The sequence below is a fragment of the Paramormyrops kingsleyae genome, chromosome 10 (genome assembly GCF_048594095.1).
Source record: "Paramormyrops kingsleyae isolate MSU_618 chromosome 10, PKINGS_0.4, whole genome shotgun sequence".
In the NCBI taxonomy this organism is placed as follows: Eukaryota; Metazoa; Chordata; class Actinopteri; order Osteoglossiformes; family Mormyridae; genus Paramormyrops; species Paramormyrops kingsleyae.
Genome location: NC_132806.1, coordinates 24,979,241 through 25,050,254, shown reverse-complemented (window position 1 = coordinate 25,050,254; position 71,014 = coordinate 24,979,241). Strand labels below are relative to the sequence as shown.

The window sequence follows — 71,014 nt, the reverse complement described above, 5'->3', positions numbered from 1 at the left end:
GAAAAAGCTCCTCCTTGACCTTTCAGTTCCGGTCTTAAGGCTGCGGAACCGTTTGCCTGAGTTCAGCAGGCAGAACAGAGAGTTACATAACTGTGTACAAGAAATAAATACAAATGTGCAAAAACGCTGTAATGTGCAAACAGTACTGCACAGTTAAAAGTAAAGCCACAAATGCATAAATAAGACAGATGCACAGTTTGCCAAAACTTCGGTTGTTGTGATGGTGAAGAGAAAATGGTGAAAAGCGAAGCCACACAGAAGAAAACTCAGGGCACCAGAACTTGTGCAGTGCCGCACACCTGCTCTGCTGTTGGTGTGGAAAATGTGGGTTAAAAACAAGTCTTGTTTATTTTCACTGGTTATCAGACCTGTGTTTTAGAGGAAGTGCTGTCTCTGAACGATATGTAGGAAAAACAGAGCCTTGGATCAATACGGATGGAAATGATCGCACTTTCCAGCAAAAATCTCGGTAAACCGAGAAACAACGAAGTGGTTCCTTTACCTATTAGTCAAGTTGGAGTATTTTACAGGGATGTGGTACATAGAAATGATCACTAATGTTTTCCAAGGCCCAAATATGCCCTGTAGCATTGCTCCTATTAATATGTCGGAATGTTAATATGGTTTCAACTAACCCTCCACAAGCTAATACGATGGGATGTTGTGATACAGGCTATGATATTATATTGCAAAGGTTCATAATCTGTCATTTACAGTATTGCATAAAGGTCTTAGACCACCAAAGAAAATTGTGTTTAAAGCGATTTCAGCATTAAGTATTTATTTGCTCAGAAGAAAAACACAATTTAATACTAGAATATGTGCAAATACTAGAATATGTGCACATCATCAAGTTTGCCGATGACACTACTGTGGTCTCATCAGCAAGAACGATGAGTCAGCATACAGAGAGGACGTGCAACAGCTAACGGACTTGTGTAAAGTCAACAATCTGTCTCTGAACGTGGACAAAACAAAAGAGATGATTGTCGACTTCAGGAGAACACGGAGCGATCACTGTCCACCGAACATCAATGGATCATCTGTGGAGGTCGTCAAGAGCACCAAATTCTTCGGTGTTCACCGGGCGGAGAACCTCTCCTGGTCTCTCAACAGCAGCTGCATAACCAGGAAAGCCCATCTCCCACCACCCATTCTCACCACCTTCTGCAGAGGGACTATCGAGAGCATCCTGAACAGCTACATCACTGTCTTGTATGGAAACTGCACCGTATCGGATCGCAAGACCCTACAGCGGATAGTGGGAACAGCTGAGAAGATCATTGGAGCCTCTCTTCCCTCTGTCACAGACACTTATTGCATGCGCTGCATCCACAAAGCCACCAGCATCGTGGGGACCCCACACACCCCTCACACGCTCTTCACCCTCCTGCCTTCTGGCAAGAGGTACCAGAGCATTCGGGCCCTCGTTGCAACAGTTTCCCCCCCCAAGCTGTCAGACTCCTGAACAATCAGAGACTGGCCTGATACACACACACACCTTCATGCAGTCCACTACCTCAATAACTTTTCGCACAACCCATTGCACTGTTACCTACTATCATCTCCTCTATTTCATCTATTGCATCTATTGTCTCGTGTCGCGCTGTTTTTGCACACTTGCACATTTTGCACACTTGCACTTTATGTAGTCCTGTGCCGATGTAGTTTTGCACCATATGTAGCACCGTGGTCCTGGAGGAACGTGTCTCATTTCACTATGTACTGTATCACTGTATACGGTTGAAACTACAATAAAAAGCCAGTTGACTTGACTTGACTACTGGCCACTTGACAATAATAATAATAATAATAATAATAATAATAATATATTTTATTTCTATAGCGCTTTTACAAGAACTCAAAGATGCCTTACAGAGAAAGTACACAGAGACAACATCGTTTTATGGCATCCAAATACTAAGATTATACTCCCACCTCTCATGCACCCACTGCATTCCCCTTAGAGGGCAGTCCACATCTCCCCCGGGGGAGGTTACGTTTAGCTGCTGCATCGCAGGGTATCTTCCAATGGTGTTCAGAGTCAAACCGGCACAGAGAATGTCCGGCCGTATTGCACCTTTATAGAAATTCTGTCGGAGATGATCCAATTCACTGATCTGGGTTTTCGTCCCGGTAAAAAGACTGCCGGGTTTCCATTTTGGGGTTGTGAGATTCCTTGTGTCACCCAGGGTTACTCAAAGTGGGCTTTCCGCATCCTCAGGTAGCCTTTAAAATTCAGTACCCCCCCGTGCTTGGGGAAGATTGCAGAGTGAGACGTTGGTATACACACAGACATTTCATAATGCTACTGGTCAACTATGGGGCACAGAATAGGCTGGGAGAGGTGCCAGCACTTCAGAGCAGGACTGGGTCAGTCAGTTGATACGGATTAACACGGTTTCGAGTTTCTGAAGATTGCAGAAGTAAAGGCAAACTGTGGGTGGCCTGGAAGCCGAGCCGCCTGCGGGCTGAACCCCGACCCGTTACCTAACAAGTGCATGTGTTCCTGCTCATGCAGGCCCTCGTGCGCACGTGAGCGCAGTCCCTGCTTTTCAATGCAATGACAGTTCTGACAGGTGGGTAGTCAAAACATGCAGCTAATATTAAAAAAAAAAAACAAACAAAACCCCCCAGGTCCCTCATCTGCTCTCATAGCAGTGCCATTCTACCTGTCTGCACAGAGCAATCTGCAGAGGCCTGTCACTGCCCAATGTGCAGACTTACAGGCCCTCTGCTGGTGAAAAGCTGTTATGCAGGCAAATCTATAATAAAAAAAAAATAATAATAATTGATGTCTGGCAAACAGGGAATCCCGCCCTCAGCTCTCCCACACTGGAGTCCTATTCGCCAGCAGGCGGCGCACCTCTGCCAAGGATGAGTGGGCCCCTTTACCTTTCAGCCCTGCTACCCAATCCACAGTCTGCGGGGCAACTGGGGACCACGCATTAGCCCTTTTGACTCCGGCTGCTAGGCTACCGTGCCAATTAGCATTGCTGTCACAGCCGGGGTGAATTGTGTAGCAAAACAAATCAATTACAGACCGAAGAAAGCGGTGGGGGACCATGGGGATGGAAGGAGGAAGTACGTCTTCCACTTGCCGGCCGAGATGAAGACAACGCCCTGCCACTGCCACCCCCCCCCCTTAATTAACAAAGGGCCACATTGAATTGGGTAACACTGGCATGCAGACTGCACATTAAGGAGGAAAACAACGAGTTACGAAACGAAGCAAAGACCAGAGAGCACAGGGTCAGCAAACGGACTCCGTCACCAAGTTATAATGTGGATACATGCAGGGAGGAAAGGTTAAGGGACTGCAGCTGATAAGGGTCCAATGGGAGGGAAGGGGGGCATCAGGATGGGGGGGGGGTGAGGTCACATGACCAGGAGTAGCCATACAAATTTGTTCCACCTGTGCCCTGTTCCCTGTAATTTGTGCATATTGGTGTGGTCTGTTTTACATCACACACCCCCCAGCATAAACTCCGGAGCCGAAGGCCTGAGATGCTTGTTTTCTTCTCCTGTTGTAGCTGAAGCATCTATCCTGGAGCTTATTGTATTTTTTTTCTCTCTCACTGGCCTTCCTCTTAGAATTTTCTGTTTGTCATCTTGCCCCCCCCCCTCCCCGTCTCAGCCCCTCCCCGTCTCAGCCCCTCCCCTTCTCAGCCCCTCCCCTCCCCGTCTCAGCCCCTCCCCTCCCCTAAAAGGGAATTCTTCCTAATTAACTGGCTTGTCCTTGCAAAGCCCTAAAGTGGTTCTGTTCCAAAACGTTGTCACAGTCCTATTAGGGTATTTTTATCATTTAAAAAATCTGTATATATTGTCCAGCAGAATACTATAATTATATATGTATGGTATATAACCAATCATATAACAAAAGAAGCGTTATAATGGTGGATGGAGTGAAGTTGCTCTTTGCGGTGTGCGCAGGGCTCTGTGTTTGTTTAAGCATTTCCGTTGCTCTCTCATCTCTTTCTCATCCTGCAATTCACACCAAGAGATGCAACACAATAATGTCCCGTTGCCCTCTGATGTAAAAAAAATCAAAAAACAAGGTTTCACAATTGAGCTCGTCTGTACTCAGTTTTGCAATGCTGTGTGTTTCGCTCGAGTGACTGTTGCACGGTTACTCACAGGTGATAACCTCAATCTCTTACGCCTGGGCCATCTCATGGTTGCTGGAGCAAGAATGCTGTTTCATCGGGGGTGTGAATTATACAGCTCTGTGTGAATCCACTGCTGGGATATTTCTTTTTTATAATCCCTGAGGTAGTGAAAGCAAAGCAACAGCGGCAACAAAAAGCAACTGACCCCCCCCACCCCACATCAACCTCCCTGTGATTCTTCTTGGACAGATCTCTTTGTAGTTGTTTTTGGTTAGTCATTGTTCCGCTTCTCCAGATGTGATCTCTAAATGGAGACCTGGGGAGAAGTCATGATCCAGCCTGGTGCAGCCTGGTCTTGGATGACTAATGCAGCATCCGCTGGTTATTCATATTCACCTACCCAAAGAGGCCTCTTCCTCGCAGCGGCACCTCTGGGCATGAGACTCTACTCTGGGCATGAGACTCCACTCTTTTAAATTGCCTTTTAATTTTACTCTCTCAAGCCTGTCGCTTCAGCTGCAATACATAGAGGAGCTTGGCTTGAAATGAAAAACCTATAGTTTCCCTCTAGTGGCCATTCTTAGTAATAACGACGCACTTAAATTTAGTTGCTTAGACCAGTGTTTCCCAATGCAGTGCTCGGTGAACCCCGGACAGTCCAGGTTTTTGCTCCCTCCCAGCCCCCAGCCAATCAGGAACACCGAATACCTGCTTCAGGTGCTAGGAGCTGAGAGGAAGCAAAAACATGGACTGTCCGGGGTAACCTGAGGACTGGGTTGGGAAACACTGGCCTAGACAACACTATCAATGTCATCTTCCCTTTCAGACAGCTGAGTATTTTTATTGGGGCAATTAATGGACATTGCTCAAGGGTACTACAGAGAGAACCTTTTTCACTACTCAAAGCCAGAACTTTTTAAGTTAAGATTCGGACCACTACGGCCACTCCATTGTCTAGCTGAGGCCCAACTCGCGATGTTTAATGACAGAACATTGCATGCTGTGAAATATCATGCCGGGGATTCCCAAGCCAGCCCTCATCCATCCATATTTGTCTTTTTTTTTCTTCATCCAAAAGCGCAGGCGAGAGCCGCCCAACTGCATTGTGGTCATGTGTGCTGCGGACCGCGATCTGACAGCGTGCTGGCCCAAAGAGTCCGCAGCTGGACGTGAATGACAGGAAATGAGGGTACCCACCCTGCGGTCCTCTGGAGACAAAGGGCTTGGGCGTGGAGGCCCAAAAATACGTTCTGCAGTGGTGTCAGTCCAGGAACAGGACAGAATTAGGCCCGGCAGGGGTCATGTCGCAGCTACTGGTGAAGGTCACGTTAACACACACACACACACACATACTGAGCAGCTCCCGTAAGCCCAGGCGACTCTCTCACTCATCAAGGGCTATTTTAAGTCCCCCTCTGGCCCGGATTGCTCGGGCCGGATGTGGCCAGTATGGCATTGGGGCAGTGAACCTTAATTAGTAGTACCGTCGTGTAAACATGGCTTCGCTGATGCCAGGAGGTATGTGGCCAGGTTCCAGGAGGAGTCAGCTGACCGGGGATAATGACATGCACTGACACGATAAAGTGAGCTGTCGATGACACCCCCCCAACCCCCCCCAGCCAGCCCACACAGCCCTTGAGGTCTCAGGAACCATACACTTGAGAAGACCCACAGATACCCCCCCAAATCAGAATCCACCCCCCCACCCCCAAAAAAGAGGTTTATTCAGATAAAATATAAGACAGCATTAGCTCACCCACCCTCCCTCTCTCTCCCTCTCTCCATTCATTTCTATGGGGAAAACTCTAATCCCAACATGACAACCTTAACCCCTACCCAGGCCAAACCTTAACCATAAGTAACCAAACTAAAAATGAGACTTTCGGCACGTTTTTGTTTTTTGATTGCAGTTACAGATTTTTTATAAAATTGAATTTCCCTGAAAAAATGGGTCCCACAATGTCCAAATAACAGGTTTTTGTTATATTGCTGAGACATTTGGTTCTCACAGTCTAATATATATACATAACACACACACACACACATTACAAGTTTGTCATTATATCTTTGTGGGGACTCTCCATTCATTTCTATGGGGAAAACTCCAATTCCATCATGACGACCATAACCCCTACCCAGCCCTAACCTTAACCATAAGTAATCAAACAAAATACAAGACTATTGGCATTTTTACTTTTGTGATTGCATTCACTTGGTCCCCACTATGTAATATAAACCTAATCCACACACACACACACACACACACACACTATATTTCACAAAGGTCAGGGTTAGAGCAGCTGGAAACTGTCAGGAGCTGTTTACAGAACATGTCAAGATGCTCTAAATAATCCTTTCTACAAAAATGCCCCACCTCAAGATGTCGGCAACAAAAGCATCTGTCTGGCCCTCGCAGCCCCCCACCCCCCACCAACTCATTGTTTTCTTTTTTCTTTTCTCTCATTTCTATGGACAGGTCACTCACATCAAAACTGTCTCTGATTGGCTGCCCTTCTCCTCCAGCTGTAAGCTGACAACAGGTAAATGGTCATTTTGGCTGCACTTATACAGTAAGTGTAAAAACTGAAACAGGTGAAGGATCAGCCGAGACCAAAAATAACAGCACGACTTCATAAAGATCACACTGACCATAGAAAAGAAAAAAAAATGCGACGAGGGGCATGAATGCAGCCGCCAGGGGAGAGTTTGCACAGGGAATTCCCTTGTACCTCACTCATGCTGCATTTCCTGTAACCATATTGACACATATCACCCGCGAGCATCCTGTACAGATGCAGCCCCATCGATGCTGGGTGCACAAACGCGTGTGTGTGTGTATGTGTGTGTGTGTGGGTGCAAGTGTGGGTGCACATGCTTACTGGGTCCACTTTTCTCTGAGGGGATGGTGGCAATGGCACAGAACCTCAGAACGTGGACTGAAAGCCTGACGCTGTTGGTCCCTTGGGAAGAAAGGCAACGATGGTGCAGAGGAAAACATCAAGGTGTTAAAATCACTTTTACTTTATTTTACTTTAACTGTGCAAGTAAACACTGACAAGGAGTAACCATTTTAACCTAAGAATCGGTTCCATAGCTTTGGACAAAATCCCAAAACCATATCAAGCTAAGGAAGGCCTCAGGTCAAAGTGTTTCTGCTTGCTCTCTGCTCTAAATAAACAACCAAATAGTTCCCATGGAGCTTCTGAGATGGGACATGTACTTCTAAGCATGCTGTCCATCTGGTGGCCAATGCCTGCATTAACTCTTAGGGCTTCTGCACTCCAGACGTTCTCCTTTCACCCTGATGTGCTTTGAAATGTCTGTAGAACAGGGAGGAGCAGCTAAGAAAACTTGAAGTTGAAAGGCTCTCTTAGTTGAGACAGCAAATCTCCAGAAATGTGTGTTTCCTCTCTCTGCGGCCCCTCAGCGGGACAGGGGAGAAGCTCTCCGCCCTGGAGCCAGATAGAAGCCTTTGGAGAGGCTCCAGGGCCCATGTCCGTTCCGTGTTGTCAAATCGCCACACAAGTGACCACTGACCCCTCCGCGCAGGTGTCTGGCCGTGTTTTGCAGCCGGCAGAGAAAATACATCATCTGTTTGCTTTATAGACTCCATGGTGATTTATTGACGTGTTTCTATTCCAGCACGGACTTGTTTCGCAGCTGGAGTTTGCACTCAACCTTATGAAGCGCCTCACGCCAGTTACCATATTCAAAAACAACCAAGGGTAACACTTTCTATGAAGCCCCTGTTTATAATGCATCACACATATCTTCATAATGCATTATAAGGCATTCATGAAGTATCATAAACATGGTTATAAATATTAAATAATATAAATTGAGTACAATGGTCGGTATAAACATTAAGGATGCTTTGCACTGCATGATGAAGGTATTTATAGTGCATTATAGATGATAGCTTCATAGAGCATTCATAATGCGTAATAAACAAGGCTATAATGTGTTATGCCTTTTATAAATAGTTATAGCCTGGTTTATAATGCTTCATGAATGTCTTATGCATTATGAAGGTATGTATGATGCATTATGCTGACTGCTTTAAGTGTCACCCAACAACGTTTGAATCTAGATCCTAGACCTTCTGGCTTCCTCGCATGTGTCCGGCCCACTTCAGCCCCCTACACACTCACAGACACACAGAAACACACAAGCGTGGGTTGCTCTTCAAGAGGGTCAGCGTGACAACAGCTGGAAGCCATCAGGCCCTGTTTACAGAGGGTACAGAGGCGCGTCCATCCAGTCCCTCACCGCCAGCTTGTTTTCCTTTCCTCCCGGATCTGAGCGCCGATCAGTCATGTCAGCGAACCAGCCCCATTTTTTGGCTTTCTGAGGACAGAACTCAGCGGCTTGGCCCTCTAATGAAGAGAAGCCCATCACTGGGAGCCAGAGATCAGGACGCCGTGCTCATGATTCAGCGGGGAAAAAAATCGAAAGATGCAATTTTTTTTATGTGCTGCTCTACAACTATCTATCAGTTGGTGAATCCCTATATTAGATGGCCAACATTATAAACAGGATCAAAGTGACTAAACATGAAGGTAAACATGGACCCAAGCCATCGTGTTTGCATTTGAAACAGCAACAGTCTTTTATTTTTTTACTGGCCAGAAGCTCAGAATGATTTTGAAGGCGGATGAAGAAATGGAGTGGCCGTGTAATGTATGAGAAGATCAAACACTGATCCATTTTTGGTCATTTGAAAAATAGCTATTAAATATAACTGGTTACTGGCTGAGCTCAGTTTAGCTGATGAGACTAACTACTTAAAGCAGGGTAAAAGATAGCAGTAAAACATTCGAAGCGAGCTTCATTTGAAACTTCCTTTTAATGATAGCCAGAGGGATACATTTATACCCTTCGACATGAAAAGCGAGAAACAGCACCAATCGCCATCAGTCCTTCAGCCGGGACGTCCAGCACAAAGACAGCGAACCGGGACTTCGGCTGACGTTGAATGTTAAGCTTTAGAAGCCTGGGAGAGTGTGACTATCGCCCCTTCGCTCAAGAGACGTTGTCCGGAGGCAAATATGCACGGAACGTGGGGCACCTCGGAGCCCAGTGAATGGATTTGGCAGCTGATAGAGGCGTCCAGGGAGCTGCCTGGAGACACACTCCTATTAACTCTTGTGCCTGGTGCAGAGGGGACCTGGCAGCTGAGACCTCCACAAACAAAGATAGTAAAAAGAGGAGGATTTTATACAGTACAAAAGGATTCACACAGAAAAGGCAAGATGGGTTTTAAATAGGAGTCTTTATTTATGATGGTCTGACACGAGAGGATTGGCCCGTGTCGCCTCGCCCCCACTGCAGCACGACCTATCGAACTGGACCGCATCGGCCGTGTAATAGGGCACATTTGATGCTCCCGCCATTTCTGTCACACATCCTTGCTTGGGGACTGTACATGAACACCCCCCCCCCCACTTATGTATAATAACTGTTTATGAAAAACACTTCCTGTCAAAGAATGAGTCATCAGCGGAGTTTCAGGGCCTATGAGCATCACGGAAGGCTAGGTTAGCAAGGTAACGCAGTAAGAAAATACATATCTGCAAAATAAAGTTTACACATTTTCACATATGTAATATGGGTATGTAGTTCCCCAATAAAACCTGGAACTTCTTTCTTTCTTTTTTTATTTGGCAGGTGTTTTGGTCCAAAGTATCATACAAAAAGATACATATATAATACATAACAAGTGTGTAGCTGCCAAGTAGACAAGGAACATAAATTCTGACTGGTGTAAAATGCATTTTTTTAATTGCGTTGTGAAACGAGTATTTATATGAATGCTACGGACCCCCAGAGCTCAGATACTTGCACAACCTAAAGGAAATCAATGAGCTTAGTAAATATGCAGGAAGAAGGACATTCAGCAGGAGAGATCAATTACCCCTCGCTTTCGTAAACTGGCCATTTCTGTGCATAACTACAGCTAGTTGCCCTGATAATGCTACAGTTGTGACAAAGGTCACGTTTTCCTGTCTTCTCATGCAAATCGTCGTTTAATACAAATGGAGGGGGGGGGGGGGTGCGATATTCCAGCTGCAAAGCTCCAAAAAACGAATCTTCGGTGTACTTTTTCGTTTTTCAAGTGACAAGGCCAGTGCAGATTGGATCGGTTAAAACAAGCAAATCTAACTAAAACTGAGAAACAAAAACAAGAAGCATAAACAAAAAACACAAACAAGTCGGGGGGGGGGGGGGCTATAAATATTTAACATGTGACAATAAGTGTGTGAGCTGATTATATTTATGACAGGAAAGGAGGATATTTATACCATAGATCTGCTCATGAAATAACCGTCACTCACGGATTACTCATAAAATATATTATGTATAATATATTAGTCACCTGATATATTTTTATTGTCTTCTATCTAGCCTTGTTGTACATAAAAATAATGTCAGTAACATTTTACTTAAAGCACTCATGTATAATGCATTATAGATATACATAGCTATAATTATTTATAGAAAAGCATAACACATTATAACCATGTTTATTATGCATTATGACTCATGAAGCTCTCATCTATAATGCACTATAGATACCTTCATAATGCGGTAAAGCATCCTTAACACTTATACTGACCATTTTATCCAATTTATATTATTTAATATTTATAGCCATGTTTATGATACTTTATGAATGCCTTATAATGCATTTTGAAGATATGTGTGATGCATTATAAACAGGGGCTTCATAGATACCATTTTTGTGGTGTATAAAAACATGACATATCTCACAGTTTCCTGAGAGTCCGCTGCACTTTTTTTGCAAGCAGGCAGTCATTTTTTAAATGCAATTACATAAGGCACAGAGGAAGACGAACGGAGACAAGAGACACATCGGAGGCCCCAGGAGGCCGTGAGGAAGTCACAGCTATGATCTTGTTCTTCACCAAATGATTTGTTTGCTTGAAGATTCTTGTCTTCAGGCAGCAAAATCCTAGCCTCTGCCTCCTCCTGACAGGAATGGCCAGCGTTCCGGAGGCGGCTCAGGGGCTGAATTTAAAAAGGCTGAGCTCCTAAAACCCCATGTTTTGTAGTTGGATTCAAGCAGAATCCCAGGAGTAATTTATGGGGTGCTTAACATCCTTTGTTCTTCTCTCCCGTATGCCAGAGCTGGGATCTGGGATGTTTCTCCTCAAGGTTCCACTCCTCAGTGTTCATCTGTCACGCTGGAAGCAGCACTGGGCCATGACCTCCCCAGGAGTGACCCTGCATGCATGGCACATCTACGTCAACCTCCGCCATCCATCCCCGCTCGCTACTCATTACAACATGTAATTACGGATTGCGAGAGAGGTTGTTTAGGCTGCTGCAGTTCCCCCTGCCTGCCAGGGTTGGCGCTGTTTGACCTCAGTGCCTGCTTGTATGAACTGTCCATCACTGGAACATAGTGCCTTTGACAAATGTGCTCCACAAGTGTTTCGAAGTGTCCCAAGGGCACAGAGCTGACAGTTTGCCACAACATTCGCCGCCAGCTCCAATAACTGCGATCATTCAAAGGCTTAAATCGAAGACCAGCAGAATAAACAAGCACTGGCCAGGAAATATTATTAAATGCGGGCCATGTAGCTGTACAATGCAGCAAAGCCTACTGTAACTAATTGGAAGAATGCAACACCACAAAGAATCAGCAGAACACTGTGTTCACCCACAGCCCAGGCAAAGCTGATCACAGCGACCCTCCTGAGGAGTATTGCGGGGAGGGGGACGGGGAACGGGGGGGGGGGGGGGGGGGGGGGGGGGGCTGTCTGCCTTACGTGAGCAGCCAAGGCCCATTGATATTGATTTTGGCAGCGAAGTCTTGATAATCAGATTTTCATGGACTCGATCTGAATGTAAAGACCTGCTTCTTCTCTGAGGTGACAGATTTTAAATATTGCATATGCCCCAAGCTGCTCTTTAAACGGATTTATCCAGATAGATTTTCCACTACGGAGCTTCAGCTGAAGAACCTTCTCTAGAGCAGGACAGCAGAGCCTCTTGGGGCTTCAGCCTTCTAGGAATCCGCGTCGTTAACCACTGCACCACCCTAAAAGCATGTCCAGGCATCGTCCACAAGCAATCTGCTGACTATAGCTGATAATAAACCAAAGTCACCCTATTGTGCCAGACAAGAATCTATCTTCTCTCATTAAGAAGTATGTGGGCCTGAGGCAGGGGTGGGGTCAGGCTGGGTGGAGGTCTGGTTGGGGGGTGCAGGAACACTGCAGGAAAGCCATGTTTTCAGGCTGCCTGGAGGTACATGGAGAGCAGGATGTCCTGTGTTCTCTTCACGCTATTGTGCGGGGTACTACTCGTCTGGGACCCCAGTTCAAGGACAACATCCCTTCTGTCATGACTGGGGCGCTCCACAGACGCGTACAGCCCTTCACACAGAGAGGAAGAAAAAAATAAACCAGAAGGGGATATTTATAGGACACTTTGATATCACACGTACTCACATGGGTTTATTAATAGTGTGAGATTTAATAAACGTGTGAAGCAAAAGATTCATTAAAAATATGCATAACAATTAACGTACAGCTTTTGAATAGACTTCTCTGATTTGTTTCCTGTCTTTCTTCTGTTCTATCTCTCCTTTCCAACGACTTGATGTCACCTTGTTATATGTTTTTGACTCTTTAATAAAAAATAAAAAAATAATGATACATTTAATTTATTATTAACTCAAATATACATTTTAAAATTTTAAATACATTTCGTTTAGACAAAATAAACCGATGGTAGATAATTTAGTGGCATATACTAAATGGGGATTACCTTGATGGTCTCGTTTATTTGACGGGTATTAAAGAAAGGAGAAGGATGCTTTGTTATCGGCGGCCGGGCAATCTGGTAGCGGTGCCTTCCTCCGATGATGACACCCCAGTCCTCCCCCCTCCCCGAGCCTTCCCGACAATCCCCCATTCACGCTCAATCTCTCCTCGCTCTCTTCTCCGGCAAAGATCGAGGTGCTATTGTCTTTTTTCCTGTGCAGTGCAAACTCGTTTTTTCTCTCTCTCTCCCTCCTGCTCTTTCCATTTTAAAGCAGATTTCCTCACACGAGCCTGCGGCTTCACGATGTCGCGGCGTCGGGATCGTTTTTCACTCGCGTCTGTGGCGAAGCGGAGACTTTAACTTGAGAAAAGTGTTTTGGGAATACGACGCCTTTCAGGTACATTTCACATTGATTTTCTTTTAATAACTTCCCCCCCTGCCTTGCCACTGAGGAAAATGTCAAAAGGCGGACTTTACTGTCACTGCGAAGTTTTAAACTAAACACGTTTGCAGCTATAGGATGAAGCTTGCGTTCAACTGACAGATTAGCGAGGCCACCAAAAAACCGAGTAAGTATTATTACCCTGAAACTCACAAGGGTTACATATGTTAAACCGATAGAACGTATTTATACGCATCTTTTAATTGCAGCTTTCAAATTGATTACTTGGAATTGTGTACTCGTTACCGCATGCGTGTATTTGCGTATACACACGATCCTTTGTCTGCTGGTTATGTATATATTTAGACATATGCTTGTATTGGTTTGAGCGCATCGATGTGTATGCCTTTGCAGAAACGTGTGCTTTTTATAAACCGTAATACAGATTAGACTAAGGACCTCTGAGGGTGATTTGCGAACAAAGCAGCGTAACTTCTCACATGTTGCCAATTTTATCAAAAGCGAATAAACCCTAATTACTCATGTCGGCCATATGTTTTATAAGGCAAGTCTAGGGAACCGCAAGACGAAACTTCACTTGCCTAATCCTGGCATGCATTTTTCAAGTTGCTTTGTACTATCGCGGAATCGCTCCTCTCTGCTTGTAATAAACAGGCTGACTGAAGGTGAAAGAACAGAACAGCTGCTTTTCCGCGGAATTCGATACAGGGATTACAGATCGTGGATTTAATAGTGAATGTTGTCCCTATGAATTACCTAAAACTCAATTACTGTGGAGCTGCAGCTGTTCGTCAAAATGAAACCATTTGTAGAGATCATGTGGTTTTTACAAGGACCCCCCCCCCCCCCCCCCCCCCCCCCCCCAAGGAGAATATTAGTCTCTGGTGGGGGAATGAATTCATGTCTCAATCTCAGTGGGGGTTAGGTGAGTCTGGCCTGCCATGTCAGTTAATGAAACCCTAATTTGTACCCTTGTCGATTTCACCATTAAGTGCCGTGTGTTAAGGACCGCATAACATCAAATGAACACCTATTGGTTTGAGGAAAAACCTCACGACCAATATCTGCTGCATATTGTCCTGTTCCCTGTCATTTTAATGGCGGCCTGCTACACAGGACATAAAACACACAGACACAAAAAAAATAGACTGAAAACCTGAAAGGCTATAACCTATTTCTGCTGTCTGTGACATTGATTTGAGGTTAACAGCTCGTTGTGAATAAACAAATTTGCAAACTTGCGCTGACTCTCTGTTAACTGACTTTATGTTCCCCACGTGAGGAACGGTCGGTAAGGGTTACATGCCGCCGGTGACGTTTTGGGGCGGAGGCGGTGCACCCTGGATGCTCCGTCAGGGACTGCCTGCGGAGCGTGTAGCAGCCTCCGACGGGATGTGGGCGGACAGAGGAAAAGTCGGCCCACTAGGAGCTGCCCTGTACAGTTGTTGTATTGTGAGCAGGCCAGCTACGGCCATGCAGTATAAGAGTGATGTTGTGGGCGTTGCGGAGTGTGAAGGACCACAGATGCATCAAAGCGGCGCTCCCTCTCCGGGATGGCCTGCTGCAGTGGGTGGGACTAGCAGGTAAACCACACAGCGGTGTACAGATGTGACCCTGAGCCCCATAGCTCACGGTAAGCTTCCCTTGCTGGTGAGGAAGCCCAGTTTGGTGTCATACAAGGCAGGAGGCCTGACCACCCATGGTGGACACGGCCGTTTATCAGATTATTTTCTGTGTCACATGGCCCTCACATGGTCTCCGGCTTTACATAAAGAGAGTCCAATGCTCATTACTGGGCGGGGGAGGGGGGGATTCTTAGGAGACTGGCCAGCTGCTTAACATGATTTAAAAGGTGTTTGGACAATAAAATACGTGAAAATAAAATCGGAAAATAAAAATAAAACTGTCAAAGCAACAATCAACATAAAATAAGGTATGAAACTACTAAAAATGAATAAGATATAAATTTAATCACTGCCTGCCTAAGTTGTAGCCGGTCTGTAGAGAATAGTCAGTTAACAACCAGCACAGGTGGAAACCAATTAACATACATTTACTGGAGACCATTAGCTAGCCAGTACAGTAAAGAGTATTTCACGACTGAACTGTGGGATCCCTTTGAAATGGCACAAAACACAATGCCCTAAGGAGAACTCTGTAGTCACAGCACCATGACAACAGAAGTTCTGTAGCTTGAGTTGCTAATGCATACAGCTGGGTTTTGATGACAGCGCAGCTGGCACTGCGAGGCCAGGCAGGGTGTGGCTGGGACGCTAACTGGGAATGTTAACCCTGCGCTGTACAGAATATGGCGCTGTGCACCATGGTCAGCATCTTATCCCGATGCGTCTCTGATCACATTTTAGTGGCTAAGCATCAGCAGAAATTGCTAACATGGTACACAGAGTATTTATTTCTGAGGATTCAGGCCTGCCAGGACATTTAAGTGCCAAATTACTAAACTATGTGATATTATACAGTACTGTGCAAAAGTATCAGCAGAGGCGCCAACTCTTGTGCATCTGGCGTGACACTCACGCTTTCAGACTCTCACGCTCACATGAGAAATCTTGCAGCAAATATATATTATTCCATTATAAGCCTAAAATTAGCTACATCAAAAGGGTTGGGGTGGTTTGCAAAATGCAAACCCCACAGACTATTTACAACGGAATAAAACTTTTATATACGTGTAAATGCGTGTGCAGACTTGTCTCAAATTGAAAATCTTACTCCAGCCAGCTGACCAAAGTTCAACCCTGTATTAAGCAGTGATAGAAAATCTTTAAACCTTTATATTTATCTGAGTATGACGTGTATATTTCCAATACGTTACTCATCATGTTGTATGGCTAGAACACTGCTTCAGTTCCCAAACCTCAGTCCACTGGCACACCTCAGCAATTATTTATATTTGTTAAATGTCACCAATAGCTCATCATTTAATTAAATTTATATCAGTTAAATCATTTGATGTATTGATTAGCCAAACAAGTTATGCTAGTGGTCCATTCAACAAATACCTGGATACATTCAGTGGTTACTGCAAACACAGACTTTTGGAGAGGTTTTGAGATGGTAAGCTAATGCTCTTTTAAAGAAATATCATTATAGTTTTACACCAACATGAAGATCATTTAAACAATTTTCTTCGACTGCCCAAGGCTTTTACACAGTACTGTACTTCCACACCTGAACACATGGGAAAGCCCACTGCACTTTTCCCACAAAGAGTATGAAGGTCCTGCTGCCAAACTGTCCTCCCGTTCGTGCAGCCCCCACCCCCGTTGTTCTGTTCAAACCCCCCCCCCCCCCCCCCCACCCTCCACAGCCCGAAAGGTGGGACAGCTGCATAGCTTGCAGGCTGATGTCCGAGGGAAAACAACTGTTGTTTTTCTCAGAGCAAAAGCAGGAGCATATTAGCACGAGTCATCTGATCTGGGAAGGAACCGTACGGCTTCAGTCCATTTCCCTCACCCTGCACATGTGGGAAAGAGCGATGGGCTGTGGGCCTTGGACTAGGCTGACGGGTTCCGCTCCGTCGCTCTCTGCACCTGGTCTTGGGCAGGGACTGACCGGCACTTCAACTTCCATCGTCACATAACCAGCTCTGCAGAGACTCATTTCTGTCCACTGGAGTGTTAGCTTAATGATATCCTTATCACGAGCCGCACTTAGAGGAATGTCCAGAAGACACCCTTTAGTGGCTGTGGAGGAAATGCATCAGAAGTTTTGCTTGCTGCACTGTCCTGACATTTGGCAGTTCGAATGAAATGGCCCCCATTTCAAGGGAAACGACCCATTGAAATGGAGAGGAGTTGCTATTCTTATACATGTCAAAATCTTGCTGTAAGCACTTTGAACAGAGACAGAGGTCTAGTCTAGGCAGAAGTCCAAGCCATTGGTTGTGTTGGTGCCCCTGCAGGCTCTCTACACATATTGAAAATAATATGTGTGTGTGTGTGTGCGCGCGCAAATAGACGGTTGACAAGAGGAAGTCAGGCCATCATAGGTGGGGAGATACCAGTCAGGTGCAAAACGCCAGCTTTCTCAAAGTCAGCAAGTAGTGAGGTGTGTTTCAGCCTCATGCTTGCTACTATTTTTGGTAAAGCCACGTGTGTGAGATTGCATGCTGTTGATAGGGAGCTCTCAGAGCAGAGAGAGGTCCGTAGGTATGAATAAGGCTCACGGGTCGCAATGTTACAAAGCAGAAGGCCGCCAAAGCTGGCTGGAGCCACTTCTGACAGACCGCGACAGGTGAAACGTCTAAGCTGTGCTAGTTTGCTAACCCAGCTGCCTTCTCTCCCCACTGCAGGAAACTGAGAACGGCCCACCGGTGCTATCAAACTGTGTCAGCCTGTGAGCAACGCACAAGCACCACTTTGGCTTCATGGCCGTGATGGATACACAGGGGAACTACGGGGGCCTAAGTTGTTGAGAGCTGAGAGTTTGACCTAGGCCTAGTCTCTCAACTTCTCCCATTCCTTTGGCTTGACCTTAGCGGGCCCAACATGTCAAGCCTGGTATACAATGAGAGCAGTATGGAGGATTGCGGCATTGATGACTCCTTCAAGTACAACCTGTATGGCGTTGTGTACAGTATTGTGTTTGTGCTGGGCCTGATAACCAACTGCGCCTCACTGTTCGTCTTCTGCTTTCGCATGAAGATGCGCAACGAGACTACACTCTTCATGACCAATCTGGCAGTGTCGGATTTAGTCTTCGTATTCACCCTGCCTTTCAAAATCTTCTACAATGTCAACCGTCACTGGCCCTTCGGAGACTGGCTGTGCAAGGTGTCTGGAACTGCCTTCATCACCAACATCTACGGTAGCATGCTCTTTCTGACGTGCATAAGCGTGGACCGCTTCCTGGCCATTGTTTACCCATTCCGGTCGCGTTCGGTACGCACGCGGCGGAACGCGGCCATCGTCTGCGCTGCCGTCTGGCTCCTGATCCTGGGCGGCGGCATCACCGTCACATTCTTCTCCACCACCAACCGTGCCAACTCCAACTCCAGCACAACCTGCTTTGAGGGCTTCTCCAAGAAGACGTGGAAGACCTACCTGTCGAAGATCACCATTTTCATCGAAGTGGTGGGGTTCCTCATCCCTCTGCTGCTTAACTTGGCCTGCTCCTCCATGGTGCTCCGGACACTGCGCAGGCCGGCCACACTCTGCCAGATAGGTACCAACAAGGAGCGTGTCCTGCGCATGATTGTGGTGCACGTGGCTATCTTCGTAGTCTGCTTTGTGCCCTACAACTCCATTCTGTTCCTGTACGCCATGGTGCGCACGCAGGCACTAGCCAGCTGTAGTATAGAGCAGTTTGCCCGCACGCTCTATCCCATCACGCTCTGTGTAGCCACACTGAACTGCTGCTTTGACCCTGTTGTCTACTACTTCACCTCTGAGTCTTTCCAGAAGTCCCTGGCCACGGGCAAATCCCACGCCAAGCAGGACAGCGTGCTACGCACAGACTTCCCTCTCTCTAGCAAGGACCCCAGTGACTCTGAGCTAATAGAAAGCCACTCCCCTTCTAGAAACGGCAAAGACTTCATGTCAGAGACCCACTTCTGACTAGGCAGAACCACAGGCTGAGGAACCAGGTCAACTGGGGGAGGTGGCCACCTCGTTGCCCGAGACTGAGGGCCAAAAAGTAAAAAAAAAAAAACATTGTTCTTCCATGAGTCTCACAGGCAAATTAAAGGGGAGATGCTGTGAATTCTTGAAGCACTGGGAACTAAGGGTTTGCTGGAATGAAATGATCAGTGTTATTGACATTATACTGTAAATCTACTGTGTGCTTTAATGGAACCATGTCACGTATTTGGGTCAGACTAATGCTTCTGTTTAAACGTCCTTGAGAAGATAACACGTTTAAACGGAATTGGTGCGACTGAGCTTAGAAGGAGGTGTAAATTTACTTGGGCATTGTTCAAAGGCCTTGTCACAGGTTAAAAAAGAAACAGTGAAGGCCAAGATGGGGATGACTCTTCTGGTATATTGAGGACAGCCGCATTGACGTAAGGTCACGCTCTGCTGTGCTTTTCCCACCATTCAGACTCTTGGCCCCACGTACCGTCACCACACTGAAGAGTATAGAAAGTGCAGCTTGCCGGGGCCTCTGGAAAGATCACCTGCATGACCACTATCGGTTTTGGAAAAGGTGCCCCGGGAGGGATTTTGAAGTGAACAAATTCACTGACATTCATGTGTTTGAATGATGCGTTTGCACAATCTTCCACCTTGATCGCCTTATTCCCGTTAAGTCTAACTTGCAGCCACGTACATGCTCACAAAGATGCAGACGAATCTGCACTGCATTAACTTTTTTTTTTTTTTTTATAAAAAATCTCCCCTCACGTGCTAAAATGAAATATTGCCCTATTGCACTGCATTCAAGTGTATTATATTGTTCATATGAAAAGATACTATTGTACAGAAACGGCTGTGCTCAAACGAAATGAGGATCATGATAAAGCAATGCAAATGTAAAACGAAAAAGAGACTGTAATTGAACGTAGTGAACAAGTGTCCATTGTTAACAACAGAGCACTTTTATATGTGGAATTCTGTGAATGTCTGCCTTGTAGACTGTGGAGTAAGGAATAATAATTAAAAAAAAAAAAAAACCTTGTTCCAGAAGTACAAACATGACTGTTAGTCAGCATTCTTTCAAGATTTGCTAAGGCCCCTTGTCCGAGGAGAATATGTGTCCAAGGGAGTGTTTGTCCACCAGCTTGTTCTGCGTCGGCCTTTTACAAAGAGGGATCACAGCGGGAATGACTTGACCTGGTTCTGCACCAGCCATGGGTCAATTATAGAAGCTGGAGTGGAAGGATAGGTGCCTGGCCAGGAAGCTTACTGAGTTTTGGAACAATAAGAGGGTTGCCTAGATTAACCATGATTTGGAAACCTGGTCCTTGGTCAGGTACTCCCCACATTGGTGCTAATGTAATCATAGTTTGAGGAGATGCTTCAGGTTCCAGGGTGCCTGTCTTGAGTGACATTGTCACAGCCTACTTAGTACCCAACCAGGGGCACATCTAAGCAGCTGTCTGGGACCCAACCCACCTGCGGATTTTGTGGCTGTAGCAGGAGGTGTGGTCAGATGACCTAGATATGCAGAATGTCACAGAAATCAACACAACTCAATGTTATCTTAATGGGAAAGTGCACCGCTGTAGTAAGATGTTCCATAATAATCCCCGACCAAAGGCTCATTAAGGTTGCATCAATGGACCATTGTCTTCCACTGAATAAGGGGTCTTTAGCCTAATCACTTCCTGGTCCCAAGAGTTACTTTAATTCTTCAAGACATGCAGCAAAGGGCTTTTCCTTCCATGGCACAATCTGGATTTCGAATGATCCTCTTTCACATTCTTATGCATATACGGCTATTTTGTGTTAAATGGTTCAGGGGCACATCAACATCTCCCCGCGGGCGTCATAAAAAGCGAGCATCGGATCTCTATCACGACGATGGTGGGTGCTAAAGCGATACATGATCCCGCAGCAGGTGAAAGGCTGAGTAAGGAAGGAAGATAACACAAGAGGTCAATGTATGCAATTTTAATGACCACTTATTTAATTAGTGTCGCTGGGAATCTGGAGCTAGTCAGAGTCATCATGGTCATCACGGCCCTCAAGACATGGAACAGCCTGGGTGAAACGCCAGTCCACCACAGGCCATCCATAGGATGGCTTTGGTGGACAGGAGGAAAACCACAGGAACACAAGGAGACCATGTCCACTCGCCCAGGGCCAAGTTAGGACTAAATCCAAAGAGTAACTGTCTTCAATAGCCGTCTGTCAGTGTTCTGAAAAGGCAGGTAAAGCAGCAAGGGTAAATACCACCACTTTATTTTCGTTCATTAGCAACTGATGCTGGTGTGCCCACTTTCCATTCATGATGAGCTGTTTACAGGTTTTCCAGTAAGTCAGCATAAGCTTGGCTTTTTCTCCACAGACATAGTATGTGTGAGTGACACCGGCATCTGCCTTGTCTCTGCAATCCTACTGGGAACCTGAGCATAGGGACAGGAATTGGGAAGGGAGACATACATACCATTGGGCCAAAAAGAAGGGGAAGGTGGGGAGCATCAAAACCGAGGAAGTGGTGATGTGGAGGTTAATGGGAGGGGCTCCTGGTTCCTGGGGGGGAGGACTCCATCCCATCCGTGCTGAGTCCCAGGGTGGTTTTGGGCTGGGGGAGAGTAATGGGGGATGGGGAGCCACATGGGGGTAAATTGGGGTAACAGGAATGTGATCTGCAAACGCTGTCAGTACCCAACACAAGCACATTGTCACTGGTGTACCATTCATTGCTTACAGGCCTCCCGTCCACGGGTGGAACCTTCCGTAACTCTTCTAAGATCCTTCAGTGGAAGCAGCGTTGACTGTATGGTAATTAATGCAATGCAGACATTTGACAGAGTGCTGCTTTTTCATATAATGCTCTTTGGATTCATTCAAGAGTTTGAATATGTCAGCAATGTAAACAAAAATATAAGGATATACAAAGAGTGGAATGAATTTCTCGCAGGAAAGAAGAGTCAGAGTCAACGCACTGTCTCTCTGCAGCCAGCTGTAACAGGATGACTTAAGAGGGTTCATTTCCTGCTGCCTCTTGCTCCTGTTAACACAGCCGTTACAGAAGCGATAGGCTGAAGCCCTTCCTTCTGCCCCATAGATTTATGGGAGCCCAAAATAAAAAAGCAGTTATTACAAACAACATCCAGTCCTGCCTCGCGACTCAAGGAAACCCCAACCCCCCACCCAAAACCTCACTTTTTGCACAAAAGATTTCCTCTCCAGCCAGCTCCTGGTAGTTTGGTCTTTGATCCCTTTGAGTCCACATTTAGGAAGATGCCGTCCCAGAGTCCTCTGGGCTTTGTTTTACAAAAAGCATTGTTTGCTGTGATCCCTGGTTTGGTTAGAATGTGTTTTGAGCAAGTTTCAAGGCTGGAAACACTGGTTAATTGCATGCACTACATCCTTCAGTAGGAGGCAGGTTTGTTGTTCATTGGATTTGTGATCGTTCTAGCTGGTTAATTCCTGGGCCTAAACCCTAACATGGAATGCGTACATAAGAGGTAAATTGAGTGCAGTTTATGGAAGCTTGGTTCCACATACAAACATTACAATGATGTTACCTCTAAGTCCTTCAGCATCGTCGCTACCTTTACCTGGATCTGCGTCTTCACAAGATGCAAGAGCAAAGCCCGCAGGAAAAAACCTCTTCACAGGAAACCTCTATGCTGCCTTGGACGGGGAAATTATTTGGCTTCAGGCTCCATGTTTCTGCGCTCGTCTTATCAGCCTGACGTCCAGGCTGCCGTTTATCAGCTCTGGAGTGGTAGCGGCTGTTGGCCGGAACTGGCTGTTTCACCAAATGATCCTACTTCTGTTTCAGCTAGAGTGGGGGGTTTTCTAATAGTCACGTTTGGCTTCCTGGTTTTTAATATGATGACTTATTGAGGCAATACTATTCTGTAACTTAAAAAATATATATGTGTGTGTGTGTGTCTGTATATATATATATATATATATATATATATATATATATATACACACACACACACACGTTCTAAGTGAGGGTGGAACTAGAACAGTCTGAATTATTCATGGCATGGACTCAACAATGTTCAGGACACATTCCTTAGAGATTCTGCTCCATGTCGACACAACTGAATCATGTAATTGCTGCAGATTCATCAGCTGCACATTCATGCTGCCAATCTCCCATTCCACCACATCCCAAAGATGCTGTACGGGATTTGGATCCAGCGACGAGGGAGATCACTGAAGTCCAATGAGCCCATTGTCCATGTTTATGGAGCCAGTTTGAGATGACTTGTACTTTGTGACATGGTGCACTGTCCTGTTGGAAGCAGCCTTTAGAAGATGGGTAAATTGTGGCTATAAAGAGATGCACGTGGTCAACAACAATACTCAGGTAAGATGTGCCATTTAAACAATGCTTATTTGGTTATTATGGATTCATAGTGGTTATGCCAAATTCTGACCCTACCATGTTGCAGCAGAAATCAAGATTCATTCAGCTTCAGGGAGGCTGTGCTCAGTGCAGCCTCAGTTTCCTATTCATAGCTGACAGAAATGGAAAGCAGTGTGGTCGTCTTTTGTTGTAACCCACCCACCTCAAGATTTGATGTGTTCTGTGCTCGGAGATGCTTTTCTGCTCACTGCTGCTGTGTCAAGTGGTTACTTGAGTTACTTTAGCCTTCCTGTAATCTGAAACAAATCTGGCCATTGCCTTCAAGAAAGCATTTCTGGTCACAGAATCGATGCACACTGACTGCTTTTAGTTTTTTTGCACCATCAAACCTTGAGAGGCTGCGCATGAAAAACCCCTGGAGATCAACCCATCCTGTCTGGCATCAACAAGCATTCCAAGTCAAAGTCACTTAGTTCTCAATCTCCCCCATTTTAATGCTTGATATGACTATTAACTGAAGCTCTTGTCTCATGCCTGCATGATTTTATGCATTAAGTTTTTGTCACGATTGGCTGATTAGATATTTGCCCGAACAAGCAGGTGTACTGGTGTCCCTAATAAAGTGGCCAGTGAGTGTAACTATATATATGTTCATGTTACAGACAAGAGGATATAAAAATTAATCATCTCTTTTAAATATATTTAAATTGTCCTTACTTAGAGCAATATACAATGCATGCTACACTATGATTATAATGTAAATATAACCATAATGTAAAGATGTCGTCTCTTTTGCCATGCAATACACTGCTGCCCTCTACTGGTGAAACTAGGAACAATATTTAGTCATGATTAAACTGCAAATCTCCAGGAGGTGGTGATCAATGTCTTTTACTTCGATTGAATGAAACGTGTTGCTTCAAGCACTGACTATACTGAAACACGCAATCACTTTACAAAGCCTGAACCTGCACCATCAAATAATATTGAAACTGCAGGCCTGTCTGGCTACTCATAGTGGTCTTTGGCTTTCCACAGAAGGAAGCGGAACTTTTTTGTAACATGCAGGGTAAGATATTTCTTCTTTACCTACCTTAGAGAAAGGAAGAGGAGTAAGTTATTTTTAAATGAGTATTTTTGTTGTTTAGGTGCTAAAGTTCTCTAAAAATCGATTTAGAAAAAGTCTTCCTGGTTCAGATAGTAAATAACTCCGCTTTTAACTAAATAACTGTGCTTGAACAAGCGCCCACACCCTTTTCTTCCGCCCTTTAACTGTTGTCTTTCCACTTCCCCCTCCTCATGCAGACCCAGCTGGGTTGACTGAGAATATTCTGACATGATAACACCATTCTCAAAAGAACTAGCACAGTGTGGGAGGTGGGTGACAAACATGATGGGGCTCTGCAAGGTGCAGGTGCGCTTCTGCAGAGCCGCACGGCATCACAAGTGTGTCAGTCTGACCAGACCTGCCGGCCAGCATCCGCTATACCGCAGGCGTACTGTATGAGACGTCACTGACTGGGGGTTGTGCTTCCACACCCTCCATAAGGTACCGCTTCTCACACTAGCAACCACAGACAAAGTTGTCAAAATCAGTGAGATGTCGTCAAGGCCAGAACGTCACCGCAGTCCGCTGCTGTGAACGTTTTAATCCCTGGACACTTAGCATTGGGGGGCGGGGCGGGGGGGGGGGGGTACCTCTTATGTACGCATTAGATGTTACCTTTGGTAAACACTTGGTGTTATTATATGTGCTTTATAAAAAGGGATTTGTCTTGACTTTCGATATTGTACATAAACTGCTGCCTAGAAGAAGTAATAGACAGACAATGTAATATTGTAACCAAACTCATTTGAAACTTTGTCACGTGGATTTCCATCTGTTCTTTTCACAAAATCTTACGGGAGCCTTTGGTGTGTTGTTATGCGATTACTGCACGTAGTCGCCTGTACTTTCCGCTTCTGTTTCAGCGGCTGCGAGCGCGCTGTTCTATTCTAATACTGTATGTGAGCCGTACCTGCGCCTCCCCTGTACTTTCCCCCACGGCCGCCGTGGGCTCCCACGCCGCGCCGCTTCGCTGCGAAAGCGAGAGGAGAGATTCGCGAAAGAAAAGGCAAATTACACCTCCGAAGGTGTTTATTATGAGGTCTACCCGGATTGTTATGAAAACTGATACCATGCTTACCAGTCGGAAAAAAAATCAATAACCGCGCAGCGTTTTACCTAAAGGGCCAAGCGCAGGCACGTGTGCACGTGCAGGCGTGTTGCAGAGAATACTCCGCGGACTTCCACAACGCGTGTGGCTTACACACCTTTAGAAAGAACCTGGGTACTTGCAACATATCTCAAAGTAAATAATTCCTTATATCACCGAATACTAGTAATGATTTTAATACATGCAGATATGAGAAGTCTTGGGTTCTATCTATCTAGATACCCCATTTTAGCTTGGGGTGCAAGCAGCATGACACGTTCTTATGCGCTGCTTTTACTCTTGTTTTAATACGCGAAATGGTGCCCCCACCCCCCTTGGTGAAGCATGGGTTTCGGACCGGTATAATCGGACCAATCGCAAAAGAACACCCTGGCTTGATCGCGCATGCGCATAATGGTCACCTAATTGTTTAAGCGCCTACACGCGGCGCGGGAAAGCGTGCAAACGCGCAAAAAACGAGAAGTTATGTTATTTTCTTTCTTCTTAAAAAACAGTATAACCCACAAAAAGGGAAACCTATTGTTCAATGTTTAAATCTGTTAAGTGAGTTATGGTAGCAAACTTCACACCAGCTTTAATGCTGTACTTGTGATCAGAATGTAACTTGCATGCCTTGACTGGTGACCTTTTGCTTGTTTATCCTGTTCAACCAGCATTTGTCAAAGCAGACAGGAGTTAACCCCTTTTGTGAAATGTTCATTGCGTAGTCTGTGGGTTCTGCACCCTGTTAGGAAGTGATGGGTTTGCTGGGATCTGACAAGTACAGGGACACAATCATATATACAGTATATGGGCAAAAGTATTGGGACACCTGGCCATTACACCTACAGGAACTTTTATGACATTCCATTCTAAATCCATAGGCATCAATATGGATTTGGTCCCCCCTTTGCAGCTATAACAGCTGCTGCTCTTCTGGAAAAGCTTTCCACAAGATTTTAGACTGTGTCTGTGGGAATTTTTGCCCATTCATCCAGACGAAGATCTGTAATATCAGGCACTGATGTTGGACGTGAAGGTCTGGCTCGCAATCTTCCTTCTAGTTCATCAGAAAGGTGTTCAGTGGGGTTGAAGTCAGGGCTCTGTTAGTCATTCAGGTTCTTCCACACCAAACTCACCCAACCATGCCTTTATGGACCTTGCTTGGTGCACTGGGGCACAGTCTTGATGTGACAGAAAAGGGCCTTCCCAATGGTTTATGGGGAGGTAAGGAGAGTTTGGCTCCACTGAAAAGGGCATTTACATTAAGACGGGCTCTAAATAACTGTCCCCTTTTGTGTTATAGGTTATATATAAAAAACAAAAAACTGTAGAAATACGTCAATGTTGTGTGTTTATTCGCTTATTACATTCCATTTTCCAAACATATGTTTCCACTAATTACCACATTCTGTGTCCATTGTGCCTATATGAAATGTTACTGGTGGTATTATCTGCCTGCAGTAGTAATAGTAAAGTGGTTTTGCAATAACCCCATTATTGAGTGTTCTTCCAGCGCTTATATGTTCGTGCGTGCGTGCGATTTGGGAAGTCGTGGCGCACATCGGAAAACACAGCTTCCCGAAAGCCACTCGAACCCTGTCCTTCCTCAAACTGTTCCCACAAAGTTGCAAGCAGAGAATTGTCCATGTGTACAGTGTCACAATGTGGGGAAAAAAAGAAGGGCTAACTCCATACTGACGCCTATGGATTTAGAATGGGATGTGATAAAAGTTCCCGTGGGTGTGATGGCCAGGTGTCCCAATACTTTTGTCCATATAGAGTATCTATACTCGGCTACTTCCAAAAGCAGGTAGTTTGTGTTTCGTCACTGTGGTTTCTGTTTGAAATCTGGGCACAGCTGCATAATATCCTGGATGATTCTAATCTTCATGTATGCTTGGAAAAAACACTAGGGGAAGATGGGGCCATTTTAGAAAAAAATTGCAAATGCAGGAACATTGCCTTTGTTATGCTGCTGATTACTGTCTCATATCTGTTTTTTTAAATCAGATTTCCATTACCTACTTCCCCCCTGCACCTGTGAAAACACGCCTGATTAGTAGTTGAAAAACAATTATATGTGGAGCACTTAGTGGTGACAGTGGAACGACATTAGCTATGACCCTTAAGTATGAATCTTTTTTAGTGTCGCCCCTCAAATGGACTTTTTCTGGTCCTGTTCAATATTAGGTCAGTCTTCTAAGGCAGGAGGTGGCCCTGAAGAGAGCACACTTGTTGTGGAGCATGCTCCAAATTAGCAAGTCTCTCGTTTAAGGGCACTAATTCAGTTGCATCGTGTTTTGCAGTGAGCTGCTTTCGTCACAGCGGCCAGCAGCCACCCGGGGTCGAGGTGTCTTGCTCCCCTGCCTCGAGGTTTGTTTGTTTTCCTGTTTACCCGGCTGCCAAGCAGGCTGACGTAAGAGGGGACGCGGGAGGGGAGGGACAGGCAGGCGTGCAGAAGCAGAGAATTGCGAAGGACTTCCTGATCCCTGCACAGACGGTCGCGTGAAGCCGTTGAAGACTCTGAGGACCGGTGTCGACAGCGAGCAGACCACGCGCCTCCAGCCAGCACGCCATCGCTGCTTCAGGTAGGACCAAGCCCCCCCCCCCCCCAAGCTCTCTGTAGCATCTATCAATATGGACTTTCTCATAACTCATGATGTCCCCTTGGTGTGGCCCAGCAGCCACCCACAGGTGTGCGATCAGAAAGGACTCTGTGGCATTTCCATGTGAGGCGGGAGGCTCTTAAATGCCGACGGGAGGGATGAGAGGGGCTTTGTCTTCCCCTGCACACTGCGCCGTTTTTTAAAGTCCCGTCTCCAGCAAGTTACCTGTGCTGACATGCGTGACATAAATATGACACACATGACAGGAGCTCACCGTGGGAAGCGTGTGCCGGGGAATGGAGCCAAGGAAAAATGAAATGAAACCAAAGAACGAGTGTCGGTCCGGGTGTTGCAGATGGACGTCGATATGCGATGCGGGAGGCCATGTCTATTGCTGCCATATCAAGATTCAGATCCATGGTGCTCTGGTTGGCTGAAGTAGGCAAATTTACTTAGCGCGAGTTTTTGAATTCCATACAGGGTATCTGTTTACCTTCAGGCGTAGTTGCATCACTTGCATGCTTATTTGGGTTCTATGAAGTCACCTCAACGAGCTAGGAAGTGATTTCAATAGCCTGCAATGAAGTTACCCCTCCCCAGGCGAAGAGGCGGCATGTATGCACGGAGGGGTAAAATTAAACACGCCAAAGTGCACAGGGTCAGCCACGAAGCCGCGCATCGGCACCACATTCTGCGAAAGTCGCCAACAGAGCGGCATATTTGAGAATTGTAGTGCTTGTGTCATCGAGAAGCATTTTACAGAGGAAATGATGGAGTCAGGTGTGGCCGTGCTGGCTGGAAGAATCACTGACAGTCATGTAAACAGAGCACACGCCCCTGCATCCGGAGCCAAGTGACACGCGGCGTGTGGAGCTTAGCCGCGAATCGCGCAAGATCCGTTAGCCGTCGCCTGCCAGCTGGAACGCTGCGGCCTACATTTGGGGCAGCAAAACAAAAGAATCTGTTAATTGTTTTGGATGTTATTCCGCGTGAGACTTTCTTGAATGCTGCCTATAAAAGCATAAGCAGTCTCAAACTGGTTGCCACTCACAAGAATCATGAAGTAGAAAGATAGCATAGAATAGCAAGGGCAAGACCACAGGGATATGGTGGGGGCAGGGGGAGGTTCCATAGGACTCCACCCAAGCGACGTCTCAGAAAGCGCGTCCTGCTGAGCATCATTCTGTGGCTGTTGTGTCGCCAAGTTTAAAACATGGTGTCAGACATGATTTCAAGGGCTTTCCAAGGCTGGACTACAGCCATCTTTGTCACTTTCCCCCCCTCCCCCAGATAATCATATGGTCATGATGATTAGGCAGGGACTTCAACCCCCCAATATTCAATCCAAAGTTGCTTCCTTGAATCCAGGTGTCTAGTGGTGGATAGTTCGGGTCCAGAAAGTAAAAATCCAGACCAAGATTTTGTTTCAACCAACCATTTGAGTAAAAAGAGAAAACGAGTCACAGTTACATAGTGCTCAACTGATTGGTTGGAACAAAATCTTGGTCTGGATTTTAACTTTGTGGACCTGAACTATCCACCTCTGCCTTCCAAAGACTTACATCCAGCTTACGCCCCAGAAGTATCTTGATCGTTAAAGGGATACGATATCATACACATTTTACTAAACCTCCATAGTGGCTGCAGAACCGGTTTGTTTTGGTTCTTACCACCTGCCAGACACGTGGTAAAATACATCCACTGTGTCTGCTGCAGACGTCTCTCAATAAATGTCATTAAGGCTCTTATGGGATGTAAATACGACTGGACGTTACTTAGCAGGACGTACGTCGATGGATGACTGTACACAAATATGTTGTGTCCAAAGATGTAACGTTATGGGAAAATCCCTGATTCTTGACATCCTCGGCAGAAATCAGCCACGTGATCGAAGCGGTCAGAAAAACATACTTTCGCAAGAGAACAAGAAATCGGTGACGTGAGCAGGTTAGCCTGTGTAAAGCAGCTGATCGGTCTCCGGCGGTGATGTGGCCGTGTCGAGCTCCCCCCCGCCCCCCCCAACACACACACACACACACACACACACACATCCCGTCACACTGTTTTTAATGTGGCCGCCATGAAAGCGTGTGGCTGAGACCAGGGGGAGTGCTTGCCACTCCAGTTCCTGGGTGTGCCTTGGGGGTGCCCACATTTTCTGTGGCACTGAGGGTTCCCTGCTGCTTTGAGGGGGGGGGGGGTGTCTGTGGCTGGGGGGGGGTGTCTTACATCTGATGGGAGAACATGACTTTTGCTTGAAGCATCTCCTACTACTTCTGCAGTTTGCCTGTGAGCTTAATTCTGTACGTAGGCTGATGCAACTATCTTCTGTTCCCCCATTAGCTACTCTCCCCCGCATCCTGGCTGGTGAATTGTGCTTTGACTGGTGAACTGTGGTCATATAACCTCCCCCCCCCCCACCACACCGCCCCATCTTTGCTCCCAGCAGCAGATTTCTGCACCTGATCACTACAACAAAATGCAGAAGCATGCGCTTATCTTTTATACGATATTTATCAAATATTATACATGTTTTACATTCTTCTCGTCATGTGGATTTCCCCTCCACGGTCTAAAATGTGCAGTTACGATAAAACTTGCCAGTAAGTTTTTATTTGCTAGTTAGCAGTTAACAGTAACTCAATAAGACCCAACAAAAAAGTCTTGTTCTCCAAAAAAAAGTTACTGATACTGTTGTAGCGCCCCCTAGCTTGTCTGGCTATGCGTTGGAGTGCGCCCCCGAATCCTTTCCTTTGATATGAGATCTCTCTCTAATGTTAATCAATGCAGAAAGGGAACTAATTATTGACCACATACAAACAGGAAGTTAGTACTACTACTGCTCAAATTATTCTAACAACTGGCGAAAGACAGTATAGTTTTAAATACATTGATCTCCCCCCCAATATCGGTCGTATTTAATTCTTGCTTACCTTCATAGTAATATAACATTCCTTTACCCTCTTTTTAGAACAAAGATGTTACCTTTACCAATGAATTATCAACAGGGGAAAATAAAGAACAAAAAATGTACAAACATAATAAAGTTTAACTGTTTACTGGAAATATGCACATAAATTAAAATGTTACTGAACAGTATTTCTCACCCCAATCAGGACAATACCCCAAATCATTACGTATACAATCTTAAAGCCGGCAGTTGTATTCTAAACTGAAATAAACCTACAATGAAAACCTGAGGTGAAATTAGGTACCCAATCGAGTCAGCGATGCAGGCCTGAGGCGAGGCTGGTGAGCGGAGAGGCCCAAATAACTGGCCGCTTCACGTCAAAGCGCCAAGGAAAAAAAACTTGCCCTGTTATGGCTGGTTGTCGGCGTCCTCACGTGAGCAGCGCTGTGGTGGCGCAGCGGAGGAAAATGGATGTCCACATCCCAAACAGGGGGGTTTTGCCGGGATCAAAGTTCGTGGTCCTGGGCGTAAAGCAGGAGGGCCGAGTAGGCTACTTGCCTGCACAGTCCCTGCAAACTTCAATTAGCCAGCTAGGTTTGGCTAGCGTTCTCCGGCTCGTCGCGGTAAAAAAAAAAACTCTGGCAAATGTAACCCTAAACAATGTGGGGAGAATGTTCTTAAGCGATACAGTTAGTGTATCTTGCTCACATTCCCCCATCACCAATATAAAGCTGGTGTTTTACCAACTTTTCTTAACTATTTCTCTTCCGTTACTCTCCCCCACCGTCATCTTCTTCCTCGTCTCCCCCTCGCTGATTGGATCGTTCCTCCAGGTAGTTTTTTCTTTTTTTTTTCTTTCTTAAAGTAACTAAATTCTTATTACATATAAAGAGAAATGACACTTTTTAAACATCAACTTAAATACATCAACATTTGAAATTAACCACCCTAATTTCCCATAGGGCTACACTGTTACTGTTGTTGGATGGCTAGATGAACACCACTTTGGTGCCCAAACCTCTCCTCAGGAACACCACGACTATTCAGTGTCTTTGTTAAACTTCAGCACCAGGTCTCTTAATTAATTAACTGCTTAAGCTACTGATTAGCCAAACATGGTATGCTAGTAATCGAGGCAGCATTGGGTATATTGGATTGTTGCTGCAAGTACTAGAGTGAATTTCTGAGAGGTTTTGAAATGGCTAAGCTGACACACTTTGATGGGTAAACGCTAGTGTTTGCCACAGAACTGCCAGGACTGGATGTTTTTGCTCTTTACACCATCATCTGCCAACTGGCCGTTTCTCAGATGCTGGAACCAATAGAAAGACATCGCGTTCAAAATTGCGTAAATCACACTTTTTAGCCACTCTGATGCTTATCCAAACATTAAGTGAACTTTGGCCCTGTCTGTTTGCATTCAGTCGCAGTTAATGAGACTGTTTGCGTTAACAAGCAGGTATAACTAATAAACTGGCTGTTGAGTGTATATGTACCAGCGTATATGACAGCATGTTAATTAACAACGCTATGGTCAGCATGTATATATCTGTTAGATACCATATAGTATCTACTGGCAGTTTTAGCAAAAGCAAAGCTTTGTCAGTTTACTGGAGTACATTGCTGACGTACATACATATAATCTGCCAGAGCTAATTAGGAGTATGTTGCTAATAGCGTAGTCGCTAACCATGTTAGCAACTTACGTAGTTGGAGACACTCAGTTGAATGGGTCGAACTATAGATTCGCTAACAGAAGCTTTTGGGAAACGCTTGTGAGGTTGAGTGTCCTCAATCTGACTTCGGGCCCCATGAAAGCGTATCATACTGGGCCTTCAACCTCGCCCAGTCTAATTACATTTCACATTTTTTTTGGACCCCTGTCATCCAGGGGCCCTTGGAATCGCCCTAACGTCCCTGCCCCCCTTTTACGGCGCCCCTGAGTAAAACAGCACATCCTCTACCAGGGCATGAACTGGCAGTGCGCAAAGTCACAAGCCCGTGTCCGTGCAGACCACACTGAGTGAGCGTCTCATCTTGCTCACCAGTGCAGCGAGTTGGGGCGTTATCGCATGGTAAGAAAGAACGAAAGATACTGAGCTCACTTTCACATCCATTTGTGAGATTAGTCATCGCTGTCAGAAAAAAAGGTCCAGCCCTGGAACAGTTTTGTTCCCCAAGGTACAAACAACATTAATGTACCCGCAATGGTACAAAAATCTTCCTCAGAGGAAGTTTTCTGTACCTCAAAAGGTACATGTATCTACAGCTAGGGTAGAATTGACAGACCCCTGAGGGTACGGCCCCACTGACAAGTAATTGTACCCTCAAAGGTACAAATTGGTCCTTTTTCTGACAGTTTACAGATAGGTCCCCCTATGCGCTTATGTGCTTACAGTGAAGCACCGTAATCAGGAGTGATTGTACCACTTCATTCATCTCTACAATAAATAGACCTTTGTAAAAAATTAAGTTGTGTCCCCCCCCAGTATCAAACTCTCTCCTATACCAGTAACAGTGACAGTGATGATAATGGTGCCGTGTATCGAACAAGGACTCAAAAACCCAGACTCTGTCCATGATGCCGAGTCGTCTTGAAACTAGAGCAGAACTGACCATGCAAATGGCTTACACAACAATAATCCATCAAAGAATGAGCAATGCCTTGTCAGGTCCCTCCCCGGAACCAAGATTCACATTTCACCCCTCCCCCACACCAACTGTGTATGCCTGCACACGGTCCCCAGTCAACAGCTTTTCTTTGTGACCCACGAGTCACTCTGAATATCAGTCTCTCTCTCTTTCAAACAGGAAGGGAGTTGGCAGGTGCTGTAAACGGTTTCTGTCTTATCATTTCAATCGGGGGAACGCTGCATGGCATGTAAGCTCACGATAAGGAGGGGGTGCCGCTCTCCGAGCCATATTCCCCTGGCGGGCACCCCCAGACGTGCCAACCAGGCGGACAGATGGCTCTGATTATCACCCCCACTCCATCTGAAACCACGGCACCCGCTTCATTAACATCCCTTTTTAACCGTTTTCACAAATCAAGTTGTTCCGACAGCAGCAATTATGGGACTCGACCCTTAGCGGGGCTCAGGCTCCAGTGCAACTTTCAATCTAAAGAAATACCGATTGGTATCGGAACACTGAGTTTTCTTGGGGGCTGAGACAAAAAATATATGTCTTGAATCTTCAGAACCTATGCCTGTGCAATCAGATACAAGCTGCACATATTCCTGTGGGCAGGGGAATGTGCGAACTGTAATTTTCCACTTAATTTATTCAAATTAGTCACAACGGTCCCCACTTCCTGAAACCGCCTTTAATGGCAGCGCCATGACTAAAAGTGGCTGACATCTGCTGATTTAGAAAAAAGAAAAAATCCTGTCCTGTACTGACTTTCCTTTTCTTCAGTCAACATCATCTCCTTGCTTTTCTCTTGTCCCTCAGACGGCGCCTCTGGGCAGCCAGCATCAATGAATCACCTGGACTCAGGATGAGCTCCCAGAATGCATCCTGCTCGGCGGAGGTGCCTCCCGCCAACTGCTCCCTCATCTGCTTGTATAACATGACTGAATGGGAGAACCACATGGACCAACTGTATGCCTACTTTTACCTGATCATCTTTATCCCTGGGTTGCTGGGGAACAGCCTGGCACTCTGGATTCTCTGCCGGTTCATCAGGTTAGCGTGCACCGGACGACCGTGGCGGCTCAGCGCATTGTAAACTGCAGACAATGTGATCAAATCTGCTGCAATCAGATACACTTAGTGTCATTAGCATGAAAAACACCATCGAATAGCTTGCTTTACATAATGTAAATGAATGTACACATTAGGATGAGATGGCTGATTGGTTAAAGTGGGTTTCCTCCTCATGGTGAACCCTCCATGGAGTTTCATCGTACAATGACAACATATTCTGTTAATTTAGCTGGGGCTTTTATCCAAGGTGATGTGCGCTTGAAAGGGCGGGCCCAGGCAGTATCCCTGGAGGGTTTAAGAGCCTCGCTTATGTGTCCAATGGCGAAACCACTCAACTGGATTCAAACCAGCAACCTTCTGAGCATTGGCACAGGCTCTTAGCCTGTTTTCTGCTCCGGTGACCATGCGACATTTTGCTATGACTGACGATCCCGCCCCTCATCTCCTGCAGGAAGAAGACGAAGGCCATCATCTTCATGATCAACCTGGCAGTAGCTGACCTGACACACGTCCTGTCGCTGACCTTGCGGATCCACTACTACTGGCGGCACACCTGGCCCTTCGGTCAGGGTCTCTGCCTGTTCTGCTTCTACCTGAAGTACCTCAATATGTACGCCAGCATCGTCTTCCTCACCTGCATCAGCATCCAGCGCTACTTCTTCCTCAAACACCCCTTCTGCGCCAAGAAGTGGAAGCGGCGCTACGACGTGCGCATCAGCGCCGCCGTGTGGCTGGTGGTGGGACTGTGCTGCTCGCCCTTTATCCTCATGCGCAGCAGGCGCAGCGACAGCGACGCCGGCTCCAACGCCAGCTCGGACAGCTGCTTCAAGGACCTGCCCATGCGGAAGATCTCGCTGCGCCTCACCGTGCCCATGGTGACCTTTGCGGAGCTGTTGGGCTTCGTGGGGCCCCTGGCCGTCATAGCCTTCTGCTCGCTGCGCATCATGAGCTCGCTGCGGCGCGTCAGCGTAAGGCCGCACGCCACCGACACTGAGAAGGCACTGCGCATGGTGCGCGTCTGCACCTTCGTCTTCCTCTTCTGCTTCACCCCCTACCACATTAACTTCCTGTTTTACATGCTGTCCAAGCAGGGGGTCATCTCCAGCTGCCCCCTGGTCAAGCTCGTGAACCAATTCCACCCCATCTCCCTCTGCATCGCCAGCCTCAACTGCTGCCTCAACCCAATTATCTACTACTTTCTCACTACGGAGTTCAAGCAGCAGCTCTCCCGGCAGGGCAGCTCCATTCTCCGCGGCCGCCTCATGAGCCTGGAGAGTACCTCCTCCTTCTAGAGGGCGCCAGAGAGGAGGCAGCGTCAACCAGGGAGAACGCTCGCGGGTTCAGACTGAAAAAACAACAACAACGCTTGCAGGCAAAGCTTTGACTGTATCCGGCTCTAGGGGGAGCTGGTGAGAGTGGTTCTAAAACTGGGCGGGGTCCCGGCATGGACTTCAGTGCCTCGTGGGACCTGCTCCCCCCCCCCGCGGTAGCTTCTGCCGCCTGCCGCTTCACATGCACACCCTTACAGTACGGCAGGGGGATTCTAAGGTTTTAACCTTGTGGGGGGGGGGCTTAGGGGACATCACCTCCCTCCCCCACGATAAAGTTTGCCAAGCCAGGGGTATGAAATGTATACGAAAATCTGGGACAAATCGCTAAATGGATTTAGAAAAAACTATTTTTCAGGGGGGCTAAGACAAAACAACCACCCAAAAACGCTGTTTTGCACAGCTGTTTTTGTTCTTTTGGGTGTATTCCTCTTAATCACTTAATTAACATAATAATTTCCCTCTAATTATGTTTCCTCTTAGATTTCTCACATCAGAAGAAATAAACTGATTAACTAGTGTTTAAGTAACTCCTAACTGAGCCACTGAATCCAGGGACATAAGCTCATCCAGAAAGGTCCAGGAAATTCTGTAAGGTAGATTAGAAATACACTTAACAGTCTATTAAGATGTAATGCGATTTAAAATGTGAACGAAGAATGAAGTCAGTTTTCTTTAAAAAGAAACACTGTGAAAATGGAGTTTAATCTGTTTCGGTTGATTGGTTTTATGGATATGAAGGTTAAGTGAATTAAGTCCGTTTCGCTGTTAGGGAACAAGGAAGTGTATTAATAGTGTGTTATGAGGATAGTAGTCAATAATAAAATATGAGAAGGAATATTATTTTAAAAATTGTACAGCTTCCTTTAGACACGATCCGCACAAAATGCAGTCTAGTAGGTCTATATTTTATTACTATTATTAAGTATTTTCTCTCTGTTGCTGAATGGCGTACGCGTCCTTTGTAAATAGTGGCGGCGTCCTCACACTAAAAGCGCGATCGCAGCGGATCAGGCTGCTGCAATGTGTGCGACCGCCGAGCAGCCCGGTCTCCGCGCCGCATACAGGACCCATCGGCTGCGGGAGGCGGAGTGCCGAGGTGGGGTTCGCACAGCGGGTGGGGTGCATTCCGGTGTGAAGCGGGTGAGATGCTTAACGGCTTCGCCACCAGTGACGGGAATCTGTACGTAACACTTCACCACGCTGTGCGAAAAAATATTTCTGTGCCAAGTATTTGACAGTTTAACTGCTGTCCTTTTTCACGGTAAAAGGGCACAATCTGAGCCTACATACACTTTTAATGCCACTGAACGGAAAGAGTATTGCAAAATGTATGTTAAGATCTAGGTCTGCGTTCAGGGGTACACCGCAAAACCGATCTTATCATTCGTGTTACATTTTCTGTTCTACTTCAAGCTACTTTAATTTTACATGAACTTTTTAAGCATTAGCTTACGGGCCCAATAAATGCTTTTGAACGCAAATGTGTCGTTGTTACTCGGTTTCTTGGAAACAATAAAATGGGTCGGGGCGTCTTGCGGACATTGTTGCCAAATCCTCAGCAAGGAAAATCGCTATTGGCTGTCCCAAAAGTCACTAGAAGTCGCTAAATGAAGCCATCGCCTCATTTGTACAATGTGAATGTAATTGTAATGGACACTGTAGAAGAGAGGAATAATGTCGTGGGAGAGACAAAAAGTGTTTTTCCATAGATACGTTTATATCACCGGCAAAAGTTACCCCAAAGAGACACACTGGCAGAGTTACTTTTTTAGGTTTGCTTAAGTGAACAAGTCACAGTAAACAAGTGAACCGTTAACATTTTTAACCATAAATTTTTTTGTATAAAATCTACATCAACAATCTAAACGGATCAAAAAGGGACAAATGAAAAAAATTGTCAATGGCGATGTGAGAAAATGATGCACATCTCCTGCTGTGACTGCAGCTGGGCGGGGCTGCTGCACGCGGACTGGCCACCTGTGAGTGCTTTGGGACGGGAGGGGAGCCTACGGCAGCACCCGCTGCCCGGTGAGAAGAGTAAGGACGATACGTGCTTTCACGTCAGTCTCCAAAAGTCTCCAGTAACACCAAAAAAAGTCGCTAGTCGCTTTTTTGAAAACTGCTTTCATTTAAACTGTACGTTTTCATTTAAACTGTAGATAGGATTAAATGTTTTAGCAATTAAGTAGGTTCCAGGATTTTTGCAAATAGGTATTTTAATAAGTGTTTTTAAGAAGAATCAGAAAAAGAAGAAAACGTGAAAATTAAAAGAAACTGTCGGATTAAAGTATGGTAAATCATAAACCATTCTAGTATTTAAAATTATTTTCCGGCCAGTTTAAGTGTAGTACAGTAGGCTACAGTAAGGCTATGGGTCTGATGCCGTAAATTTCAAGGGAAAGTACACTGACAGGTATTAAATTCTATTTTCTGTTGAATTTCATTTTGAGCGCATGAACATATTGTGCTGACAGGTGATTCTTACTGCTGTACCAATAGCTGTTTTATGGGTGGGGGTGCAGCCGCGGCGCTGAACCCCGGAGCCCATCTACAGGCCGGTTAGACGTCGGGAGGGTACAGATGGGCAATATCACTGATTTTCTTTTAGACTGGATCAAGTGTTGTTATCGCCAATACCGATCTTAATATTCAGTGCCTGCCCAACACTAATGGTAAAACGATAGCCAAGCCGGGTACCGTCCTGGCCGGTAGTAAGCTACGTTGTATCCTGCTCACTATAATAATACAAATATTTAAATTACCTGGTTAAAAAAGAGATTTTTTTAACGCGGTCTGGTACCGAATCCTAGCAACAGCAATGCGACTTTCTTCCGGAAAAGACACCTCAGCTACCATTTTAATGTGCCAATGAAGAATGCTACCATTGTGTTTTATGATTGTGAAGTTTGTTTTAGCCTGTTTTATGGACACTGATTTAACCATTCCTTAAAACCTTTGTACCTTCACATATTTAACAGACGCTTTTGTCCAAAGCTATATACAGGTGAGTCAAATAGCGTACATTGCAAACATAAATGCTGTTAAGGAGTCGACTAGGCGTAAGTGCGTCTAGGCTGAGCATCAAATGAATGCAATCAGTAGGCCTATTGGAGCAGGAGGTACACAACAAATACACAACAACTTCTAACAAGGCAAGAATCTAATAAGACTATTCAAAGACCAGGAGTGCAACATAAGAACTTCCGGCGAAAGTTAATTGGGATCGAACCACACAAGATATGCCATTGGTTCCTTAAAGATGACCATATAAATATACATCTATGTATTCAATTAAGCACGATACAACAACCGAAGGTGTGCCTGATTTGGAATTTGCTCAGCCCGTTGTTTGGAATGACAGAGACCCAAATTCATCTGTCTAGTACAGGGTTACGGTGAACTGGGAGCCGAAGTCAAGAAGTACAGAGCACAACGGAAGCGGTCAACCAGGGCAGGATTTCAAGGGACTTGCACTCACATGCCGAGAGACAGAAAGTGAAACGGTTATGCTGCAATTGGTGGGTAATGAGGAAGCGCAAAAAAGTCACGGAAAGAGACCGTTTTGTCCTGCCAATCGAACAGATAAAGTTAGTCTGCTGAAATGCCGTATCTTCAACAAAAAGAGAAAAGGAAATTGATATTTTGACCAGTATATATCATAGCCAGTATTATCAAATGAGAAGGCCCTACACTACATTTGTAACTGCTGTTTAATATAATTAGTACAGTAGTAATACAATTTAAGCTGTGCCAAAACATAAGAACGCACTGCTATTGGTGTTGTTGGACAGTTTTATTGTCCAACACTCCCCTCTTGTGTTAGAAGTACGTTGTTGCAGGCGAAGACGGACGAATCAAAACCACAGTACATGAACTGTAATCCACGAGGTAATATTAAACAGATAAAATGTACCTTAACTATGAGTCTTGAACAGAAACAGTTATGAAAAGTGACGGGAATGTGAGTGTTTATAATGTATTTACTTTTCACATAATCTTGAGATTTGTTTTTCATTTATACGTGGGATTTTCTTTGGGTAATTCATAGGTATTACAGCATTGTTGTTCTTTGAATCTGAATTTGTAACCCAGTTTACTTTGTTAATTAATCCACCTGCTTGCCAGTATGTTACTGATTGCATGGGTGAGATTTTCAAGTGCGTTTCAAATCCCTGTGTGTATGCACTGTAGGCATATAGCTTTGAAACGTTACCATGAATTAAATGCATGCACATATGTCGAAGCATGTACTCCACCTGTGGGTTCAGAAGCATGTTCAGATAGTCCATGAACAATGTGGACGTCTGGATGTTTGTGTGCATGACTGCAGACGTCCCACTGAGAGCTTAGGCGTGCGCTCCATGGTCCACACCTGTTACTTGTAACACACAGCACTTCTATGTTTTGTGTTTCCGTTTTTTTTTTTATGCTCGTTAAAAAAAAAAAGCCACAACAATTTACCCATAATCCCCAGGTACGAGTATGTGGCAGCAGAAGTGGCATCGGGGGGGCGGAGACCTTTGCATTGAGCGTGGTGGCAGAATTGGTCAGTGGAAGAACAGACAAAGAGGAAAATGAGACGGAGAGATAATCAGTTGAAGAAAAAGTGAAAGACGTGGCGTAACAAAGGGTGGAGGCAGAGGGTGAGAGAGTGAGTGAGAGAGGCGGGGGGAGATAGAGAAAGGGGCTGAGCCAAGCACAACAGTGATCTGATGCTTTTAGCTGGGGCTGGAGGAGCACGTGGGCTGGTTAGTGTCACATCCCGCTCATTCGCCAGCAAAGGCAGTGGCTAACGGCGGACGCTCCAAGGCGACACAACACATCGGTAAGGACTCCATCTGCCATATTTTTCTCTGGCTTCTAACTCATAAGAGAGAAACACAGGCACATTCTCATCACGTGTGGGTTTATATAGGTGCGCAGGACAGTGTTTGATTGTATTCTTTGTAGGGGGGGGGGGGGGGGGGAGTGTTAGGGCTCAGATAGTTTTCCAATGCGGTAATGCCCCGTGTGAAGCCTATCTGCAGTTCCGCCTGGCCAGTTCAAGAACTCCAAATATTTTGATTCTATTAGGAAGTGTTTTGTGGAGCGGGGAGGGGGGGTTGCTTTGAGTCTTCAGGAGGGGCTTAAGAAGGACAGATGTTGGGGTCAGGGGCGCAGCTAGAAATTCTGGGCCCCTGACAAAATGCCACCTGCGCAATTTTACACAAAATTTATGTATTTCGTAATGTGTACGTTTTTTAATACGTATATACGTATTCAAGGGCCCCTGTAAAGTGCTGGGCCCCCTATATCTGCCAGGGCATCCATGCCCCAACTGCGACCCTGGGCGGGAGACAAACAGCTAGTCTATTACTGTGTTAAGAAATGGTGGTACGGTTTTCAGTCTAGCGGAATGTTATATTCAGTCTCAGGCGGAACAATGACGCGAATGTGCTGACGAATGGCTGGATCAGATCCTCATGCTCTTTCTTGATTTGAATCACTTGGACTGTAATATGTGATTGTGTCTTCTTTTTGCTAAACATACCGTCAGTAAATCTCAGAAAAATTTCTCACGGTGCTCAGATTTTTCGCTCATGTGTTCACCGCGAGGGTCACATGACCGGCGGTGTGTGATGCTAGAGCGGCGGGCGGGTGGCGGCAGAAACATGAAGAGGCCTGAAAACTGATTCACCGGTTGAGTGTTGGGTGAAAACCCATCCACCCACAGAGGGTTTTCCCAGAAGTACCCTGGGTGAGATGCATGGGGGGGAAAAGAGCTGAAAAAGGGAAAAAGACAGCTGAAAAATAACTGAAATCTGGGTGAAAGGTCATGAAATAATCTCGCAATATGAATTTTATTGTGACCGTACTGTGGCAATGGACATCAAGGGCCAAACAAACTTTGGCAGGGTCTTCGAGAGGTGATCGCACCCTCAAGCTCTATCTCACTGGGCTTCCATCATCAACCAGTACCAGGCTTGAGACCCCCCCCCCCCCCCGGTCACTACATTCCACAGTCCACAGCAACCATCCATTCCATCCTGAATGTCTGTTGGACTCCTGGGCAGCTGAAGGCACCACTAAACGTGTTCTGGGGGGAGAGATCAGGCATGTTTCTGAGCTAGAAGGAAGGTGGGTGGGGAAAGTCCAGGCTGGGTGGTGCTTGATGTCTTGGTCACGACGGCACCCACCCATTGCCTCTATACCTGCCATCCACTGTTGACTTTGACCAGAAGATCGAACAGGTTGACATGCTTCTTAACCTCATATCTGATGATTCAACCTGTGGCCTTTATTAAGACTGAGGATGTAGGTAAGGATGGGATCCACAGCTAGACCCAGGACAGAATGGGGTCCATAGGCATTTTCAGTTCAAGAGTTTATTGTCATATGTACAGTAGAAAAGTGCTTTCTCTGTGCAATGAAATTCTTTCTTTGTTGTCCACACAAAACGCCAAGGTCATATAATAGAAAAAATGGCAAATACACACTTTGAAGTGTAATGTGCAGATGTCGAACAATATTAATTGTGCATTTGTCCAAATTGAAAATGTGCAAAAGAGCTTAATGCGCAAAAATTACAGTATGAGGTAGAATGTGGAGAAATATTAACATTTGTGCAAATGAAGGAGATGTTTGAAAGAACTTAATGAAAACAAGAGAAAGGTGGCATTTGACAGCTGAGCGAGCAAACACATCTGCCATGGTGGGGAGGGGGGGGGTCATGTTTGGAATGATTTTGCTTAACATATAAGCATGCAGGATAGGATGAGGTCCACAGCTGGAGCCAGGACACAGGGAAAGCCACAGTTCTGCTACCCCCCCCCCACCCCACCCCAGCAATCAACATGTGTCACCATAGCAACATTGGGCCAGGCAGAGTCAAAGCAGTCAGCCTGCACCCAGATGGAGCTAAACAAAGCTGACCCACGATGCACTGGGCTCCACAGATCTGCATATCAACATGGAGCAGAGATGGCAGCTGTCCTGCCTGCTTAGCCTCAACGGGAGATGTGTGCTGGTGTCGCTTATCAACCAGTTTGACCCAAATTGGTGCGTGGAATGTGGAAGACCTTGACAGGCACTCTGGAATATCCCAGTGACAAACGCTGGGAAAAAGCCGACCCGTCCTTCCTGTCCTCTCCAGCTGTAACATCACCAGGGCAGTAAATTAAGATGTATGATCAGTAAATGCACTGGGAGCTACTAGAGCTCATAACAACCAATCACTCAGAATGGCCGACGCCCTTTGCTGCACCTGATACTTATCTCATTTACAGTACCTGGCACCTTTATCCAAAGGAACTTACAGGAGAGGAAAGGGTTCAATTTATGTCTGCACTCACGGATTCAAGCCTACAAACTTTGCGCTGTTAGCATAATTCTCTACTTGTCAAGCTACAGATGGCCAGCAAACTCGTTAGCATGTGGCTATCGAGCAGAGTAACAAAAGTAACAAAAGCTTATGGCGCAACGACGGTAAGATGCAGTCAGTGCTTGGTGCGATGTACAATGACTGAGCCACGCTGAATGTCTGGGTGGGGGCTTCCTTACTAACTGTTCAAAGAACAACTGAAGGATGAAGCAGGAAGTCAGAAGCTGGATGGGTTCCAACCCAAGGGTGTTTGACGGGTGTTTTGCTTAACATACATTTCTGTGAAGAAGCAGAAAACTTCCCCTTTTCATTTTTTCCTGTTGTAGAAAACCGTAGGTGGTCGGCAGAGACCGTCATGGACATGGTGCTCTGTGGCCTAACTGTGAAACCTCCAAGGTTGTGGGATCAATTCCGAATCACAGCTTAGTATGTGTGAAATCTGCATGCTCTCTCTGTGTTTGCTTTGTGTGAGATAAATGAGTAAATGATTCTGCGTGGATTCCTTCTGGATTCCTCTCACAGTCCAAAAATATGCCCATAGTGAGTCCACTGGTTCCCTGCCTCGGAACCAGTGCAGCCTGGGATTCTGGGTTAACACTGCAACCCTGTACTGGGTTAGTGGTGTGAAGGATGTATACAGATGAAATCCTTCGGCTTTGACTATGCTGCTCCTACATTTGTACATTGTCGGATTATATAAACAGAAAGATGCAGTGTTGTTTCACAGTCCTTGGTTATTTTAAAACACTAATAACATGTCAGAAGGGCAGTTTGTTACAATGTGTCATAATGTTCTGTTGCTGCAAGGAAGCGCAACTTTGCCTGCTAAGCAGCATGTGATCAATGCATTAGGAAATCCTAAATTCTAAAGTTTAAAAAGTTCGGCATTACAGAGGCCTGAGCCCACAGGGAATTGCACCAACCTTTATAAATGACTATTTTGCAAAACAAAGTGTTTAGTGAAATTCATAGCATCTGGCTATACACACAACAAACCACATGCTAAATTTTAGCTATCCAGGATCTACCTTTCTTATGTGAAAATTACCAGCTTTTCAAGAATACTATAATTGGTGGAAACATACACAGAAAATATAAAAACACCCCTGACGGGGCATAATCAAGACTACGCAATAAAAAAAATTTCTCCAAATTATCAACCAGAAATTGCTTTATATCTATAACGGCAGACAAATGGGAAGAAGACCTCAACATTAATGTCAATAATTATTACTGGAGAAAAATCTTCACATTAACTAAAGATCTCAGAGCTCATGCCCATCACCTTCACAATCGACAGAGGCTCACATCACCTTCGTTAAAATGTTGCCATGCATCCCCAGCAACTCAAGGCAGGATATAGAAACTCAACCGATTTTGGCTCCTGAAGGCAGGGCTCGGAAGTTTGGCCATGTGTTCCTGTGAGGGCTACTCAAAAGTCTGAAGCAACATGCTTAAGTGGGAAGTGGTGAGCATGTTACTGTACCTCTGTTTTTTTCATACAGGAAGGTGCCTGTCTACATTTTGGTTTCTGTAATTAGTGACACTGGCTCTCCTGGCTACCTTGAACCCTTCAGACCCTCTGAAGTGTATCAGCTAGTTGCAGCCATACGTCTGGAGCTCCCTGGTGACAATGTGGTGGCCTAAATCTGGCTTTGCTTGCATCAGCGTCGTCAAACCAAAAGTCAATTAACATTACTTTTGTGAGGGGATGTGGGTGGAGGGGCCTCGATTCTCTTTGGTGCATGGAAGTTGAGATCTGGGGTGAGAGTTTAGATCACTCAGACCACGTCAGGCCCATAGCCTGAAACAGATTTCATGGGGTCTCCTGCACCCCTAGCAATAGGTCCTCCACAGTAGTAGATTTTGCCGACTAGGGAGGGGAGGACTCAGACTAATTTTAGGGTTCAAACCTTAATATTACTACCTGTCTACGTGTCTGGTCTGCATTTTGGTTCTATTCTATCAGCCACACCTGTGATGCCACGTCTCAACTCATTATTGAAGCCCTCGATAAGCTGGTTCAGACCTGCAGGTGATGGACCAAAACAAAGTGATGGAAGCTGCTGGGGGTCTGGAAAGCTGAGGATTGGGCTGAGGATCCCTGGGAAAACGACCAGAAATGCAGCTCTTGCGTACCAGAGAAATAAACAGGAACCAGACTTAGCACAGTAAGATATAGCTGAGGTACCAGCCTCCGCACAGGCTAAACTAGTCTCAGTCATAGACTGAGGGTCTGGGCGATAATACAAAAATGCGGGACCGGTCTTACAAGCCCTGCCCGACTCTGCCTCACCCATGGCTGGCACGTGCAGGGTTGTATGTGTGCTCAAGTGTAAACTGACCAGAGCCTGTGGTCGCATTTCATATGAGGCATAACAAATGTGCAATTTCATTTGACTAACCAAAACGAGGAGACGGTGTTAAAGTGCTACACCTGCGACAGGCGCAAAGCAAACAGAGAGATGGGAGATGATACGACTCGACGTAACGTGAAACCATCTGTTGTCATGGGCCGTGGAATGTATCTAACCACATATGTAACTCCACATATTATGACAGGACATCACATGACAGAAAGAGGGGGTAGAAAAACAGGTGTTATGATAAAGAGCAGAGGAGGTTAAATCTGAAATGTTCATGTGACAGGCCCATTTCCATGATGACAATGTTATTAGTGATGCACCGAAGTCGAAAATTTGACCCAGTACCGATAACCAATATATTTTTGTTACCGATACTAATAACCGGCTGACTTAGTGGAATGACGTTACATCATTGTTTCAGCAGTTGTGTCTTTAGCTCTGGTGCTGCTAACTTTGAATATTGATAAATGCTGATGAAGACAATATGTAACACAGACTAATAATAAGGAATCATGAGAAATAATCTCGATTCTGAGTGAAAAAAATTATGATTCATATTTTACCCACAATTGTGCAGCCCTACTAATCATTGTATGTCTCTGTTGAAGACATAATGAGGCAAAAAAAACACAACGTTAGCCAAATAAGTCTAAATACCAAGGGTATGCACAGTGCATACAGGCATACAGCTGCTGAGCCGCTAACATGACTAACTGCTAACACAGCTAAACGATAACATGTGTAAAGGCTAACATGGTTAACTGCTAACAGCTAAACAATAACACGTGTAAAGGCTAACATGGTTAACTGCTAACAGCTAAACGATAACGTGGCAAAAGGCTTGCATGGCTAACAGCTAACACAGCTAAATGATAACGCGGATAAAGCAGCACTCTCAAGTGGAGTGAGATTACATCTGTCTGGGGTGCAGCGTGTGTCTCACGGCCAAGGTGTGACACTTGAGAGCCGTTCTTGCTACAGTCATCAAATCTTGCTCTGTCACTTCCGCCTTGTCCGCACGTTTGTACAAATCCATGTAATGATGTGCTTGCAGTGGGATCACATGCAACAAATGCTATTTTCTGATTAGCTGGTACATGGCTTTTAACTCTGTATAACCCGGGACACCTTGGTGGGCGTTATGAGCCTTGATCATGGGATTTAAACTGGCAACCTTTTCATCACAGGCACAATGTCCTGACTTTCTGAGCCGTACCCTGCACAAAATAGGTACAAGCTACAGGAGAACTGCATTGGTGGTCAGCTGTGTTAGCAGTTAACCACGTCAACCTTTACAGGGCTGTCAAATCTGAGGCATCCTGCGTGAGACACATGCATTTCAACTAGTTCACATGCTCACACTCCACACCTTGTGTTTCTCATGCTGAGATGTAAGAGATAAGGGTCTGCTAAGTAAATTAGTTTGGACCTTATTATTGTGGTCTAAGGTGACCTAGAAGAGAATCTGCAAATAGATCAGAATGTGACCCATGGCCTCCTCAGACTTAGCTGCCAGTTGCTATGACAACCTAAAAAGATAGCTCCCAACACAGGGAGCCTCGTTCCCATCGCACCACGTGCACCTGCATCACACAAACAAGCTGCCTTTCAGCCATATTTCCTCTTTCTCTTGAATCTCCCGAAACAGGCGTGGTAAAAACGCGTGGGGTGCTAAACAGCGGCAGGGCTGATGGAAATCACATGCAAAGTATGGCCAGCGTGTCACGGAGCCATTCCAGGGGCCTGCAGGATGCAGGCTGCATCGCACAGATGCTGCCTTTGTGCTCGGCTCTTGATGGTTTATAGATTGGTCCAGGGTGGACTGGGGGGGGTGGGAGGGGCAGGGGGGACTTTTCTAGTTCCTCTTTGCCCGTGTGACAGTCGGTGTGAAGTTTCTTTTAAACTTCAGGAGTTCCCTGAAGTCTGTGAAATCCCGTTGCCAACTGTGAAACAATGAGCATCATTTGTCCAAAATGGGATGCAATGAACAAGGAAAAGGAACCAAAATAGTAGCCATGTACATATGAAACAGTATCCAGTTTAATGTTGTTGTTGTTACTGTTAGGCCACATATCTGGAGCGGGCCCTTGTGCCTGTATAGATGCATTGAAACATTGAAGCAGTGTTTCCTAATCCGATTGTTGAGGGCCAGCAGACAATCTGACAGGGAGCTGGGAGGGAGCAAAAACATGGACTGTCTGGCAGGGAGCTGGGAGGGAGCAAAAAGATGGACTGTCTGACGGGGAGCTGGGAGGGAGCAAAAACATGGACCGTCTGGCAGGGAGCTGGGAGGGAGCAAAAACATGGACCGTCTGGCAGGGAGCTGGGAGGGAGCAAAAACATGGACTGTCTGTGGGTCCCTGAGGACAGGTTGGGATACACTCCACTAAAGGATTTCAACAGGATGTAAGGAATCCGTAATCCACAAAATGAATGAACCCGTTACATGATTTTCAAGTATCTTGCATAGACAGTGTTGAGGATATTTCCTAGAACACAGGATGAAGTCACAGCTTTTAATCACTGGTTTATCTTCCAGGAACTTACACACCGAGCACGTTGCCTTCCACCCTTCGCTGACAGAGACTGGAGAGCAGCGCCCTCATCCTGTGCCCTGATGCCACCATCTACCACCATCTTCATGAAAACTGAGGGTGGAGAACATCCCCTTCTGTTTGGATGCTGAGAAGGTTATAGTGTTTTTCCTGACAGACATGACCTGACTAGTATAAGTATGGAGGATATGGAACAGTAGGCTGGACAAACATCTCACAATCATGAAGGTTTTTAGACAACTCCTCGAAGGAATCCAGGTTTCTTCTCAGAGGGTATCATAACCTCCAGAGGATGTTACGAGTCTTACTCCATCTTGGATTATCGCTTCGACTCCATTCAGGACTTTAGAGGACAAAAACAGTCAAGAAGCTTGACACCCCCAAGGGAGTTGGCTTCTTGGACTTGGTCGCTGAGCCGAAAAATGAATGACAGCGACAACATGAGCAAGTGTGGGAACATGGACGAGCTGAAGAACTACCAGCACTTCACGTATGCGGTGATCTACACGGTGATCCTGGTACCCGGGCTCATCGGCAATGTGCTGGCCCTGTGGGTGTTCCATGCCTACGTGAAGGAGACCAAGAAGGCGGTGATCTTCATGATCAACCTGGCCGTGGCGGACCTGCTCCAGGTCCTCTCGCTACCATTGAGGATCTACTACTACCTGAACAAGTCCTGGGCGTTCGGGCACTTCCTCTGCATCGTCTGCTTCTACCTGAAGTATGTCAACATGTATGCCAGCATCTATTTCCTGGCCTGCATCAGTGTGCGCCGATGCATGCTGATCATCTACCCGCTGCGTTACAGCTCCTCCAGCCGCCGGCTGGACCGCGGCCTTTGCGTAGCCGGCTGGGTGGTGGTCTTCCTGGGCTGCCTGCCTTTCCCGCTGCTGCGGAAGAACCCTGGACCGGACTCAGAGAGCTGCTTTGCGGAGCTGCCCATGATGGACCTGATGCCAGGCACTGGCGTGGTGCTCATCTGCATGGCAGAGCTGCTGGGTTTCCTGCTGCCACTGGGCCTGGTGCTCACCTGCTCGTGGCACATGGTAGCCAGCCTGCGCGAGAAGAACGTGGTGCTGCAGGACAGCGGCGAGAAGCGCAAGGCCCTGAAGATGGTGCTGAGCTGTGCCGCCGTCTTCCTGGTCTGCTTCGCCCCCTACCACCTTACCTTTCCGCTGGACTTCCTGGCGAAGGCCAACGCTGTGAAGAACTGTGCCTTCCAGGACTTCATCCGCCGCTGCCACCCGGTCACCCTCTGCCTGGCCAGCCTCAACTCCTGCCTGGACCCTATCATGTACTACTTCACCACCGACGAGTTCAAGCGCAGGCTGTCCAGGCAGGAGCTGCAGGAGAGCTTCCCGCTGCGCAGGATCTCCTGCATGAGCGAGGAGGCGGTGCTCAGGTCGTAGCACGCGGGGGTGTGACTGAGGGCCCGTCATGTTAGCCCGCCGGAGGACTGACACGTCCCCGTGGTACACAAGAGCGACTGATTTACGTGCCACGGAGTCACAGCCGGCAAAGGAAGAAGGTCAGACCTCAGAAGGACGACTTTAATCTTCACGGACCAACCTGTCATGGCATTTGGATTATATTGTGAGATTTGATAGATGGACTAATTACTGTGACATTTGCCAAGGGAGAGGGGTGGGGGAAAAAGAAGCTATTTTTTCACTTATTTAATATTGTGTGGGCATTTAGGTCATAATGGAGGATACTGTAGCTCATGCAGCTTCTATTGTATCAATAGACAATGAGTCAACGGGTGAGCTCATAATAAAAGAAAATGGCAACAAAGAAAGGTCAGCCCGTGATTACAGTGGCACATCACAGATACAAACTAATCACACTTCATATTCACAATTAACAATCATGTTAGTTAGCTAACTAGCTAGCTATCAATGTTAAGTTGTAAAAATTAGCAATATAAATGTAATCCATACAGTCTATTCAATCCATTCGAATCATGAATACAAGTATTAAGTAGCACAAACGTAAATGCTAGTTAAATGGATGACTTCATGAGACATCTTTTCATTGGTTAATTACATGTCACATGCTATCAGTAGGCAGGAGAATGGGAATATTCCATCTGTAGTAAAACGTCACCATCTTCAAAAAGTGCAGACACTAGCGGCTAAAACTGTGGAAACGCTTCCAAATTTTAGACATCGCGGAACTTTATTCCAGTTTACCCCAGTTACTTATTTAATTGTCCAATGTATGATATTTGTAGGCATTCTTTGTAGTAATTTTTAAAGCGTAACGCCAAACATGTTAGGTGTTGATGCAGGCTCACTTCCTTAAGATTCCCCGTGAAACTAGCATACGAGGAATCAAAGCGAAAGAGACCAACTTGGAATGAGTGCGTGACCCCCCCCCCCCCCCCAGTTCCCTCTCTAAGGGTGTTTTAGGGGCAGGAGTTGTCAAAACAGAGTTAATGACATATTCTGGGAAATCAGGAAGAACAACGGAGGCCTCCGGGGGGCGCCACTCAGCTGCCGTCTCCCCACAGCATGTGCTTTTAATTAATGGAGTCCATTTAAAGAAGGCATCCTTAGAGTCCGTATTGCTTTAGATAACGTGTGCAGCTACAGTGACGGATGACACCTTCCAACCTCCCACACCCTGCATTACTCATGCAAGCCCCCCCCCCCAAAAAAAAACACTAAATAATAAATAAAAGAACCATTATTTATGTATCTAGGCAACATTTATAAAATGCACTTTTCTTAACAACCCCTTTCAGAATGTTCCTCCAGAGATTTCATTTTCTGATGTATATATTATTCAAACAAAACATACATAGCACTTAATCTTTCTGTTTTGGATAGGGGCTTCAAACTTCGACCGTCTTTTTTCACAGGCACAGAAAATCCTTCTAAAACTCGATTGTTTATATGAATACAGGAAATGGGGCCAAACAAGATTCCCCTGATGAACTAGTAATCCTGATTTTCCTCACATAATAGATGATAAATTATAGCACAATCACCCATTTATTATTAATCCCAGCTGACTTGATTGGCCAATGTGGGACGCCTTTGCTAGCATTGCATTAAAGGGACCAGGCTTGTTGTTAAAGAGCAGTGCTGGTTGAAGTCCACGTAATGCCCTAGGCAGGATTCACCATGCGCCCCCCCCCTTCATCTCCCAGTCTCACTTTCTCTGACAGTTCCTCCTAGGGGGTTGCAGGGGAGGGGGGGGGTGCGGTTTGCTAAGTCAGTACACTGGACAGTTACCCATTTTGCCTTTGCCAGGATCTGCCTGTGATTAAGAGGTTTCGGGGTTCTGGTCCCGTATGACACCTTGTGAAGAGTTATAATGTCGCTTTGGCCTCTTCAGACACTGGGCTCTGCTTTGGTGTATATTTTAGCTATACGTGTGAGTATAACATACTTAATCACAGCCTCCTTGGAACAAAATGGATTTGGCTCATTTCACCCTCATCCTGTCATTTGGATGGTATATCCCATCAACTTGGGTTTGTTTTAGGCCTTTGGCAGCAAATCCTTTTATCAGTCCACTTGAACGGTCTCCATTCCTTATCATGCAAAAAATACAGAGGAGACTATGATGAAAAAAGGGGTGAATCGATAGTCTGATACTATAGTGGCTGATGTACTTGTACTTATAATCATGAAAAAATCTGATGTCATGCAATGACATATCAGCGATTTTGTTAACAAGCAAAATAAACGGGACAACAAAAACGTCTGCAGTGTAAAAGTACGACAAATTTAATGACAAAAACCAAAGTACAGTGGGGACTGCAACCTGTGCTCTGCTAAAATATCAAGAGGTATGAAAACAAGTTCATATAACACATGGAATCTAATTAAATATCCAAAAACTGCATATAAGAAAGAGTGTAAGGAAACTGCTACCAGTGGCATTCTGCAACAACTCACCGTGCAGCAAGCAATGTCAAACAACAATCCTCCTGCATGAAAATAATAAAATTGTTCAAGCATAATGTCATAATGGTAGCATGTGGAGAACCTTCTGAGGTGATACGTGGTGTAAAACATTTTAGATAGTTGCCAGTCCGCTGAGCCATCATTTTTCACATGGCATAATGGCTTTGTTTTTTTGCCTAAAAATGAAGCCCCCCCCCCCCCCCCAGTGCCATTTGCCTGTGTATGGGGGGGGTATTCCAAGTGTGAATACTGTCTGTGTTCACAGAGACGTGTATGGTACAGCGCTGTGTAAAAGCACCGTGTCTATTTGTAAAAACAGGACGCAGTTTCATGTTTAGTTACTCATACACAGGTGTAAATGTTTGGCGAATGAAAAGAGGTCACATGGGGTCCTGGATTCGGCACTCGCACGTCAGCCTAGTCGCCAGTGTTCCTCTTTTGGTGACGCGGCACAGGAAGCCAGAAGCACAAACAGCGGCGCGTTACAGACTCTAAAGCCGGCAGCTACGAGGTCTTTTACGCGATTCCGCAGTGTGCTGTGGGCACCACGGAAATGCAACTCTTCTTGGGTCATCATGTCTGTCAGTGTTAGAACATAAGAACATAAGAACATAAGAAATTTACAAACGAGAGGAGGCCATTCGGCCCATCAAGCTCGTCTGGGGAGAACTTAACTAATAGCTCAGAGTTGTTAAAATCTTATCCAGCTCTGATTGAAGGAACCCAGGGTTTTAGCTTGTGCTACACTAACAGGAAGACTATTCCATACTCTAACTACACGCTGTGTAAAGAAGTGCTTCCTCGAATTCGTTTTAAAATGTTCTCCCGCTAATTTCCACTTATGGCCACGAGTTCTAGTATTTAAACTAATACTGAAATAGGCATTTGGCTGAACAGCATCCAGACCCGTTAGAATCTTATAGACCTGGATCATGTCCCCCCTTAGTCTCCTTTGCTCGAGGCTAAACAGATTCACCTCAGCTAACCTCTCCTCATAAGACATTCCAAGACCAGGAATCATTCTCGTAGCCCTCCGTTGCACCTTTTCTAAGGCAGCAATGTTCTTCTTAAGGTATGGTAACCAAACCTGCACACAGTATTCTAGGTGGGGTCTTACCAAGGAATTATATAAATGTAACATCACCTCCCTTGACTTAAACTCCACACACCTAGAGATATAACCCAACATTCTATTGGCCTTTTTTATTGCTTCCCCACACTGGCGAGAGTGGGACATGGAAGCATCAACAATTCTCCAAAACCTCGCGCCGACGAAGGAGAAAAATCCAGCAAAGTCTGACACTGGGCTCCAGCCCTGGACTGGACATCTGAAAGTGGATCACCCCCCCATCCCCAGACGCTCTGCACGATTCATTGTGGGGAACCTCAAAGTTCAGGGCTGATTTTTAATCCAAGTCCAGCCCTGCCAGGAGCCACGCCAGACCCAGACTCAGACCCAGACCCCTATGCACCCCTGTAGACGCCATCTAAACCAAAGGTCTGGCCAGAAGTTGGGCTGGCTGGAAATCAGCGTGGGGCCGCTGCGGCTTTCCTGTCGCGCTTGTGGCGGCTGCTTCGCATAGCACAGAAAAGGCAGCAGCACACCGGGCCAGTGTTAGTGTAGGCACCATGGCGAGCAGCCATCAGACACCAGCTGATCACTTCAAGGGAATCAACAGATAATAAGGCATTAAGGTGGCCCCCGTCCTGTCTGTCAGCACCAAAATAATAATACCCCACTTTGAAGTTTTATCAGTAACTAGGGCCCTGTTGTTTTTTTATTTTGGGGGTGGGGGGATGTGTGTAGATGCTTTAAGAACAAAAGAACATGAGAAATTTACAAATGAGAGGAGGCCATTTGGCCCATCAAGCTTGTTTGGGGAGAACTTAACTAATAGCTCAGAGTTGTCTTATCTATCTCATCTAGCTCTGATTTAAAGGAACCCAGGGTTTTAGCTTGCACTACACTAACAGGACTACTATTCCATACTCTAAATATAGAAGTATATAGAATTGCTTTCTCAAACCCAGTCTAAAATGTTCTCCCGCTAATTTCTACCTATGGCCACGAGTTCTTGTTTTTGAACTAATATTAAAGTGGCCATTTGGCTTAACAGCATCCAGACCTGTTAGAATCTTATATACCTGGATCATGTCCCCCCTTAGTCTCCTTTGCTCGAGGCTGAACAGATTCAGCTCAGAAGATCTCTATGGTCTGTTCGGTACTAACTCCTAACTGAGAGACAGTGCAGCATGTGCAATTTGTGAAAATATCAGTAACTGAAAAGCTGAGTGGTTTGGTGCCCTGCCACCTTCCTCCTATCAGACTATGTGCCACAAACTGACACCTGTTAGTTGGACTGGGAGAGGTGTCGGTTACATTTATCCCAGCTTCAAAAACAGGCAGGGCAGATAAGCACTCTGAGCTCAGAGCTTGTTGACCGTGCTTGGTGCAAAAGAAACACCGAACGACCCACGTTTCCCACCTCTGGATCTCCAAGAGGCCACTGTGCCGCTGGCGATTCTCTCCCACAGCGTAACAACCTTCTTGTTCTCGGTGAAACTCAGGGTAAGCTGCAGCGGCTCATTTCCTGTTTGCACTTCTTGCCGTGCCGACAATCTGGAAAAATGACGGCCATATTGGCACGTCCGCAGCCACAAGTTTCTGTACGTGGGCCCCCATCCGTCGTCCTGACCGGCCTTGATCTTGCACACAACAGGCCGGGCTCAGTTACAGGGACGACCACCATGAGACACCTAAACAGCAGCTGAGGGGAAGGGGGGGGGGGGGGTCTGCCCTGTACCATTTTGACTCAGAAGAGGGGCTTGAATGAGCTGCAGGAAACGGGGGCTGTACAAGGGCAAAGCGAAGCTGGCCTTACCATGCAGTGACTACATGACGCATGTGATGCGACACTCTTGCACCGACTGGTGCGAGCGCTCTCATGCAATGACAGAACCCCTAACACCGCTGCACAAGCAGTGTCACAGACGGCCATCCTGAAACTGCGCAATGGCTCCTCCCACAGCAGCACCGGGGTATTACACATCTAACCGGCTCAGCCCGGTCCCCGCAGGTGGCCTCTAGCCAGTGTTGCCTGGTACACTGCTCCCCCGCAAAGTCAGTGTCAGAAGTCAGCAGTGGGTGGAGACGCGCCAAGCCGCCAGACCGTACCGGGGCTGCAGAAGTCCCATTTCCCCTCTACAACCTCATGATATTTCCTCAGTCTGCTCTTGTTTACTTGCTTTACAGCACGCAGGGCTTATACACAGTGCTTAAAAATGGCTGATGGCACTCAAAGGAAAGTCCAGAATATGGAAGCAAAACAGCACGGGGGACAAGGGGATCAGGTGTTTATTCCCTTTGACAGGTCCGAGAAGCATGTACCCGTCAAAGAGCCTGCAAGACTGAGGCTTACTGTTGCTTGAATGCACCATATTTCATCAGAACTTACACAAGACTATTTGGAGTTCACTAGTTCACTTCTGGTGGATACTGCTGTGTGTGAGGATTCAGCGTTGGTATTTGGCTCCCCCTACTGAACACAAACATTGGAGACAAAATGTCTCCATAAATTCAGGTCGATTGAGCAACATCAATGGGATCAGGGCTGCTGCAAGCAGCGTTAATTTCGCCGATGAAAAGTATGGCGATAATTATTTGTCTAAGATGATTTTTAATTGATGAAAATGAGACAATGAAATAAAAATGAATGGTAACACTTTACAGTTTGGTTCCTTAGTAACTCTTACCAAGTACAAATCATGAACAAGAGATAAAAGATGTGTTATGATTCATTAATGACAAATAAACAAGAGATTGGTATTTAACTTTTTGTGTTATTCATTATTTGTTCCTTCAGTAGATCACAAAGTTTTATTTAACACATATACTAAAAGATATATTAACTGGTTTAAATAACTGATCTGAAACAATTCATTAATGATAAATGAATATCAGATCAATGTATGAGTACATTAATTAATCAAACAGGTAAGTAGCGACAAGTTCCCATGTCTGTTTTTACTATAGCAAACCTACACGGGTTGGACAATGAAACTGCAATCCACATAATGGAAGACATATCAGAAATCAAAAGGGGACAAATTGTTGGTGGAGCATCTGTGACCAGGTCAGCAAACCTTTGTGTCGTATTGAGAGTCGCAGTATCCAGGGAAATGTCAGCGTACCATTGCAATGCACCACATCCAACAGGAGTAACTGTGAACGCAAGAGGAAGCTGTCTGAAAGGGATGTCCGGGCACTAACCTGGATTGTACCCAAAAAACATAAAGCCATAGCTGCCCGTCTCGCTGCAGAACTAAATGCACACCTAGACTCTCCTGTTTCCACCAAAACTGTTTGTCAGGAGCTCCACGGGTCAATATTCATGGTCGGACTGCTATAGCTAAATATTTGGTCACTGGTGCCAATGCCAAGCGTCCGTGTCAGTGGTGCCAGCAGCTCAAATCTTGGGCTGTGGACAATGTGAAACCTGTATTTTTCTCTGATGAGTCCACCTTCACTGTCTTTCCCATGTCTGTGGTTGGGTGTGGAGAAGCCCCAAATAGGCTCCTCACCCAGACTGTTGCATACCCCGAGTGCAGCACGAAGTGTGGATCAGTGATGGCTTGGGCTGCAATATCATGCCATTCCCTAGGGCCACTACTTGTTCTAGATTAGTGCGTCACTGCCAAGGACTACAGAAGCATTCTGGAGGACCATGGTCACCCAGTGGTTCAAACATTGTACCCTGAAGATGGTGCTGTATATCAGGATGATAATGCACCAGTGCACACAGCAAAACATCTCCCATGGCCTGCAGAGTCACCAGATTTGAATACTATTGAGCCACTTTTGAGTGTTGTGGAGGAGCGAGTCAGGAAACTCTTTCACCAGGATCACGTAGTGACTTGCCCACTGTTCTGCAAGAGGAATGGCTCAGGACTTTTATCTGTCGTTCCTAAGACAAACTAATTCTGTACTGGCCGCAGGAGGCGGCCCTGCACCATACTAATAAATTATCGCGTCTAAAACCAGGTGTTTGTTGCATTGTCCACCCCCTGTACTTATTGCTTCATTAGAATCATAATTACCAATATCTAGTAAGAAATGATTATGTATACACTAAAATGACGGTTAACTAAATTTTATGCTAACACTGAGCTCAACGACTTGCTGCGAAGTACGTAATCAGTAATTTATTCGACTTAGTTTGTCGTTGATATATTAGACTATGACTAAACCAGTTATTTTCATTAACCGCATGTACTATAGATGTAGAGCAAAACCACAAAAAAACAAGACTGAAATATGACAAAGCTAAATTGTATTTTCATCAAAAGACTATTTTATCAAAATATGCTGTCAAAACTAAAACTGATTGCGAACCCTATTCAAATGTTCTTTACCCCCCCTCCCCCCCATACAAATGTACACTAAATAGTTTAGTGTGGTCTCATTCATTTTCATTTAAATGAAAATCCCTCCCGGTACAGGCTTAGCCCCCCCCCCCCCCCCCCATCATAAATGTCTAGTGAGGCACCTGCATTAGATAAAAAACAAACAAAAAAAAAAAAAATCAGAAATCTGTTTGATGGACCATTGGAGATACCTGGCAGAGAAATTCAGATCTTATAAGTGAAACACACACCAGGTTTATGTAAAGAAATGCATATTTATTGAACAACAAACAGTTACAAGGTGTATTCCATTCAATGGTTTTGCTAAGCGTTAAACCTCTAAAACAGACAAATCAGCACTGCCCAGCTGAGGCATCACCACAGATCAGCACGCAAATGCACCGTGCTGATTACACTCTTGATTGTCTTCCCTTGAAACACAAACCATGCAACACACAACCTAAAAATTTGCCTTTGTTCCTATTTAAACGGCAGCAAATAGTAAACTAAAAAAAAAACTGCCCTTCAGCTTAAAACACAGGAATGAAGGTTAGAGAAATAGTTAGATGAGCAAAAAAAAATGAAACAGCAGTGGAGCCTGGGATCTACAATATTAGTACTCACCACAAACACAACAGTTAAGTTAACACCAAACCCACCAGCAGGCAAGGCATGGTGGGGGACTGTAACTACAGCAACACTGCTGACCAAAACACGCCAGAAGGGGGCGCCGCTGAGCAATGCTTCCCTCACACTTCAGCAACAAGGGAAAGCTTAGTCGTGACGTAGGGAAGAAAAACTCCGCTAGTGTGGCCTCTACAGCGAATTCCAGTTACGACGCACGGCCGTGTTTTTGCTTATTTTGATTCAATCCCTTTGATGGCACGTGCCGTGGGGATTGCAGGTAGAAGATATGACCGATAACAGCTGCAAACCAAAGTGGCTTTTCATTTTAAGATCCATGTCTCTCAATCGGAGCCTGATAGCTGGGGGCATTGAAATTGGCAAATGGGGTTTGGGGTGGCAGGGGGCCTGTTTCCGGCCAATAGCTAAAGCAGGACGGGGACCTTGCTGGGAGACAATGGGCCTTCCTGGTACCCCGAGACGAGTTAGCATCACCATCTGATGCCGATGAGCCAACTGGTCCATCAGCCATTGAATGGCCAGCTGCAATGTTTTTACACCTCTTCCACAGCTCAGGAATGCCGCAGGAGGAGGTCAAAGGCTCTGTCGAGCGACGCACGTTAACGGGAAGAGTCGTGCGCCCGGTCAGGTTCTATGTGATCTACGCATCGGCTAATATTCCTGGGCCTGGTGCCCAACACCAGGATTCTAAAACATGAACTCGCTAGCCAAGACCTGAAAGGCACAGGTGATTTTTCTACATGCGCTTTAGGGTGATGCCGCGAGGGGGGAGGGTGACAACCATTTAGGAGTAACTTGAATATTTACATACCTCGGGAAGAGCTGGGGCTGGTCTGAGGAACTGAGGGGATTATACATGAAATAAAAACATTATAACTCATAAACTGTTATTGCCTCACCTACAGAGCTGCACAGGCATCACTCTCTGACTTTGAAATTGCTATGCAACGAGTCTATCGACGGCTTCAAAAAACGCAAGACACGACAACTCAAATGCACATCTACAGCGATTAATCGCAAAGAAAACACAAATGAGCGGGCAGGGGACAGGAGAGGGGCCAGCAGAGCCCTCAATAGCAGACAGGAATCAGTCAAGTTACGAGGAAACCTACTATCTTAGTGGCTGGAAAGCAGGAGAATATCACAACAAAACAATGCAGCTTTTTATTATTATTTGCACAAAAACCTCATTGCTTCCAGTCTGACAGGAGATGAAGACTCCCAGTCCCCTTTAGCACCCCTCCCCCAACTACCATAGCACCTACTTGCCATGGAAAGCCTTTATTTCTGACCCCCCACCCCACCCCCACCCCGTCAGGGCCCGCTCAGGCCTTGCAGATCTTGGTGATGGTGACAAACTTATTCTCAAAGTGGCGGATGGAGAAGCAGTCTTCGACGGAGCGCTTCTGTATGCCTGCAGGTACGGGGAGAGAACACACGAGGTCATGGAGCCGCACAAGGCCGGTCGCGATGGCTAAAGAGGGCCCAAGCTCGGCCTTGTTAACTAAAACCAAATCTACACTAAACAATGCTAGCTACTTCTTTTAACAAAAAAACATGCATTTCCCGGTGTGCAGATCACGGTTCACTCATCCCAGTTCCCAAAGAGTAATAATCCTTAAAAATTACTTGATATTTTTACAGCAGTGTCTATTCACCAGGATTGGAAACCATGAGAGTGAACACTGCGTAAAGCTGTCAATCCTAGAGTGACATAAAAGGATAAATAGAAAAACAAGAATGGAGCGACATTGAACAATGAGAGATACCGATATTTATCAGCCGAGTGTTCCGTTTTTTTTCCCATACAGGAACACTAAAGTCTAGGTTGAACTCCTGCCAACACCAGTGTGTGAAATCTCTTGAAAGAGAGAGAGAGAGAGAGAGAGAGAGAGAGAGAGAGAGAGAGGATGCAGCAGGATGGCTCACTGATGAGGTCGCTGCGCCGTTGCATGCGATAGGTGTCCCTGCCGCTGCAAAGCGTGTTGATGTAGTAGCCCAGCTTGGACAGGTCGTCGACACGCTCCGTCACCACCAGGTCCTCGTGCACCAGGTACGTCTTGTAGGAGCCAGACTGACAGAGAGAGATGGCAGGCGGAGGGCAGGGGTGGGGGTAAGGGAGGTTAGTAGGAGGCCCTCTGGAATAGCCCAACTGATGGAGAATGTATTCAAAACTCTGGCTTCCATAATGAAACGTTATCAAAGGAAAAGAGTCGACAGGAAGCTTGCAGCATTAAGGGCAGACAGTGTCTGGCGTCCACCAATCCCAGCCCTACAAATGCCCCCCACTCTCAAAATTAACTTTAGTCTGGTTATAAGATGCTCCTCATCTAAACATGAAGCTCAGATTTCAGTGAGAGGCTCATCTGCCTGCTGAATAACAGGCGTATTGGGTATTCAGAGAAATCCCAAAATAGTCAGCTAAATTAGCCGCCAGCTATGACTTGTAGTCAACATGAAAACACTAGTGTGAATGATTCTGATGTGAGGAACCGAAAGATCAGGACGGCCAAACGTGGTGGGGATGCCGACCTAATCACCTTCTGATATGGCGTATGACCGAATCTCACTGGAATGGGAAGGAGCTACCAGAAGTGAAAGGGTCTGGGAGTGTGTCAGCCAAAGCCTGGGTGCCATAGGGAGAAGGTCAGAGGTCATCTGCGTCATTGGTCACTCACCATCAGCTGGACGAAGAGGTCCAGCAGGTCTTGGGGAGGCATCACCACAGAGGTGTTCAGGGGGATGACGTAGCAACTCCGCAAGGTCAGGTCCAGGTACGCGGTCAGCTTCTGTTACAGCAACAGGGGTCGTTCAGGTGGGAGCGTCAGGAGCGCGGTCATAACTACGTAAGGGAACCGTCAGCCACCGTCAGCCTGTCATGGCTGTGTATGGTCGGCAGTCACATGGGCTGTGTCCACAGCGGGCAAGGATGAAACCAGTGCGCACATGGCCTTTTACGTCTTTTTGGTTTTACACCACTGTTGCTCTCCAAACCTGGCAACACCTTTACCGAGCAGACCCTTCTGCAGTGGAAACCAGAAGCGAGCTGGAACCGTGTTGTGACTAGTGTGTCTTCGTGATATGGCTCAGGCAAGGCTTGGTTCCTGTATGCTAATGGAGTAGCACCAATAGGCTAAGCCAACTGAATCAAAAACAGGTCAGCAAAACTAACGTTGAAGTGCCTATTGAACCTGTTCTCAACATGACATCAGCCTAATGTCAAAATAACCAATTTATATATGGCACTGGCGTTTATTTTCCCCACCATAGAAATAGACAAGCGCACAGAGCATGACATGCATGCAGGTGCTCATGTTCACAAGCTGAATTAGCCTGTTAGATCTAGGACTTGCTTTCCCCTAGAATCTAATCATAGCTGCACGTTGAAGAGAATGAAGCATTATGTAAGAATTAAATTCACCCAGCTAGCTATGTGTGGTTCAAGAGTTGTTAAACGTCATTTATCGGTATGACTGTGCAGTTTTTTTCTTTTGTTGAGGTGAAACACCAGGGTGACGAGAAGCTAAACACGGGGGTCACCTCAGCTTCACTGTGCCATGCCACACGCTGTGCACCCACACCGGTGACTCATGCTGACAGCGAGGGACAAGGACAAGGAAACGCCTACCCCAAATAGTGCATCAGCATCTATGACGTAAGCAGCTTGGTGTCACAGTGCTTTCCTTGTACCACTTAATAACTTGTCTAGCTTTGTCAAAAAGGGTGCCACCTTACACTCACCACTGCGGCTGTGTTGGCTAACAATAGATTTTAAACATGCAACAGTCAGAAGATGCAAGCCAGGAGATAATGACCAGTAAAAGACCGTATTTACTGCTATGAACTAACAATGTGTGCCAACACAGGATACAGACTGAAAAACAAGCTACCTAGGAGGGACCATTAGCTGCTGAGACAGAGAGAGAGGGGGAGAGAGACAGAGAGCGAGAGACAGAGAGCGAGAGAGAGAGGGGAAGAGAGACAGAGAGCGAGAGAGAGATATCGGACTGCAGAGGGCACCAGAGAGCCGCTTCATATACTTAAGAGGAAATGCGTTACAGTCAGTCCTGCTACAGCATGACGAATGAGTTCCTCAAAAAACTTGCATTATACTAAAATTGTGTACTAAAATAACAGTCTAATGCTTTAAAAAAAAAAAAAAAAAAAAAAAAAGTAGGTTAGGGGAATGTGACTTAGTATTATGGCAACCAAAATGAATTAAATAATAAAAGCAGTGATACAAGTGCCTAATCGTGCAATTATATGCATTTTAAATAAGAAATAATTAATATAATAATTACAAGTATAATGCATTAATAAATTATATCATAAACACCTTTATTGGACAGCCACCATGCGGCCAGGCATGAACATGGAAAAGAACCGGTTCACAAATCAGACATTGCTATCGTTCACTATGGTGGTTGTTTCTGCATGCAAGTAGTGTTTCTCGCCAAGACCATGCTGCATTTATGTAGTTCATGTTGTGCTCTTCCCTCAGACTAAAAAGCACACATATACATATGAGATTCTGCATTGTATTGGATTTGGGTACTAATGTATCAAATGCGTTAGAACACACTAGTGGTGTGACATCACTCATTGCAGCAGAACTGACTGCATTTGCCCTTTTTACAAGAATGAATACAGAGGAATAGGAACCATTTGGTTCTGTGCCCATGAGACAGACATGTATTTACCAGTGAGAGCAGGGCATGGGGTCACAGCACAGGGTTAGCCAGCGTGCAGGACCCCTGGAGCTGGGGATTTGAACCCACAACCTTCTGGACATGCCACACAGATCCGTGGAGCTAACAGGCTCCTTACCCTCTGGAAGTCATGCAGGATGTACGCGGGGTCGCTCTCCCCAAAGCGGGGCTTGGGCACGTTGATGATGGCCACGTTGTCATGGATCTCCAGCTCCTCGTCGATGCGGGGCAGGTAGTAGGGCGGGCGAGCTACGTACATGGGCACACTGTCGCTGTCCAGCTCAGTGAAGTGCATGGTGCCGTGGTATAGTTTCTGAGCGGGGAAAAAGCGGATTGAGGGTGGTGGTGGCAGTGGGGGGGGAGGAGTTACACACAGAATGTGGCAGAAATGGACGCCAGCGGTAGTGTGACCTTCACTCATACGAGACAGGATGCACAGTGAGTAACAGCTTGTGTTCACAGAGCACTTCAGGGCCCTAAGCACAGTGGTATTCAAACTCCTTTTGACAGAGCCCCCGCGAGGGCTCGTGTATTTGCCCTAAGTGAGCAACTTTCGCACCGTAAACTTTCTTTACTGTACTAGTCATGACAGTTCAATGTATTCAATCTTTTGCCTATTTTACACATTTGAATTTGTTAGCCTCATATAATGTGTGCAGGCATACAATGTGTTCGCATTATTTTTTATATTTTGCAAGGTTGCAATTTTGCAATAGAAATCTCCCCAGCTCAAACCCCCACCCCCCTCTCACCTTGGGGGTGAAGTAGCGGTACACGCAAGCTCCTCCCACTATGAGCCCGGTGAGGATGAAGGCCAGGCCCAGGAGGGTGAGCAGGCAGCGGCCGGTGGAGCTCTCCCCGTTGTACACGGAGGCGGTCTCCGGGTCCTGTCGGGTAAAGAGGGGTTAACGTCCCGGGGAGCGGCCGGGCCCTGCACAAGATGGTCCCCAGCCCCGCATCCTGTCAGGCCACCTGCCGCACCGCAGTCCCACCCCTCACAGGTGGCTGGCTCCTCAGACGGGCTATCGCGGTGGCATCTTAAACCACAGACCCCAAACCCCCCCTCACCAAGCATCCCGACAGCTGCATGTAACCCCCCCCCCCCCCCTTTGAAGGAGACCAGCCACATTCACTATTGCAAAGACGACAGTGGCCCTTTGATGATGTACAACATGGTGAAAACTTTCACACTGACTGAATGTGTTGTGTACGATTTAACACAGAGCTACTCGTGCACAGATGGGGGGGTTGGCGCTGCAGAATGCATCTCTCTGCACCTCCACCTACTCAAAACCTCTATTGCTGAGAATGCCTACCTACCTCTGCAGCTGAGGTTCTTATTTTACCTAAACGAAGCGACTGGCACTTAATTTGAATGAGTCAGTAGGGGAATTTGGGTGAATTTCACTGCCAAAAATGATCCTTCCCCCTTCTAAAAGCTGTCGTATACATTTTGTACTGTTAAAGTCAATCTGATTGGCTGCGGCACACCAGAGAAAATTCCAGCTTCTAGAACCTTCAACACGAAAACAACCATTTGTCATTAAGCCAAAACGTGGACTGAAGTGCACCGATTTAAATATGGCGTGACTCAGTTTTCACAAGAAAATTCCCAGCTGTTACGCTGACATTTCCAGCTTCGGGATCTTCAGCGCAAAATGAGCTCAACGTCCTGTGAAAATATCAGCCCAAGCTAATAGACAACAGATTATACAAACAAACAGTAACAGCTTTGACTGAATAACAGAGCAACATGCTTTAGACAATGCAGTTACAATACAATTCTCTGCATAGGAAATGCACGCATACATGCGATCTGTGGTGACGTGCATGCATGTATTACAGCAATTCACACCCTTCCAAAAATGTACAGAATGGGTTCAAGCAGCTGAACAAATGATCTCCATCTCTTAAAACTCAGTATATCATATGCACAAATCTGCCTAAGTTAGAATTACTTCCGAGTACAGATAACATCATTAGGGTTATGCATTAACAGACTCACAAAAAACCCCCCCATCGCACTGCATAACATTTTCTGTTTGGAAAGAGTACAAGGAATATTTAAAATTGCTTAAAGGGTTTATTTTGGTATCCTACCTTTAAAAATCACAGTGAGGTTACATAAGATAGTGATTAATAAATAATACTGTGAAGTCATGTGTGTTTTGAGGCAGCTGAAACTTTCCACGCACTGAGAAGTGTGACTTAAGGGTGCTGGTGCCATCTGCAACTCCAGGACCACAAAGCTTAATCAGCACATGGCTATCAGACCGAGTGGCAGCGGCAGGCAGCATCTGAAATGCTAAGCGCTGCAATATTTTTTTGCACATCTACAAAATGCAAGTTCCAGTACTCGGGAGATTTACGCAGAAGCCTTTCTCTGACTTCCCGAAAACTCCAAGTCCGAACTACAGCCTAGGCTTTATTTATCGGTATTCCATGAGACTACAGTGTGGATCCTGATTGGATGTGAGAAAAGGTGAATTTCTAAGCTGTATTTTGGAGGCCATTTGCTCAAAGCGATTCCAAAGCATCGTGCTTAATCCGTAAGGGCGACCCACACAAACCCAAAAATGCCTAATCCTCAAAAGTCCTGAGAGACTCCACAGTTCAATGAGGTTCCAGAGGAAGAGAACTAAATAATTTCTTTTTGGGGTACTGACAGGCATACCAAGGGGTAGCTCTTTCGCCTGGCTCAATCTGGGTTTTACTAGCAGCCAGGTGACATGCTGTTGTTTTGAACAGCAGGCTGATCGGTGCAGCAGCTGCTGTCTACGGTTCTGAATCCTCAGGACCCCAAGAAAGGCAGGCTGGTCACTGCGAAGCATGAAACGCCACCTTAAGAAGGGGCAACGTAACCCACCACTTTTCACTGCAGCGATGCTGGATTTATTTCAATATTAAGTCTCAATCACCTCAACCCTTACTCCCCAAACATGCTTATACAGAGTAACCACTGAAAACTTTTCTAACCCAATGAAACGCACAGAAGGTATACATTAATAGCAATCAAAATGGCCAAATGACAGCAAATGACGTTCATCTCCTGACTTAATGTACAACACTTCTGTGTAAAAGCAATTTTAAAAAATGGCTATTTCTGATAACCAAACATAACCAAGGACCAAAATAATGACAGGCACGCAATAAACTAAACTTACAGACATTACAATACGTATTCTAAAAATCAAATGAATAACAAATGCTTTTTAATAGTTAATTTTGCTATTATTTCACATGAAAATAGTTTGATCTCACACCACAACTATAGTTATGAGAGTGAATCTGATTAATGGACTGAAACAAGGAATACGCATTTTGTTAAACACATCGTGGTCTATTTATACTAGAATTTATATGTATTATAATTTAAGTATAAGTTTCTAAATTATTTTTACGTGTACTTTCCAAATATACGCTGAGCCGCTCTGTGACAACTGCTGAGACAGTTAAACAGCTAGAGACAGATGGGTTAAGTTTAGTGAACTTAATTATCGGCCGTTCCAATGTGTGACAGGGGGCCTTGCAGGGCTGACTGGGTGTCAAAACGCGGTTAATGCCGCATCGGGCACCACAAGCGCGACAAGAAGAAGGTCGCTTCTAACAGGCAGAGAGGGAGAGCAAACTGCGCCGCGGCATTTAGAGACACTAAGCGGCTAAAGATGGATGCTTCACCGGGTAGCCGCGCTGAGTGATGTCGCCACAGCATTAACCGTGTATTACCCATTAGAGACCGAATCGTCGGCCATTAGCCGTGGACGCCGTATGATACATTATCCATTAATCACCGGCTGTAGGATCCCGTGGCCGGTTATTCCAGCCCCCCACCGAGGGCGGCCGCGCCGTCAGCCGAGGCCGGCGCACAGTCAGCTCACCTTGTCCCCGACGAGCCCGTCGCCCTCTTTGCCAAGCGCTTTCTGCGCCAAAGCGGAGTTAAACGTGATTTTCACCATTTCGCAGCAGCCGTGGCGGTGGACAGTGATGAACAGCGGCGCTCTTTAGCTCTTTGTGTTGTTTTCCTCGCGGAGGTCGCCGCCGCGCTTCCTAGCCGAGTGACGCACTCTGTTTGCAGACACTGCCCACCACCAGAATTCCGCTTCCGGTGGGTCACGTGACAGCCCTCGTCCCGTAGAGCGCCACCCATATCGGCAAATACAGCCTGATTTCAATTCAATTCAATTTGTTTTTATATAGTGCCTTTCACAACGGAGTTGTCCCAAAGCGCTTTACATGGTTGTGTTGTGATACATGAAACAGAAGTAGAGGGAAAATCAAAGAAATAGAATAAAGAAAGCCAGAAGACAACGGAGGAGAGGGTTCTTAAAACGTAGATACCGCCGTGACAAAAACTTGCTATCTGGTTAGAACAGAATAGAATCTTGACGTAATAGAAAAGAATGTCTAGAAAACAGAATGGAATATCTTGTCAGGTGACATGCCAGATTGTTACCCCTTAGTAAAATTTCCCAGATAACCTGTGATCGAAAAAGGGGACTCAAGACTCAGAAAGGAGACAATTTCAATACTGGTTTGGGCTATACATATATGCTGATATATTCATTACCCATTGCAATTCTTTACAATACACAACTATATACACTATATGGTCATTTTACCTACAGGAACTTTTTTAACATCCCATTTTAAATCCATAGGCATCCATGTTGCAGCTATAACACCTGCCACACTTCTGGGAAGGTTTTCCACAAGATTTTGGAGTGTGTCGGTGGCAATTGCCCATTCATTCAGAAGACCATTTGTGAGGTCAGGCACTGATGTTGGAATCGAAGGCCTGGCTCACAATCTCCATTCTAGTTCATCCCAAAGGTGTTCATTGGGGTTGAGGTCAGGGCTCTGTGTGGGCCAATCAAGTTCTTCCACACCAAACTCACCCAACCATGTCTTTATGGACCTTGCTTTGTGCACTGGGGCACAGTCATGCTGGGAGAGAAAACTACCTTCCCCAAACTGTTCCCACAAAGCTGGAAGCATAGAATTGTGCATAATGTCATGGCATGCTGACGCATTAGAATAGAATAGAATAGAATAGTTACTTTATTGTCATTCAGAGATACACGGGTTAGTGCACAACAGAACGAAATTGCGTTGCATTATTTTGCTCAACATAAGCCTGGCAGAGTGTGTAATAAATATATATAAAAAGATGTATATATAAATATATAAATAGGAGCAGAGTACAAGTACCACAATTTAGCAGCAAAAAACACAGTGTACATCACCACAAGAGATATACATTAAGATATCTCTTAAGACATGCATTAAGAGATACCTTCACTGGAACTAAGGGGCCCAGCTTAACTCTTGAAAAACAACCCCATACCATTATCCCTCCTCCACCAAACTTTACAGTTGGCACAATGCAGTCAGGCAGGTAACGTTCTCCTGGGATCCGTCAATCCCAGACTCATCCATCAGACTACCAGACAGAGAAGCATGATTCGTCACCCCACAGAACACATTTCCATTGCTCCATAGTCCAGTGGCAGTATGCTTTACGCCACTGCATCTGAGGCTTGGCATGGCGCTTGGTGATGTGAGGCTTGCATGCAGCTGCTCGGCTATGGAAGCCCATTCCATGCAGCTCCCAACATTTTTGTGCTTTTTGGGCATTTGGAACTCAACAGTTATTGAGTAAGAGTGTTGGCAACTTCTACACACTATGCGCCTCAGCACTGGGCGGCCCCGCTCAGTTACTTTACATGGTCTGCCACTTCATGGCTGAGCTTCTGATGTCCCTAAACTCTTCCCACTTTGCAATAATACCAATTGCTGTGGAATATCTAGCATGGAAGAAAGTTCACAAACTGACTTATTGCAATGATGGCATCCTATGACAGTACCACCCTTGAATTCACTGAGCACTTCAAAATGACCCATTCTTTCACAAATATTTGTAAACCTGACTGCATGGCTAAGTGCTTGATTTTATGCATATAATACAATACTGTCTGTATTATATAAATGACATTACATACATATACCATTTATTCTATTCTCTTATTAATTGTTATTCTACCATTGTACTGCTCTATACTTTTTTTCTATTTTAAACTTATTGCACCAGCCATAGGAGTCACAAGACATTTCTTATTATATGCGTGCCTCTGTATATTATGATGACAACAAAGTTGAACTGAATTTAAAATCCGCTGATTCTTTATGCCGCTACGTTTTCAGCGCTGCCTCAGTAGATTGTCACAAGGAAGATCTTTGCTGAGGTGAACTTTTTTGAGTGATCTCGGGAAATATGGACTCTCGTGTAATCGCTAGATCAGTGCTGTTACTTGTAGCGTTACTGCAAAGCCGACCTTAAGCTAAATACCTGGCACACTTTAATAAATGTCCAGCCTTTTAAATAGGTAACGGATAACTAAGCTGAACAACTCAGAACTCATTGACCTTGAACAGAGTAATCACTGCAGCGCTAGAGAAAGCTGCTTGCAGATGTAAACAGGGGCGGCGCCACATATTTCCTTTTGCTGGTGCTGTGTGCTTGCTTGACTTTTCAGCGAGGGTTTTCTGAAATGTAAGGTTTCCCCTTAATGTGCCAGTCGCCTCGATTTAATTTCTACCGCAACACCCCCGACACATACCCAAACAACCGCGCACATTCTCAGTACCCACTCCGTAACAGTTCCAATGAAATTCAGTATTAAATACAATGCAAGATATTAAATTATAGTATTCACTATTCACACACTAAAAATAAAATAAAAATCTAAATAAAGCACAAAAAATTCTTGAAGGTGCTAAGGGGGTACTATGTCTATCATAGGTGTAGCTACAGCACCCCCAAGCCCCTCCCTGGCTGTGAATGCTTAACGAGGCGCGATGAATGAGCCTCCCCATCACCTACTGCAAATGCAGTAATGCTGCTCGCCGGCGTGTTTTTGGTGCCGCCTAGCGAAGAAAGCGTGCTACGTGTTACGTCGTCTTGAGGAATGATGAAATATCGAGCGGTCTGAGGTAATAAATCAAAACACCGTCCATGTGTAAAATCCGAGTGGTTAGTGGCTGCCGCTACGCAGAGATACATAAACAACCCTGGACCAACGTATAGCCTCCGCAGATCGGTCTGACTCATGCTATAATTACTTCAGCGGTCACCCCATTAAAAACAGGAAACATGCCTGGCATCGCTCCGCGGCCATTATTCCAGCCGTTTAGCAGCGCGACTTTATTTTAGCCCGCGAAAAGTGTCCTAAACTGCGGGTCAGCGTCTCCTCACAGGACTCTGCTGCTAAGTTAACAAAAATTCTCCTGCATCGCGATCGTAAAGCCATGTTATCATTGATATATCTTTCCCAATATTGGTTTAAGACTGTAGGCGAAGTTGTCAGCTCACGCATCAGGCCTGATATTCACGCTTTCAGACTCACGCTCACGCAAGGAATCTTACGGCAAATCTATATTATTTCATTATGAACCTAAAATTACCTACATCAAAAAAGGTAAGAGGGCAGTAAATCATGTATTTTAACTGAAACCTTTTATTACAACTTAAGGAGATTAAAATCTTATATTTACCAAAATTATTACTAAAATCCGCGTAGCTGAATAGATGCCTGAAAGTAGGTATTCTTTGCAATTCTCATTTGATTTTCCCACCGCAAATTGCAGAACCGTCTAAGTAATTTGTTGCTCGCGATGGATTTGCTCTCACTGCATGAAGAGAGCACTGCCATTCAAGCTGCACCCCCAGGACATGTTTAGCAGTGGTTTTCCAGCAGGGTGATGGTGGAAATGCCGCACCAAGACACATACGAATCGCAGAAACGCTCTGCGGTTAAACTAAACGAAACAAGATGTGCCTTTGCCATTTCATAAACCCCGGCCCAAGGACCTCTGTGTTCCCAGTCTGATGTGCAAGACGCCCAGGCTTCTTCTTTTAGCTTAGCGGCCGATTGTCTGACCAAGAGGGCTCCTATAGCCCTTAAAAACACCGATCTGGTTCAAGGTGGTCTTCAGTTTGACTTTACTCAGTTCAGAATGTAAATAAGCACAAAGGGCTTCGCT

At 45.8% G+C, this 71,014-nt stretch overlaps 4 protein-coding genes and 2 long non-coding RNA genes across 8 annotated transcripts; 3 read left to right on the top strand and 3 right to left on the bottom strand.

The window, feature by feature from the left end:
• Positions 1 to 11,906: 11,906 nt before the first annotated feature.
• LOC111846301 (uncharacterized) lies at positions 11,907 to 13,042 on the bottom strand. Its single transcript, XR_002838858.2, has 3 exons — positions 12,906 to 13,042; positions 12,667 to 12,764; positions 11,907 to 12,511 (listed from the first exon to the last, which is right to left on the bottom strand). It is a non-coding gene; the product is annotated as an uncharacterized lncRNA (long non-coding RNA).
• Positions 13,043 to 13,065: 23 nt separating this feature from the next.
• On the top strand, positions 13,066 to 19,015 carry lpar4 (lysophosphatidic acid receptor 4). Of its 3 annotated transcripts, XM_023816356.2 has the most exons (3): positions 13,066 to 13,299; positions 13,416 to 13,471; positions 17,621 to 19,015. In XM_023816356.2, the coding sequence occupies exon 3, from the start codon at positions 17,817 to 17,819 to the stop codon at positions 18,882 to 18,884; it is 1,068 nt and encodes a 355-aa protein (XP_023672124.1). In that variant the 5' UTR covers positions 13,066 to 13,299; positions 13,416 to 13,471; positions 17,621 to 17,816; the 3' UTR covers positions 18,885 to 19,015. The 3 variants fall into 3 exon arrangements, with proteins under 3 accessions (XP_023672124.1, XP_023672122.1, XP_023672121.1); XM_023816354.2 differs by lacking the exon at positions 13,416 to 13,471; XM_023816353.2 differs by having other exon boundaries at positions 13,066 to 13,471.
• A 1,849-nt stretch (positions 19,016 to 20,864) lies between these two features.
• LOC111846358 (uncharacterized) lies at positions 20,865 to 22,828 on the bottom strand. Its single transcript, XR_002838866.2, has 3 exons — positions 22,496 to 22,828; positions 21,376 to 21,513; positions 20,865 to 21,127 (listed from the first exon to the last, which is right to left on the bottom strand). It is a non-coding gene; the product is annotated as an uncharacterized lncRNA (long non-coding RNA).
• A 5,080-nt stretch (positions 22,829 to 27,908) lies between these two features.
• Positions 27,909 to 37,500, top strand: p2ry10 (P2Y receptor family member 10). The gene is made up of 3 exons (XM_023816466.2): positions 27,909 to 28,051; positions 34,434 to 34,667; positions 35,140 to 37,500. Exons 2-3 carry the CDS (start codon positions 34,480 to 34,482, stop codon positions 35,978 to 35,980), a joined length of 1,029 nt encoding a protein of 342 aa, XP_023672234.1. The 5' UTR covers positions 27,909 to 28,051; positions 34,434 to 34,479; the 3' UTR covers positions 35,981 to 37,500.
• A 3,023-nt stretch (positions 37,501 to 40,523) lies between these two features.
• gpr174 (G protein-coupled receptor 174) lies at positions 40,524 to 52,421 on the top strand. The gene is made up of 2 exons (XM_023816364.2): positions 40,524 to 40,844; positions 48,285 to 52,421. Exon 2 carries the CDS (start codon positions 48,723 to 48,725, stop codon positions 49,707 to 49,709), a length of 987 nt encoding a protein of 328 aa, XP_023672132.1. The 5' UTR covers positions 40,524 to 40,844; positions 48,285 to 48,722; the 3' UTR covers positions 49,710 to 52,421.
• A 5,454-nt stretch (positions 52,422 to 57,875) lies between these two features.
• LOC111846333 (integral membrane protein 2A) lies at positions 57,876 to 67,068 on the bottom strand. The gene is made up of 6 exons (XM_023816409.2): positions 66,853 to 67,068; positions 63,727 to 63,861; positions 63,093 to 63,287; positions 60,944 to 61,054; positions 60,195 to 60,339; positions 57,876 to 59,679 (listed from the first exon to the last, which is right to left on the bottom strand). Exons 1-6 carry the CDS (start codon positions 66,928 to 66,930, stop codon positions 59,591 to 59,593), a joined length of 753 nt encoding a protein of 250 aa, XP_023672177.1. The 5' UTR covers positions 66,931 to 67,068; the 3' UTR covers positions 57,876 to 59,590.
• Positions 67,069 to 71,014: the final 3,946 nt, after the last annotated feature.

What these genes read in the sequence shown, in the direction of transcription:
- lpar4 (XM_023816354.2), top strand. Translation starts at nt 17,817, where the DNA reads ATGTCAAGCCTGGTATACAATGAGAGCAGTATGGAGGATTGCGGCATT.
- p2ry10 (XM_023816466.2), top strand. Translation starts at nt 34,480, where the DNA reads ATGAGCTCCCAGAATGCATCCTGCTCGGCGGAGGTGCCTCCCGCCAAC. An exon ending in ATTCTCTGCCGGTTCATCAG is followed by an intron (nt 34,668 to 35,139) that starts GTTAGCGTGCAC and finishes CATCTCCTGCAG; the next exon opens with GAAGAAGACGAAGGCCATCA.
- gpr174 (XM_023816364.2), top strand. Translation starts at nt 48,723, where the DNA reads ATGAATGACAGCGACAACATGAGCAAGTGTGGGAACATGGACGAGCTG.
- LOC111846333 (XM_023816409.2), bottom strand. Translation starts at nt 66,930, where the DNA reads ATGGTGAAAATCACGTTTAACTCCGCTTTGGCGCAGAAAGCGCTTGGC. An exon ending in ACCTCTTCGTCCAGCTGATG is followed by an intron (nt 60,340 to 60,943) that starts GTGAGTGACCAA and finishes TCTCTCTGTCAG; the next exon opens with TCTGGCTCCTACAAGACGTA. An exon ending in ACGGCGCAGCGACCTCATCA is followed by an intron (nt 59,680 to 60,194) that starts GTGAGCCATCCT and finishes CCGTACCTGCAG; the next exon opens with GCATACAGAAGCGCTCCGTC.